The sequence below is a fragment of the Helianthus annuus genome, chromosome 3 (assembly GCF_002127325.2).
Source record: "Helianthus annuus cultivar XRQ/B chromosome 3, HanXRQr2.0-SUNRISE, whole genome shotgun sequence".
NCBI lineage: Eukaryota > Viridiplantae > Streptophyta > Magnoliopsida > Asterales > Asteraceae > Helianthus > Helianthus annuus.
This window is the reverse complement of record NC_035435.2, coordinates 148,750,680-148,822,768: the sequence shown is the minus strand read 5'-3', so window position 1 is coordinate 148,822,768 and position 72,089 is coordinate 148,750,680. Positions and strand designations below refer to the sequence as shown.

At 36.3% G+C, this 72,089-nt stretch overlaps 4 protein-coding genes and 1 non-coding gene across 6 annotated transcripts; 4 read left to right on the top strand and 1 right to left on the bottom strand.

Annotated features, from left to right (window-relative positions):
- Nucleotides 1-28,707: 28,707 nt before the first annotated feature.
- LOC110930018 (ubiquitin carboxyl-terminal hydrolase 18) lies at nt 28,708-34,556 on the top strand. Its single transcript, XM_022173227.2, has 11 exons — nt 28,708-29,278; nt 29,714-29,867; nt 29,943-30,031; nt 30,160-30,245; nt 31,226-31,388; nt 31,508-31,631; nt 31,768-31,925; nt 32,134-32,218; nt 32,366-32,578; nt 33,268-33,329; nt 33,546-34,556. Exons 1-11 carry the CDS (start codon nt 28,971-28,973, stop codon nt 34,222-34,224), a joined length of 2,121 nt encoding a protein of 706 aa, XP_022028919.1. The 5' UTR covers nt 28,708-28,970; the 3' UTR covers nt 34,225-34,556.
- Nucleotides 34,557-38,774: 4,218 nt separating this feature from the next.
- LOC110930019 (probable cyclic nucleotide-gated ion channel 14) lies at nt 38,775-44,017 on the top strand. The gene is made up of 7 exons (XM_022173228.2): nt 38,775-39,142; nt 39,233-39,782; nt 40,823-41,035; nt 41,132-41,433; nt 42,381-42,492; nt 42,610-42,846; nt 43,112-44,017. Exons 1-7 carry the CDS (start codon nt 39,114-39,116, stop codon nt 43,862-43,864), a joined length of 2,196 nt encoding a protein of 731 aa, XP_022028920.1. The 5' UTR covers nt 38,775-39,113; the 3' UTR covers nt 43,865-44,017.
- A 1,390-nt stretch (nt 44,018-45,407) lies between these two features.
- LOC110930020 (probable serine/threonine-protein phosphatase 2A regulatory subunit B'' subunit TON2) lies at nt 45,408-54,219 on the top strand. The gene is made up of 12 exons (XM_022173229.2): nt 45,408-45,693; nt 48,121-48,212; nt 48,904-48,966; nt 49,310-49,408; nt 49,564-49,722; nt 49,873-49,944; nt 50,064-50,196; nt 50,379-50,443; nt 50,551-50,626; nt 50,783-50,884; nt 51,087-51,279; nt 53,805-54,219. Exons 1-12 carry the CDS (start codon nt 45,546-45,548, stop codon nt 54,040-54,042), a joined length of 1,440 nt encoding a protein of 479 aa, XP_022028921.1. The 5' UTR covers nt 45,408-45,545; the 3' UTR covers nt 54,043-54,219.
- LOC118491047 lies at nt 51,331-51,453 on the top strand. The gene has a single exon (XR_004890272.1). It is a non-coding gene; the product is annotated as a small nucleolar RNA snoR104 (small nucleolar RNA).
- Nucleotides 54,220-56,968: 2,749 nt separating the features above from the next.
- LOC110930022 (E3 ubiquitin-protein ligase Topors) lies at nt 56,969-60,917 on the bottom strand. Of its 2 annotated transcripts, none has more exons than XM_022173230.2 (5): nt 60,450-60,917; nt 58,687-58,821; nt 58,539-58,596; nt 57,959-58,185; nt 56,969-57,433 (listed from the first exon to the last, which is right to left on the bottom strand). In XM_022173230.2, the coding sequence occupies exons 1-5, from the start codon at nt 60,830-60,832 to the stop codon at nt 57,367-57,369; spliced, it is 870 nt and encodes a 289-aa protein (XP_022028922.1). In that variant the 5' UTR covers nt 60,833-60,917; the 3' UTR covers nt 56,969-57,366. The 2 variants fall into 2 exon arrangements, with proteins under 2 accessions (XP_022028922.1, XP_022028923.1); XM_022173231.2 differs by having other exon boundaries at nt 58,687-58,834; nt 60,450-60,906.
- Between the last annotated feature and the right edge of the window lie 11,172 nt (nt 60,918-72,089).

Below are 72,089 nucleotides of genomic sequence, written 5' to 3'. Positions count from 1 at the left end.
TTTGAAATTTTGAAATTAAAATTATGCAAGATGGTAATTTAGAATTGACGTTCTCTTTTTTTTTCCTACTTTGCATATCATTACTAATATTTATTTACTTTAATAAGGAGGGATATATAAAGATATACACTACTTACCTTTCAGTTCCCAATAAACATCAGTTCCCAATAAACATCATCACAATTGCTTTCAAATCAAATCAGTAATTACTAATAATATCAGTAATTTTGAAATTCAAAATTCAAACCATATATATTTTTATCCTATAAATAAGATATAATTATCTGGTTTCATATTCAAATCTCGCTCGCTCATATATGTGAGTGTATTTTTCTCTCTCAACAGTCTTTATATGTAACACTATTTATCAAATCCCTTCATTGATTTGATCTTTAATATAAACTGAACAGTTGTTTCATTTTTATACTAATAAATAAAAATAAAGTATACTTGTATGATTATTAAGCTCCTCATTTTGATTGTTTGGGTATAGTATTCTTGAAATTGGTCTTTTTTTGCAAACAGATGTTTATGGGCAAACGTTTGTTTTAGCTCGAAGTTTTGTTTAAGGTCAAAAATCTGTTTATGGCCTAATTTCTGTTTATTGCGAATCATCTGTTTAAGTTCAAAGTTTTGTTTTGAGTCCAAACAACTGATATATAAGGCGAAACATCTGTTTAAGCAACAACATCTGTTTAAAAGCCTATTACAACCGCTGTTTTGGTTGAAACAGTTGATTGTTAAAACTTATCTACTGATGAAATATAACCTCTGTTTCTTCAATCTTCGTGTTGACCACTGACTTACCAAATCTCAGTGTTTAAAAAACTGTTCGATATCCACTGATAGGATAAAATAGCCATTGGTCACTTTTTTAGTGTTGACATCCATTGATATTGACCATCAACGGTTTTCCTAGAATTAAAATGAAATTACCATTTTACCTAATTGTTATATTGACCATCAGTGATAAGAGTTCCTCCAACATTATTTTCGTGATGAAATTTAATGTTAAATTAAAAAATAAAAAATTACTTTTTGACTATTTGTTGCAAATCTAATCAATAATTAATGGTTATTTCTTGAGCTTTGGACTTTTAAAATATGCAAAATATAAATTTCAAACTGACGGTTATTATCTCTTAGTCATCATGACAATTGCTTTCAAATCAGATCACTGATAATATCAGTAATTTTGAAATTTTGAAATAAAAAAATATGTAAGATGGTAATTTAAAATTGATGTTCTTTTTTTTTCCTACTTTGCATATCAGTTCCCAAAAAACATCATCACAATTGCTTTCAAATCAAAAAAGTAATTACTAATTAATATCTGTAATTTTGAAATTCAAATTTCAAACCATATATATTTTTATCCTATAAATAAGATACAATTATCCGATTTCACATTCAAATCTCGCTCGCTCATATATGTGAGCGTATCTTTCTCTCTCAAATGCATCTTTCTTGTAATTTATCAGCTAATTTCCCATTACATTCTTTGTTCGAATGTTTGTATATAATGTTTACATGTTATCGAACCTGTATCATTGTTCCAACATCGTTGTTTCAATGTAAATTCGCATCCCACATCAACCTTTCAATATCGATGCTGCAGTATCATTGTTGCAACATCGTGAAAAGTTGCATGTGTTACCTTTTTTGATGGCAGAGATGCAACTTTAAAGTTACATGTGCCATTTTTTTTATTTCCGTTAAATCCAAAGTCACCTTTTCTTGCGCCAGGAAGATTTTCTTCTTTTAAAGAAAGTATAGATTCATCCAATATCGTGAAAACTCAGATGTGCAATAAAAATGAAAAAGAGACGTTTGCATTTTAGGTTAGTTTCTTATTCTTATTTGTGTTCTCAGTAATATGGAGTGTGGTGATAGAGACGTGCAGTTTATGGCGATGCTGAAGGACATACATCAAGAGGTTCAGCAATCGATGTAGTGGAAACTAAAGTTTATTAATTCTTGCTGTATTCTTAGATTTGAACTTTAATATTGTTCAGTATGTCATGTAATTATTGGACTTTTAGTTTTAAGGTCCTGAATAAATTTAATTTTATGAATCTTTGTTGTGTTTTATTTTTATTTATTATTTATTGTTTCAGTAATATTTAGATTATGTTGATGTTGATTTGTGTCTGAAGATATGTTTGGTAAGTCAACAGAGGATTAATAGTGTCAAGGATTTGTTTAATGGTCAACCTCTCAAAGGGTTATGGTGTGGTTATAACAGCTGATCATGCTAAGGACTGTGATAATTAACTCCTGCTCCATATAAAGACTCATGGGCTTATTGTCTCATGAGGCCTATGCACTGTTGAAGGCAAAATCCTGTTAAAGACTAACACTTATCCTGTTAAAGACTAGCACTTAGTGTAGCAGTGGTTCTCTATACTTTATCTCTCGAGACAAACCTATACAAACTCAAAGATGAACCACTGCCCAACAACAAAAGTGGTTCATCATTAACAGTAGATATTCTATCTTTGTTTTTGTTAACAGTATTTATATGTTCAAACTGTAGATATTATATCTCTGTTTATGTTAACAGTATTTAATTTCAAACATCTGTTTATGTTCAAACAGATGTTTGAGGTCAAATATTTATTTAATTTCAAACATTTGTTTATGTCCAGATTAGATGTTTAAAAGTATTTAATTTAAAACATTGTTTTAATGATAAAATTTAAAGTTAAATTACAAAATAAAAAAAAAATCTTGATGACTATTTGTTGCAAATTAAATCAATAATTAATGCTATTAGAAAATTCATCATGACAATTGCTTTCAAATCAGATCAGCAAACTACTGCCCATAGCCAAGAAAGTATAACTTATCAGATATTTCCTTTGGCAAACATATACCATAGCAGTGGTTTTGAAATTGCCGGTAATTTCAAATTCAAAATGCCTTGGGATATATACTTTGCAATTAATGCACGTTAAGCAATCACTTCTGTCTTATGCTAAAGGCGTGTTATAGGTAAATGAATAGGTTAATTGTAACTATTATAACGTGTTTAATTTTATATTTTTCCCATGTAAATGCATTAAAAGCCTAATGAGTGTCGCATGATATTCTTTCGTCTGACGATGTATTTAGTCATAGCCTTCTTCATTGGGTATATAAAATACATTTGGCAGAGGTTTTGATCATTACCATTTTCATCTATATACTAAATCACCTTCAAAAATTTTGTTGACGAGATTTTCACAAGGCTCTCTGTAGGATGGAAAATTTTGGTTTTCAAGTGATTGTTGACGAGGTTTTCTCAAGGCTCTCTGCAGAAGATATTTGCCGTTTCAAATGTCTTTCCAAGAGTTTTTATACGGAATTATCAAGTCATGCATTTCAGATGATGCATACTCTCTGAAGTGGAGATTCAGTAGAAAAGAAACTATTATCCTTTAAAGACACGTCAATTGTCATTGACGACGTAGTTGGTGGTAAGTTGGATGTTGTTAGTAGTAAAACCTTAAGTTTTCCTAACAATGTCCACTCTAGCTTCTTACGTATTCTATCTTCATTTAATGGGTTGTTGTTAGTTTCCAATGAAGGGATTTGCTGTCAGTTGATTCTTTGGAATCTAACTATTAGGCAGTATAAGGTTTTGTGTGATGACTACTTTAATTACAATCATCATCGAAACTCTGATACCGGTGGAATTTATTTTGATCAGTTCAATGATCTGAAAGTGTTGAACATCAGATGATACCGTAATGTAACTGCTGCTCGTGTTTACTCACGACGTCGTGAGTCATGGACAACAATAAATTCCGGTATCGTAAACAATATAGTTCAAGTCGTTATTCATGGTCTACAGGAGTTTATGCTGATAAAACCATATATTTTATGGTTTCAAATTATTGGTATCCAGTAGGTGAGAGGAACATCGTTTGTTTTGATGTTGTTAGTGAGACTTTCAGAATGCTTCACTTTCCTGAGAGTATTGTAGTCAATCCTTGCCAAGGGCATTTTTTTACCATTGCAAAGAGGTTGCATTTGATTGTTATTGGAAAGTCTGCTGAGCTAACTGCTGATTTGCTCAGATATGAAGAAGAAGGCTGGAAGAAGATGTTTGTTTTCAATAATCCTCATGTAGTTGATTATGTTGATGCACGTCGAAGTACTAATATAATTGAAGACAACAAGTGGCTGATAACAAGTATCTGGGGGGATATGATTGAAGTTGATCTGACCAATGAACTTCTGAAATACGTCCAACATGTTGACAACTACAATGGTCCGAAAGGAGCTTTACTTATCGAAACTACTGTTTCACCAATAGATTAGGAATTAGGATCCTGTATTTTATTGAATGCTATTATCTATTTTGACAATTGTATTTTTTTATATAATTAGTTGTGTTAAAATTATTAATAATGTTTGTTATTAAAATTAAGTAAATGAATATTGATGTTTGAGAGTGTAAATTCTTTTAATATTGGCAAAGGTCTGTTTAAATGATCAAAGCTCTGTTATTGAGAACAGATGTTTCAAAATTAAACAGTGGTTGATACATCTGTTGAATTGGGTCAACTGATGGATGAACTTTGTATGCTGTTTAACACTTGTACTTTTTATAAATATTTAGGTTTGATATTGTAAAACCTTGTAATATTGCCAAAGGTATGTTTAAATGATCAAAGCTCTGTTATTGGGAACAGATGTTTGAAAATAAAACAGTGGTTGATAAATATGTTGACTTTGGTCAACAGATTGATGTCCATAGATGTTTGGAACTACTGTTCAGAAAACTGTGGTTGAAAGCGCTGTTTGGTTAAAATGGTGGTTTAAAACCACTGTTGGGTTAAAACTGTGGTTGAAACCGCTGTTTGGTTAAACGGTGATTTGAAGACAGTGTTTTTAAATAACTTTCCATGTTAGGTTCAACAGTGTTTTGAAGAGGAAAACTGGGTGAGAAGACAGTAGATCTTAACAAGTTAAACATCTGTTAAGGCTTAAACAGTTGTTTGGCCTTTAACAGATGTTTTGTCTTTTATATCAGATGTTTGGACTCAAACAGTTGTTTGACCTTAAACACATGTTTAACCTTAAACAGATGTTTTGCCTTAAACAGATGTTCTCCTTCTATATCAGATATTTGGACTTAAACAGATGTTTGGCCATAAACAGATGTTTGGCCTTAAACCAAACATCTGTTTAAGCTCAACATCTGTTTGACTATTTGTCAATATCTTATTGACTTATGGTCAACATCTGTTTCAAATTTGGTCAACATCTTATTTTGTAAAAGAGGCAAAAAAACAAAGATTTTTTTTCAAAATCCCAAATCACCCTATCATGTAAGTGCATCTAAGTAAAAGTGGAAATGAGATTATTCATATGGTCCTGTTGTGCTTTTGTTTGTCCTCTAATATGAGTTCATGATCTAATCCGGTGATTTGAAGACATTGTTGTTTAATCGAATTAGATGGTTGATGTAATGTGGTCGTATTACAAACAAATAGTAATTGATTAATCTAAATAACTTTCCCGAGCCCCGAAAGCAATCCCGGGTAAAAACCTAGTTGTATGTATATGTGTAGTTAATTGGTGTTTGGGCTTAATTGTTAAAAATTTGTGTGGCTAAATGGTGTTGGAGTTTAAGTGTTTAAAATGGTTATTGGGTATATGGGTATAATCTTTTGGGTTTAGGTATTTTTTGTTTCCTCATTCAATTTAACCAACTTCCTCTTTTCTGGGCCAAGCCCACTCTATTACTGCTTTTGTTTTTCTTTTTTTTCCTTTTTTGATATTTTAAATTGTATCAAGAAATATGAAATAGAGTTAACTTTTGTTTTGCTTCCTGCGGTTTTGTCATTTTAACAGTTTTGTCACAATCATTTAAAAAGTCCCATTTTCCTCCCTGATGTTTTGATTTTATCGCCAATTTGCTCCACGGTTCTAACTAAGTTAAAATTATTAGTTAAAGCAAGGTATTTAAGTAAATTTATATATAAGTATTTAATTTTTATTCTATTATCAACTCCAAAAATCCATTCTTTGATTGAAAATGAAAAAAAAACATAAGTATTTACACACATACATTAACACATCTTTCTGTCTCTTCTCTCTACCACAACCTACAGAGTGCAGACCATCACCACCACACCTCCCCTTTTCCCTGCCACCACACCCACCTCCAACAAACACCACCACAGCCACCTACTATGACCACCTTGCACCGCCCCTATCCAACCACCACCACTACCTTGCATCGCCCCCATCCGACCACCACAACCCACTTGACACACTTTGTTTCATCTCTTTCACTCACTCGTGATTGTTACCATCATTGTCCCTTAACACCCACCATCACCTCTATCACCGCACCTCAAACCCCACCATCATCTCTAGCGACCCTCACCTCACTAAACCCCTTGAATCTTCTGAAACCAGATTTGGTGGGTAGGGTTTGGTCATATGTAGTCGCTGCTATTTTTGGTTGCCTAGTTGGGGTTTCAGATCTGATGGGTTCTAGATTTGGTTGGTAAAAGAAGGAGAAAGGGTTGTGGTAGCGGTGTTCGGTATGATTGTGACCGTTGAGATGGAGCAGCGATGGGTACTGGATCTGGTTAGGTTGTGGTGACAAGTTATGAATCTGGTGTTGCGAACGGTTGTGGTAGTGGTTGGTGAGGCGGTGACAGACAGGTGGTGGTGAGGCGGTGGCTGACGGTGGTAATATTTGGTGGTGCTGGTTTGGGTGATGGTAAATAGAAAGGGAAACATGTAGAAAGAGGAGAGAGAGTGTATGTGTTATGTATCTACCTACATATATAAATACTGAAATATAAATATATTTAAATTACCAAAAATACCCTTTTTATCCTTAAAATTACAAAAATACCCTTCTAGTTAACATACAGTATAGATGGACTGAGAGCCGTGGAGCAAACTGGCGACAAAATCAAAACATCATAGAGGAAAATGGCTTTTTTTAAATGATTGGGGAAAACCATTAAAATGACCAATCCATAGGGAGTAAAACGTAAGTTAAGTTTATGAAATAGATAGTTAAATACTTATATTTTGCTCTTGACCCTTTCCTTTTTTGTTATTATAATTTATACATTTAGCTTGACACATCTCACTTTGATTTTAATATATCTTATGTAAGTGGATCATGGTTTGAAAATTGTTACTTTTGACTTAACTTTACAAACTTTACACATTCAATCCTAAGATTTTGGTAAGTGACTGTTTGATCCCTACCTTTTGTTATTTAACAACTTTTATCCCTGATTTATTTCTAGTTAATAATTTCACACCTCATCTTCTCTAACACTTCAATTCTTTTGTTTAAATTACTTTTACAACTTGACACCACAATGTGCGAGATATTATACTTTTTATTTATACTTAACCACGTTAGTGTAACTAACATAATGTGTGTAACAAAGTAAAAAACACATCACATCATGTATGGGCACCACACAATAATTTCAACATTGCATCCCATGTAACGAAGTCACAAACATGACATTGCCGCCGCAATGCATGGAACGAGAAAAAATCTAGTTGAAAAACAAAAAGAAATTTGGAGGAAGCAAGGAGAGAAGTAAAAATAATCAAATGTGTCACGAGTGAGTAAATAGGGCGTAAATAGACCAAATTAAAATCTAGGGCGTAAATAGACCAAAATGCCTCTCCACCTTAAATTTTTAAAAGGCCACATGTCAACACCGTATAGCTTATCAACCTTCTCACTAAAAACATACTTCTATTTGATCTTTGGCATACAAATACATATATTCATCAAAATATGTATATAGTTAAATGTGTTAAAAAATCGAGTAAAGTATAACTTGCGTCCCTGTGTTTTACATGAAATTGCACATTGATCCCCTAACTTTTTTTTTCAACTCATGAGTCACCATGGTTGCATTTTTTGCCATCCAAGAGTCCCTGTTAACATATTACATTTGTGCACCGTTACAAAATGGTGAAATGTCTAAAATGCCATCGAGGACTAATTATTATTATAAACAAAATGCCTTTACTCTTTGATCGTTATCATCAAAATTTGATTTCAATCTCATCTTCAATCTCCCACTCATCTTCAAGTATATTCTAATTCATTTTATATATCTTCCAAAATATTTTTTATTCAACTAAAACAAAGTCATCTTCAAACACATTTGTTTCCAACAAATTCATACACATAATTCATCTTTAAATACAAAGTAGGTGGCGGCAGATGTGGTGATTGCAGGTTGGTGGCGAGGAGGTGATGATTGCAAGTTCGAAGTAGGTGGTGGTGGCGGTGAACCACATCTTTACCAATCTTACCATTATCATCACAACTTAAAACCCTAATTTCACTAATATCACCATCTTCTTCAATCAAAAACCCTAAATTCTTCAATTGAACTCTCATAACTCGATATCCATTCTTCGAATCATCCACATTAAGCCGTCACACAATTGTCTCTTTATCTTTTCCTTTTACGTACACACGCAAACCCTAAATTTTAAACACAACAGCTGCAACCAAAACACTCTATCTACCTTATCTACTCTATTTATACATCAAAGACGACAACACAACAAAATAATCTGCTACACTTCTTGTTCTATTTCTTTGTGGTGAACGATTGTAGGTTGAGGAGATGAGGTGTTGTGGTAGTTGTAGATTGTGCGCAATGGATATGTGGTGATGCACTAGTATTGGTTGGTATGATGACTATAGGGTGGTTGGGAGGTGGGGTGGTATGTTAGGGTTGCAGGTGATGGTTGTGGTGGTTAATGCATGGTACGACTGTGGTGGTATATAACAACCCTTAACCGACACTCTCATAATACTTTCCGACACCCTAAAAATATTTAAAATATCCTAATATGTCCCAAAAAACACCCCATACGTGAAAACGGGCCCCGAATACCTTTATTATTATTAAAAATAATTAAAAAATAAATTTGGGGTTTAGGCGGGCCGCGTAAGCCACCCCTTAAGCTTACGCAGGCCGCGGCAACTTAAAGATCTGGTAAGGCCATAATTTTGGAATTAGGAGCCATAATTTTTGCCCTTAAGATTTGGAGACATTACCTTTATGGTAGTAAGTTTACCATATTCACTGATCATAAGAGTTTAAGGTATGTTTTCGGGCAAAAAGAGTTGAATATGTGTAACCCCTCGAAATTTTGTGTCCAATAATGTGTTAACACGTGTCATTAGTTTACACGTGGCATTAGATATGAAATAAAGGACTAATGTTGACAAACCTTGAAAGTATGTAAATTCGAGGGTTATAAATATCAACATAGGATAAATATACTGTATAGTAACCCTAAACGATGCTCGTACCTTCGAACGAATAAATCATGGATCGTACGGAAGCGAAACGCGGAAGAAAGTGAGAGATTACGAGCTGCAGGGGTTAACTGTGTCAACATGTTTAATTATACCTCTGAGTGACCCTTTGACGAACCCGAGGCTTTGTAACAGTAAAATACGCTCACTAGAATATACTGTATAAATTCCGCGAAGTTCCGCTTTAAAACGAGAAAGTTATGATCAAATTCATACGAGAAGGGCCAAAAACGTCAACAATGAAAGTTAAGGCTTTTCGGATAGTAATTAAACTAACCGGGGGCTTGACAGTACGGGTAAATGGCACGAGGCCCTTAATTGTAAATAACCGAGGGCCATATCGCAAAGTTACCCCTTCAAACCCGAAAGGTCAGGTTATTAATTACAAAGATTTCGTTAATGATTATAAAAGATTTAGAAATCTTGAAAAACTGACCTAATGCGGGCCGCGTTAAGGATTTGGGTAAGTTAACGCGGGCCGCGAGCCTCCTGCTTATACGCGTCTGATATAAAGATCCAGGCGGCCCGCGTACAAGGCTGCCTGATCTCCCATGCGGGCCGCGTGAACCACACAGATGCAGAAAGCATGGGCAGATTCAATGATTTGGCTTATAAACGAACTTGTGAGCAATCAATGAAGCATGGGCGCCCTCTACTTGACCCCTAGCACCTTAGGACACCTGCTGATCATCCATGAGCAATGTAGGATGTGTTGTGATGATCTTGTGCACCAAACTTTGCTATAAAAGGCCATACTTAGTTCACAATTGAAACACACCTCAAAACACATCTTCTGATCATTCCTGAAGCTCTCAAGTGTTCTTATATCATCCTAAGTCGTGCACAAGCTCCTGTAAGTTGTCTAACTCTTTTGTGGGTTAGTTTTTGCTTAGTTTTACTTAAAAGTCAATCCGTCGTAATTAACGATTGACTTTGCGATAAATCACGAATGGTCCAGTGATTTGTCGAATCAAAGATAGTTATGTGTTGGTATTTATGTGGGTAATAAACCCTTAAAAGGGTTCCCTCTGATCGCCACTCTAACTAGTTCAAATAACGAGTCAAACATGCTTAGAAAAAGTCAACAGAAAGTTATTTTGCGATTTTACATATAATCTGTAATGTAGATGGTATGCAACCTGTTTGAACACTCATAAAACATGATAATAAGTATATTAACACGTCTAAGCTTGTTGATCCGGCCATTTGCTATATTGACCCGGTCGGAGCCGAAAGTCGCAAAACTTTGACTTTTGCTTTGACTTCAGTTCTGACCCGTTTTAGTGCAATGTAGATATGCCTTAGGACTCTCTTAGGACCAGGTCACGTGATGGTACCACCCTCTGTGACCGGTTCGTTGTTTGTCCGAGTCTTTTACGCATTTCCGTTAATTGCTTAAAAGTTGACCGTAACGCCTTTATCAAAATAAAACGAGTATTTCGGACACGTGAAGGGACCATGACCTTTCTTACTAAATTCTAAGCATGTCCCTAAAATTTCGTGTCAATCCGAGGTCCAGAATAGGAGTTATGCTAAATAGCGCAAATTGCGAAACTTTAGTAATTAAATAGCGCAATTAGCATAACGCCTATCTAAACCCAGATTTCGACACCAAACCTTTTACTCACTGATGTAAAATAATATTTTGGGATTTTTAAAGATTTTTAATTATTTTTAACCTGCTCATAACCTGCGGTTATGGCAACGGTTCGGTAAATACCGAATATACCCTTTTCGGCCATAACTTGAGTTCTATAAGGTCTTTTGACCCGATTCCAGTTGCTATTGATTTTAAATAATAAATAAAGTATTTTGAACTTTATAAACTGATCGGGAAACTCATATTTCCTGTAGAACTCAGAAACCTCTTTTATAATCTTTAAAAAGACCGAAATACCCCTACGGGGCATAAAATGAACTTAAACTCGTTACGGGCATCACGGAAGGTATCCTACTGATACCACAACCTCTTTAAGGCATATTGACTTAGGAAACAAGTGTAGGACTCTTACGGTTACCCGTTGCGCCTTTTGCGCGCACGGTTCGGCTTATGTAACTAGTTTACATAAATTAGCCGATACGGGTCAAACCATATTATTTTGACCCCAAAATCCAGAGTGTGAATATTAAACCCATATAAAACAAGCCTTCAAACTTGTTGGGTCAGAATCACATTCCATTCCCGGTTTTCGCCTTTCACGCGATTAAACCGTATCTATCCTTTGAAACTGACCGGTCTAGGCTACGGCTAATATAAAGACCCGTTAGGATTCTAATAGGTTATTTTAAAACCTGCGTTCCACAATAGGAGCCCAGTAAAAGATATCTGTGATTTAATCAATTAAGGACAATACTTGCAAAGGTAAATACTTTTAACTTATTTTCCGTATTACGAGCTTGGGTTACGGTATCTAAAATACCGCTTGGTCGGGCAATTGACCCCAACTCATTTGTAGTTGGGTATTATCAATGTGACCCGTTTAAAAACTTGTTTTGTTGGCTTAACGCCTTTGGGGGCTTAATGACCATGTCCCGGATAATCTTGGCATCATTTTACGAAATGGCCACGACCTCGACATCCGGGTGTAGGCGTACACCCGACATTATGTCTATGACTATAAAAGTATAGCCGTTGGTTACCCGCCACGGTGTTATATGCTATGTGGTGTGTCTATTAAACTTTAACCCGGCACGACCCGGGCGACCGAACGCATAGCAAACATGTAATTCTTTACAAGATTTAATTATAAATTATCCCAAGTTATAAAAGAGTTTGTGCCTTGTGCATTCAAATCAATTTTAATAAACATTTTACAAAAGTGTCGGTTGAATGTATTTACCAGTGTAAACTGACGTATTTTCCCAAAAAGACTAAATGCGGGTACTAGACGAAATCGGCTGGCTATAGCTCCTTAGCATCTTTAAGAGTCTCGCAAGCTTATGATGCCTTGTCTGTTGAACAATATTTTTATTATTTTGATCCCCCTGTGGGTACCATTCAACTATTTGTGATACATTCGATATTACAATCAATGGTTGAATTATATTTATCTTTATGCTTCCGCTGTGCATTCATATATTGTGTGGTTTGACTATAATGTTGCCAACTACGTCACGATAATCCCCCACCGGGCCCACCGGTGAGACACGTGGAAATCGGGGTGTGACAGGTTGGTATCAGAGCCAACATTGAGTGAATTAAACACTATCCTAATGTGTTTAATCTCAGTGACACAACTGCACATACTTGAGTCTAGACGAGAACATAGGACAAATTCGAATTGTTATTCCAAGTTTGTCTTTTTATTGTTATTGTTATTTAAAGTTTTGAAAGCAGGAAATATGCCACCTGTAATATTCCGAGGAAGAGGAAGAGGAAGAAGAGGCAGAGGAACGGACATTACTCACAATGATCACGAAGCTGGACCTTCGAATATGCGAGCTCCTTCGACCACAAGGAGTGAAGAACCACAAAGACGGAGAAACCTTTTCGAACCTGCGAGACATTCCACCTCGCATAGCTCGACGCCATCATACCGTCACTCGTTCGGGCCAGATTCCGAAAATGATCCCAATAACCCTCAACCCTCCTACATACCTCTGCAACGTTCGGTATCGCACCGTGCTTTTGACGATCCCACTCCTTACTTCAGAAGCCAGTTTAACCCAGCAGATTACATTCAGGAACCTGCAGGCTTTGTCCCGTTAGGACCACAGGATCACTTCTCAGAAGACCATATGGACGAGGACACTGATCCGATAGAACCTGCTCGTGGTACGCCCACGCATCCTATCGAGATCTCAGATGGATCTTCTTTTCATGGGACACCTTATCAGGGCCCAGATAGCTTCCAAACGTTGTTCAACCAACATGAGTGGTACTATACACCATCTCATCAGACACCACAGCAACAACAGGATCCTTCTGAGGATTCGCGGTTTGTGGCAGTTACGCCACCACCACCGCCACAGGTTCAACCAGTAATTCTAGATCCGCCAAGGCGTAGAAGATCAGGCACACGGATGTCTACCCGAGGAGGGGAATTTCATTTTAGCACCCCTCGCCACTCGAGTGCTAGTCACTATCCGTCAGTACCTGAAGAAGGACCTTCAAGTCCAGTACAAGAGGCGAACTCCGCACCAGTTGCACCATCTTCGCCACCATTTGGGTATGACCACCCAATACCTACGTACACAGGTCCAACGGCATACAACCCGTTCGAACCGTCGTCGCACGCACATTACAATTACAACTATGATCGCGACCCATATGTGATAGCGGCTAGGTATAATGCCCGCTATCCCGACGGAGCTCTTGGAAACATGGGAATACCGGACTACTCAGCTCATGGGTATCCAGCACCTCCTAGACCTCCAGTTCCGCAAGCGGCGCCACAACCACGTTTCTCTCCTCCTGAACAAGAAGAGATCCTGCACCGTTTAAGTCGTGTGGAAAAAGATTTCGAAGAAGAACGAAAGAACAACAGGGGATTCCTTAAGGGTCTAGCAAACCTGTTGAAAGGCAAGAAGAAGAAACGTGACCATTAGTCCTTATATATGTTCTAATGTATTGTCTATTTTAAATCAAGTCCCTGCGTGGACATTTATCGCATTTCAGTCCCTACGCGGACTTATCTTTATAGTCCCTATGCGGACACCTATCTTGTATTAGTCCCTGCGCGGACTTGTCTTTTATTAACCTCTATGTAGGTATGTACTTGTTTAGAAAGTCCCGTTTAGGGCAACGTGTAATCGTGTTTGAAGTTATGGAATGTTACGTTATGAATTTCATTTTTGTTATAACTATATATGAAATAAATAAAAAATCATTCCTTTTAATTTGATCTGCCTAAATAAAGAATCTTAAGAGTGAAACCTAGCCAGGTGTCTTTTAAAATCCGGCCAAGATGGTAAGACCTAATTAAAAGATTCAGATTCCCTGTTAACCTCTGTGAACATGTTAACATTCATGGCAGATGTGATTCGTTAAAATTGCACACGCCAATCTTATACAAGAATCCTCTAAAAGATTCCAAAGCCCAAGTTAATGATTTACAAATCATGGGTTAAATCATCAATAAAGGTGATCACTTGTTAAACATCCATTAGCGATGTAGTGCCTACAGGCCAACCTTATTAAACATCCATTAGAGATGTAGTGCCTATGGGCCATAATTATTGTCATATAAGACAAAAGACAGTGGTGGTCTACGACTCCCTGTCAGAAAAGGGTAAAAGAACTACGGTTCAAACCTTCATACCTTGATTCTCTGTAATCTCGGCTAATATTATAATAACGTCCTCGTGACTAGGCTTTTATGCCACTAGCAATATTCTTTATAATTAGGATAAGTGTGTTCAAATCCTTAAACCAAAAAGTGAGTAACAAATTAACCAGATATGGTCTTTGTTACCATGGTTAATGAATTGCCATAAAGGACAATTCAATAATAAACTCCTAAATAAAATTTTCGTTATCTTCTGTAACATATTCAAGTTACCATGGCGGATCCTAATGGAGAGAATAGCCATACGAGTGGAGACGAATATGATAACGCCCAAGTACATTTAACGGGCGCTCAATTAAAAGCTCTGGTCGACAACGCTGTTCAGGCAGCTCTAGATCGACAATATACCGAATCTCGGAGCAGAACCGTATCCAAACCACTATCTAAGCCGAAAACACACTCAAAATCCCACAGCAAACCACTGTCCAAGCCCAAGAAGGACGACGATAATCACTCGTCCAATGAAAACAGTGTTCGTCGTGAAAGGGAGTATACTGATGCATCCCGTGTCAGGGGCTGCACCTACAAGTACTTTGTGTCTTGTAAACCCCGAGACTTCACGGGGGAGAAAGGTGCCGTCGATTGTATGACGTGGCTGGATGAGATGGACACCGTGGTGGACATCAGTGGCTGTGCGGAAAGGGATGTGGTAAAGTATGTGTCACAGTCATTCAAGGGCGAGGCCCTGGCTTGGTGGAGGGCGTTGGTTCAGGCCTCGGGAAAAGCTGTGCTATACAGCATGACATGGGAGGAATTCATTTCTCTCATCAAAGAAAATTACTGCCCTCAACATGAGGTGGAAAAGATAGAATCCGATTTTGTGTCATTGGTGATGACAAACCTCGACTGCCAAGCTTACCTAAAGAGCTTCAACATGATGTCTCGGTTGGTTCCATATCTGGTAACCCCAGAGCCAAGGAGAATCGCTCGTTTCATCGGTGGGTTAGCCCCCGAGATTAAGGCAAGCGTGAAGGCCTCTCGGCCAAAGACCTTCAGATCCGTGACCGACTTATCTTTGTCCCTCACACAGGATGCGGTCCGGCAACGGTCGCTGAGAAACAAAGAAGCCGAGAAGAGGAAGCGTGAGGACGATACCTCACGAAGGTCGGGCAAGAAACACCGTGGGAACAGTGATAACAAGAGAGGGTCAGAGTCGAGGAAAGATGGGCAACAATCTGGAGAGAAGCCCAAGTGCAAAAACTGCCAGAAGCATCACTTTGGTAAGTGTAGGCTTGGGTCGAACTCACAGTCTCAGTCGAGGTCGTATACTTGTGGACTGTGCAAGTCCAAGGACCACAAGACTGTGGACTGCAAGAAGATAAAAGATGCAACCTGCTATAACTGCAGTGAGAAGGGGCACATTAAAAGCAACTGCCCCAAATACGCCAAGAAGCCTGAAGAAACCAAAAAGAACAATGCTAGAGTCTTCAAGATGGATGTGAAGGAAGCTTTCCAAGATGATAACGTAATTACAGGTACTTTTCTCGTAAATAATATCTTTGCAAGAGTACTTTTCGAATTCAGGCGCTGATAAGTCCTTCGTAGACCAAAAATTTTGCAAATTGCTGAATATGCCTGTCAAAACCTTAAATGTGAATTACGAGGTAGAGCTAGCAGACGGCACAGTAGAAACCGTCTCCACTATACTAGATGGATGTGTGATATCCATTAAGAACCACTCTTTTCCACTATCTCTACTTCCCTTCAAACTGGCTGGTTTTGACATAGTTCTGGGTATGGACTGGTTATCCCACAACCAGGCCCAGATCGTCTGCAACAGAAAACATATAGTGCTAAAGACTCCGACTGGTGAATCGCTCACCATTCGAGGAGATACGCAGTATGGATTGCCGAGAACGTAACTATGCTCAAAGCTTCAAGATGTTTAAAAAGAGGCTGTGTCATCTACATGGCACAGGTGATTATTGAAGAGCCCAAACCAAAGATAGAAGACATTCCCGTCATTTCGGAGTATCCAGAAGTTTTCCCCGAAGATCTGCCTGGTTTGCCACCAGATAGGCAAGTGGAATTCAGGATCGATATCATCCCTGGAGCGGCTCCCATTGCTAGAGCACCCTACAGGCTAGCACCAACTGAAATGAAGGAATTAAGGACCCAGCTGGATGAACTGCTGGCTAAGGGTTTCATAAAACCGAGTTCATCCCCTTGGGGAGCACCTGTCCTGTTTGTTAAGAAGAAGGACGGATCGATGCGGCTGTGCATTGACTATCGTGAACTTAATAAGGTCACGATAAAGAATAGATATCCATTGCCAAGGATCGACGATTTGTTTGATCAATTACAAGGGGCTAGTTATTTCTCGAAGATCGACTTGAGGTCGGGCTACCATCAGCTGAAAGTCAGAGATGAAGATGTACATAAAACGACATTTAGGACTCGTTACGGTCACTACGAGTTCCTAGTGATGCCTTTTGGGCTCACAAATGCACCGGCTGCGTTCACGGATCTCATGAATCGCGTCTGCAAGCCGTACTTAGACAAATTCGTCATCGTGTTCATCGACGACATTCTTATCTACTCAAAGAACAAAGCTGACCATGAGAAACACCTTCGTTGTATTCTCAAACTACTGCATCGCGAGAAACTATATGCCAAATTCTCCAAATGCGAATTCTGGCTTCGAGAAGTCCAATTTCTTGGACATGTCGTAAGCGAGCGTGGTATCCAGGTGGATCCCGCTAAGGTAGAGGCGGTCATGAATTGGCAAGAGCCAAAGACGCCTACAGAGATTCGTAGTTTCCTGGGGTTAGCAGGATACTACAGGCGATTCATTGAAAATTTCTCAAGGATTGCTGCGCCCTTAACTTCTCTAACCAAGAAGAAGATAAAATTTGCTTGGGGACCTAAGCAGCAAGAGTCCTTTGATATTCTAAAGCAAAGGCTGAGCAAAGCTCCTGTGCTGACACTACCAGAAGGTACCGAGGAGTTCGTAGTTTACTGCGACGCGTCGCACACTGGCATGGGGTGTGTGCTCATGCAAAAGGGCAAGGTTATTGCCTATGCTTCGAGACAGTTAAAGGTGCACGAAAAGAATTACACCACCCATGACTTGGAGTTGGGTGTCGTTGTGTTCCCACTAAAACTGTGGAGGCATTATCTGTACGGAATCAAGTTTGTGATCTATTCAGATCACAAGAGCCTTCAACATCTGTTTAATCAGAAGGAATTAAACATGAGGCAACGCCGCTGGATGGAAACCTTAAATGATTATGATTGTGAAATCAGATATAATCCCGGCAAGGCGAATGTAGTCGCTGATGCCCTGAGCCGGAAAGAAAGGGTGAAACCCATCCGAATCAATGCTAAGAGCATTGAAGTAAAGAATAATCTGATTGAAAGGGTGTTAGCTGCACAGAGAGAAGGTGTGTTGGAAGCTAACTATCCTAAGGAGAAGCTGGGAGTGACTGAGGAGCAGTTAACTCTTAGCAAGGATGGAATTTTGCGATTAAATGGACGAATATGGGTTCCTATCTATGGAGGACTACGAGATGTTATCCTCCAGGAAGCCCATAGTTCCAAATATTCTGTCCATCCTGGAGCAGATAAAATGTATCAGGATCTAAAGGCAAATTATTGGTGGATAGGCTTGAAAAAGTCTGTAGCCGCTTATGTAGCCAAATGCTTAACTTGTGCGCAAGTCAAGGCCGAGCATCAAAAGCCGTCTGGCTTGCTACAACAGCCTGAACTTCCTGAATGGAAGTGGGAGTGTGTAACTATGGATTTTATCACCAAGTTACCCAAGACGAGCAAAGGAAATGACACAATATGGGTTATAGTCGATAGACTGACTAAGTCAGCTCATTTCTTACCCATCAAGGAGACTTATAGCTCCGACACATTAGCCCAGTTATACGTTGATAAGATTGTAGCCCTACATGGCATACCTGTGTCTATTATCTCCGATCGAGATACTAGGTACACGTCTCATTTCTGGAAAAGCTTCCAGCAATCTTTGGGCACACGCTTGAATTTTAGTACGGCTTACCATCCTCAAACAGACGGTCAGAGTGAGCGTACTATTCAAACGTTGGAAGACATGCTGCGTGCATGTGCTATCGATTTAGGTGGTAGTTGGGATAAGAACCTACCACTAATCGAATTCTCCTACAACAATAGCTACCATACCAGCATAAAGGCTGCGCCTTTCGAGGCATTATACGGTAGAAAGTGTAGATCGCCTGTTTGTTGGGCGGAAGTTGGAGAGGTCCAATTATCAGGACCAGAGATAGTCTTCGAAACAACGGACAAGATTGTCCAGATTTGAGAGCGTCTCAAAGCTGCCCGTGATAGGCAGAAAAGTTACGCTGATCCAAAACGTAAGGATTTTCATTTCGAGGTAGGCGAAAAAGTGTTACTAAAAGTATCACCCTGGAAGGGGGTGATGCGCTTCGGTAAGAAGGGCAAACTGAGCCCGAGATACATAGGACCTTTTGAGGTTATGGAACGTGTCGGGTCAGTTGCCTATAAGTTGAACTTACCAGAAGAGCTCAATGGAATTCACAATGTGTTCCACATCTGCAATCTAAAGAAGTGCTTCGCTGATGAATCATTGGTGATCCCATACACAGATGTGCATATAGATGAGAGCTTGAAGTTTGTGGAGAAGCCTTTGTCGATTGAAGACCGACAGGTGAAAAAGCTTCGAAGAAAGCATGTACCTATAGTTAAGGTTAAATGGGATGCCCGGAGAGGTCCCGAATTCACGTGGGAAGTTGAATCCACGATGAAAGAGAAATACCCTTATTTGTTTGAGTAAATCTCGGGTCGAGATTTATTTTAAGGGGGTGAGGATGTAACACCTCGAAATTTTGTGTCCAATAATGTGTTAACACGTGTCATTAGTTTACACGTGGCATTAGATATGAAATAAAGGACTAATGTAGACAAACCTTGAAAGTATGTAAATTCGAGGGTTATAAATATCAACATAGGATAAATATACTGTATAGTAACCCTAAACGATGCTCGTACCTTCGAACGAATAAATCATGGATCGTACGGAAGGGAAACGCGGAAGAAAGTGAGAGATTACGAGCTGCAGGGGTTAACTGTGTCAACATGTTTAATTATACCTCTGAGTGACCCTTTGACGAACCCGAGGCTTTGTAACAGTAAAATACGCTCACTAGAATATACTGTATAAATTCCGCGAAGTTCCGCTTTAAAACGAGAAAGTTATGATCAAATTCGTATGAGAAGGGCTAAAAGCGTCAACAATGAAAGTTAAGGCTTTTCGGATAGTAATTAAACTAACCGGGGGCTTGACAGTATGGGTAAATGGCACGAGGCCCTTAATTGTAAATAACCGAGGGCCATATCGCAAAGTTACCCCTTCAAACCCGAAAGGTCAGGTTATTAATTACAAAGATTTCGTTAAGGATTATAAAAGATTTAGAAATCTTGAAAAACTGACCTAATGCGGGCCGCGTTAAGGATTTGGGTAAGTTAACGCGGGCCGCGAGCCTCCTGCTTATACGCGTCTGATATAAAGATCCAGGCGGCCCGCGTACAAGGCTGCCTGATCTCCCATGCGGGCCGCGTGAACCACACAGATGCAGAAAGCATGGGCAGATTCAATGATTTGGCTTATAAACGAACTTGTGAGCAATCAATGAAGCATGGGCGCCCTCTACTTGACCCCTAGCACCTTAGGACACCTGCTGATCATCCATGAGCAATGTAGGATGTGTTGTGATGATCTTGTGCACCAAACTTTGCTATAAAAGGCCATACTTAGTTCACAATTGAAACACACCTCAAAACACATCTTCTGATCATTCCTGAAGCTCTCAAGTGTTCTTATATCATCCTAAGTCGTGCACAAGCTCCTGTAAGTTGTCTAACTCTTTTGTGGGTTAGTTTTTGCTTAGTTTTACTTAAAAGTCAATCCGTCGTAATTAACGATTGACTTTGCGATAAATCACGAATGGTCCAGTGATTTGTCGAATCAAAGATAGTTATGTGTTGGTATTTATGTGGGTAATAAACCCTTAAAAGGGTTCCCTCTGATCGCCACTCTAACTAGTTCAAATAACGAGTCAAACATGCTTAGAAAAAGTCAACAGAAAGCTATTTTGCGATTTTACATATAATCTGTAATCTAGATGGTATGCAACCTGTTTGAACACTCATAAAACATGATAATAAGTATATTAACACGTCTAAGCTTGTTGATCCGGCCATTTGCTATATTGACCCGGTTCGGAGCCGAAAGTCGCAAAACTTTGACTTTTGCTTTGACTTCAGTTCTGACCCGTTTTAGTGCAATGTAGATATGCCTTAGGACTCTCTTAGGAACAGGTCACGTGATGGTACCACCCTCTGTGACCGGTTCGTTGTTTGTCCGAGTCTTTTACGCATTTCCGTTAATTGCTTAAAAGTTGACCGTAATGCCCTTATCAAAATAAAACGAGTATTTCGGACACGTGAAGGGACCATGACCTTTCTTACTAAATTCTAAGCATGTCCCTAAAATTTCATGTCAATCCGAGGTCCAGAATAGGAGTTATGCTAAATAGCGCAAATTGCGAAACTTTAGTAATTAAATAGCGAAATTAGCATAACGCCTATCTAAACCCGGATTTCGACACCAAACCTTTTAATCACTGATGTAAAATAATATTTTGGGATTTTTAAAGATTTTTAATTATTTTTAACCTGCTCATAACCTGCGGTTATGGCAACGGTTCGGTAAATACCGAATATACCCTTTTCGGCCATAACTTGAGTTCTATAAGGTCTTTTGACCCGATTCCAGTTGCTATTGATTTTAAATAATAAATAAAGTATTTTGAACTTTATAAACTGATCGGGAAACTCAGATTTCCTATAGAACTCAGAAACCTCTTTTATAATCTTTAAAAAGACCGAAATACCCCTACGGGGCATAAAATGAACTTAAACTCGTTACGGGCATCACGAAAGGTATCCTACTGATACCACAACCTCTTTAAGGCATATTGACTTAGGAAACAAGTGTAGGACTCTTACGGTTACCCGTTGCGCCTTTTGCGCGCACGGTTCGGCTTATGTAACTAGTTTACATAAATTAGCCGATACGGGTCAAACCATATTATTTTGACCCCAAAATCCAGAGTGTGAATATTAAACCCATATAAAACAAGCCTTCAAACTTGTTGGGTCAGAATCACATTCCATTCCCGGTTTTCGCCTTTCACGCGATTAAACCGTATCTATCCTTTGAAACTGACCGGTCTAGGCTACGGCTAATATAAAGACCCGTTAGGATTCTAATAGGTTATTTTAAAACCTGCGTTCCACAATAGGAGCCCAGTAAAAGATATCTGTGATTTAATCAATTAAGGACAATACTTGCAAAGGTAAATACTTTTAACTTATTTTCCGTATTACGAGCTTGGGTTACGGTATCTAAAATACCGCTTGGTCGGGCAATTGACCCCAACTCATTTGTAGTTGGGTATTATCAATGTGACCCGTTTAAAAACTTGTTTTGTTGGCTTAACGCCTTTGGGGGCTTAATGACCATGTCCCGGATAATCTTGGCATCATTTTACGAAATGGCCACGACCTCGACATCCGGGTGTAGGCGTACACCCGACATTATGTCTATGACTATAAAAGTATAGCCGTTGGTTACCCGCCACGGTGTTATATGCTATGTGGTGTGTCTATTAAACTTTAACCCGGCACGACCCGGGCGACCGAACGCATAGCAAACATGTAATTCTTTACAAGATTTAATTATAAATTATCCCAAGTTATAAAAGAGTTTGTGCCTTGTGCATTCAAATCAATTTTAATAAACATTTTACAAAAGTGTCGGTTGAATGTATTTACCAGTGTAAACTGACGTATTTTCCCAAAAAGACTAAATGCGGGTACTAGACGAAATCGGCTGGCTATAGCTCCTTAGCATCTTTAAGAGTCTCGCAAGCTTATGATGCCTTGTCTGTTGAACAATATTTTTATTATTTTGATCCCCCTGTGGATACCATTCAACTATTTGTGATACATTCGATATTACAATCAATGGTTGAATTATATTTATCTTTATGCTTCCGCTGTGCATTCATATATTGTGTGGTTTGACTATAATGTTGCCAACTACGTCACGATAATCCCCCACCGGGCCCACCGGTGAGACACGTGGAAATCGGGGTGTGACAGGTTGGTATCAGAGCCAACATTGAGTGAATTAAACACTATCCTAATGTGTTTAATCTCAGTGACACAACTGCACATACTTGAGTCTAGACGAGAACATAGGACAAATTCGAATTGTTATTCCAAGTTTGTCTTTTTATTGTTATTGTTATTTAAAGTTTTGAAAGCAGGAAATATGCCACCTGTAATATTCCGAGGAAGAGGAAGAGGAAGAAGAGGCAGAGGAACGGACATTACTCACAATGATCACGAAGCTGGACCTTCGAATACGCGAGCTCCTTCGACCACAAGGAGTGAAGAACCACAAAGACGGAGAAACCTTTTCGAACCTGCGAGACATTCCACCTCGCATAGCTCGACGCCATCATACCGTCACTCGTTCGGGCCAGATTCCGAAAATGATCCCAATAACCCTCAACCCTCCTACATACCTCTACAGCGTTCGGTATCGCACCGTGCTTTTGACGATCCCACTCCTTACTTCAGAAGCCAGTTTAACCTAGCAGATTACATTCAGGAACCTGCAGGCTTTGTCCCGTTAGGACCACAGGATCACTTCTCAGAAGACCATATGGACGAGGACACTGATCCGATAGAACCTGCTCGTGGTACGCCCACGCATCCTATCGAGATCTCAGATGGATCTTCTTTTCATGGGACACCTTATCAGGGCCCAGATAGCTTCCAGGCGTTGTTCAACCAACATGAGTGGTACTATACACCATCTCATCAGACACCACAGCAACAACAGGATCCTTCTGAGGATTCGCGGTTTGTGGCAGTTACGCCACCACCACCACCACAGGTTCAACCAGTAATTCCAGATCCGCCAAGGCGTAGAAGATCAGGCGCACGGATGTCTACCCGAGGAGGGGAATTTCATTTTAGCACCCCTCGCCACTCGAGTGCTAGTCACTATCCGTCAGTACCTGAAGTAGGACCTTCAAGTCCAGTACAAGAGGCGAACTCCGCACCAGTTGCACCATCTTCGCCACCATTTGGGTATGACCACCCAATACCTGCGTACACGGGTCCAACGGCATACAACCCGTTCGAACCGTCATCGCACGCACATTACAATTACAACTATGATCGCGACCCATATGTGATAGCGGCTAGGTATAATGCCCGCTATCCCGACGGAGCTCTTGGAAACATGGGAATACCGGACTACTCAGCTCATGGGTATCCAGCACCTCCTAGACCTCCAGTTCCGCAAGCGGCGCCACAACCACGTTTCTCTCCTCCTGAACAAGAAGAGATCCTGCACCGTTTAAGTCGTGTGGAAAAAGATTTCGAAGAAGAACGAAAGAACAACAGGGGATTCCTTAAGGGTCTAGCAAACCTGTTGAAAGGCAAGAAGAAGAAATGTGACCATTAGTCCTTATATATGTTCTAATGTATTGTCTATTTTAAGGAAAAATTTCTGCTGAATAGGAATGAAAAAGGATATAGCAGCTTATGTTTCTAAATGTTTAACTTGTTCCCAAATTAAAGCTGAACACCAGAAACCCTCAGGATTGCTGAAACAATTGGAGATGCCAGTGTGGAAATGGGAATTTATAACAATGGATTTTGTTACCAAATTACCCAAAACAAGAAAAGGTAATGATACAATCTGGGTGATTGTAGATAGGGTAACCAAGTCAGCTCATTTCCTACCAATGAAGGAAACTTACAGCATGGAACAATTAGCCAAATTGTATGTAAATGAAATAGTTTCATTACATGGAATACCTTTATCAATTGTTTCTGATAGGGATAGCCATTTTACCTCTCATTTTTTGTCAAGTTTCCAAAAAGCAATGGGAACCAAGTTGAATCTAAGCACAGCTTATCATCCTCAAATGGACGGACAAATCGAAAGAACAATTCAGACAATGGAAGATATTCAGAGCTTGTGTAATTGATTTCGGAGGTAATTAGGACGATCACTTACCTTTAATAGAATTTTCTTATAATAACAGTTATCATACAAGTATCAATGTTGCACCATTCGAAGCACTTTATGGACGAAAGTGCAGAACCCCAGTCTGTTGGGCAGAAATTGGGGAAAAGCAACTATCTGGACTTGCGATAGTACAAGAAACAACCGACAAGATCATTCAAGTCAAGGAACGACTGAAAGCAGCACGTGATCGACAAAAGAGCTATGCTGATAACTGACGTAAGCCGTTAGAATTCCAGGTAGGTGACAAAGTATTGTTGAAAGTCTCTCCTTGGAAAGGAGTGGTAAGATTCATCAAACGAGGAAAGCTAAGTCCCAGGTATATTGGACCTTTTGAGATTATTAGAAAAATAGGACCTGTAGCTTATCAGCTACAACTGCCAAAGGAAATGGCAGGAATACATGATGTATTCCATGTATCTAATCTCAAGAAATGCTTAGCTGATGAATCACTCGTAGTGCCTCTTAAGGATATAGAGGTAAATGAACAACTCAAATTTATAGAAAGGCCTCTACAGATTGAAGATAGGAAAGTTAAGAATCTCAAGCATAAGAGAATAGTTCTGGTCAAAGTGAAACGGGACTCCAAAAGAGGACCTGAATATACATAGGAGCTTGAATCAGAAATGCAAAGGAAATATCCACATCTGTTTTAGTAGACCTCGAGGACGAGCTCTAAAACAAGGTGGGGAGGATATAACAACCCTTAACCGACACCCTCATAATATTTTCCGACACCCTAAAAATATTTAAAATATCCCAATATGTCCCTAAAAACACCCCATACGTGAAAACGGGCCCTGAATACCTTTATTATTATTAAAAATAATTAAAAAATAAATTTTGGGGTTTAGGCGGGCCGCGTAAGCCACCCCTTAAGCTTATGCGGGCCGCGACAACTTAAAGATCTGGCAAGGCCCTGGGCCGCCACGTGGCCCAACACCCGTCAAGCCTACACATTGACCCAGACAAGCTACACCATTGACCAGAGTTGACGTGGGCCGCGTAGGCCCTTGTCTTCTCTTACGCGGGCCGCGTAGAACTCAAACTCAGCCCCTATATAATGGGAGCTCGGCGTCCCAAACTCTTTCTTTCTCTCTCAAATTTAAAGTATAGGCATTATACACGGGTATTATACCCCTCTAAATAACGAGGTTCTGCTCTGTTGTAAGTATCATAACCCCTGGATACGTATTAGATACTCTGCCCGATTGATATAGGGTTCCGTAACGGCTGTCGTGGTTCTGCCCGACGTAGTCGTTGGAATGTCGTCTCGGGGAGGGTATTGCTAATGTTAAAATGGGTTATTATTCTAACACGCGTGCATTTGTGTAATTTATATATTATTCCCATGAAATCCTTACTGATAACATAAGACAGCAATGTGAGTAATCCTCTTTTTATGTTAACTGTTTTTACAAAACCTCACACAATTAATTATATATTAAGCAGTTATTGAGTATTTGTAATAATACAATTATCATGAGTATGTTGGGGTTTTGTATACAAAATTTGTTACCACCTGGTCAAGGAGTAACGTTTCCACAAGTTAAGTATGACAGTACCATGGATGTTAATTGTTATAACTTGGAAACAAATGTAATTGCGAGACCGCCCTCAATACTGTACAATGGTTTTTATTTAAACTTGATTAAACTGGGATTCACTCACCAGTATTTCTCACTGACAAAATGTTTTTAAAACGCGTTTCAGGTAACAAAATGTGAAAGCCAATAGAAGCCAGCTGGACAGCACTGAAGGCTTGGAAAAGTGGCAATAAAGTTACCTAAAAATAAATAGATGTTTTTATTAAATAAAATAGGATGTATCCTCATGAAGAAATGTGTACTGAAAACTTGGGTTTTACCCATGTGTTTAATGTTATGGAAATGTGGTATTTTACTCTGATAAAATATTTTCTAACTACGGTCCTGATGAAAATTCCGCTGACAAATTAGACAATAACAGGATACCACCAAAACTGGCCGCGGCCGCCCGTTTCCGGATTTGTCACAGGGGGACGGGGGTTGCGACATGGTAAGAGGTTAGGTAGGGAATGGTATAAAGTAGAGGTGGAGTAAAGGTGGGTGGTTCGACGGTGATGGGTGTGGTGTAGTGGTATTTGGCGACGGGAGGTGGTTAGAGTTACCGGCGATGGTGGTGTCGTGGTTGACGACGACAGAGGTTGGTGGTGGTTAGGTGAAGGGTGGTTGGGTGGTGGTGACGTTTCCAATTGCGACATTTGGTGGGTTCAAATACAACCATCCGGAAGAATTAGTATCTCTCTTTATATATAATAATAGTAATAATAACAGTGCAAACGATTATAACAACCCTGCCAATTAACGTAAAAAGACATCGATACCCCTGTCAATAAACTGTCAATTAACAGAATCTATTCACAGGGACCCATATGGCAAAAAAATTGCAACCACGGGGACTCAAAAGTTGAAAATAGGGGCTCAAGATAAAATTTCATGTAAAACACAAGGATACAAGTTGTACTCTACTCTCATTATCTATAATTTATGATATACTTATTACATCATTTTCCTTCTTCTACTCTAAAATCTCATATCTTAGTGAAAAAATTAGGAAAAACATATTGTGATACCCCAAAACTTATATTGATGTGTAATTAAATAATAATAATAATAATAATAATAATAATAATAATAATAATTATTATTATTATTATTATTATTATTATTATTATGAACTTGATGGTGGTAAAAGAATGATCTTGGACCAAAGGCTCAAAGAAAAAATGTCTCACAAAACGGTAAGTTTTACGTAAAAAACCACATGTTTTAGATAATTAATACTTGTTACGATGATATATGACGATTACAATGAATTCCCAACAATAAAGTTGGAATCTTGACGTGAAATTGAGCCAAAAAGATCAGACTGTAACCGCCAAGGAGAAAAACTAGGGTTATGTGCAAGGTTACGCTTAACACAAGCAACACTAATGTTTTGCTTAATTGTTTTAGCGCAACCTCACCTTTCAAGCGCAACCCTGGCATCAGCAAAACCTAACCAGGCGAGAACCCCATGTTTTGCCTAACTATACAAGCGCAACCTACACTGTTCTAGCGAAACCTATGCCCCCTCGATTCAAGCAAAAGTGTGTTGACTCGAATCTTGTTTAGATCATAGTATAGATTGGCGAGCTTAGCTGAAATTTGGTGTCATTACGTAAACAATAAAAGTAAAGCTTAGCTAAAATGTCTAGATGCTCTCTTTTTACCGTTTGGGGTTGATATGCATGTTACCTTTAATGGTTATACTTTCTATAGTACTTGCTAATTTATTTGTTGATGTTACGTGTCAATACTGATTGAATAAATTGTAATTTTAAATGATTGAAGATTAAATGACTGACAGGGGCGGATGTAGTAAGGAATAAGGGGTAGCCTCCGCTACCGCTTGATCGGAAAATTTTTGACGTTTTTAGTGTAAATTTTAGAAAAATTTGACGTTTTTTCGATTTCGTTACCGCCTATTTATAAAACGTTACCGCTTGGTCGGAATCCTAGATCCGCCACTGATGACTGATGGTTAGAAATTGTTGCTAGTATTCTTGATGATGTCTTGCGAACGCGCCGACATAGCAAGCATAAAGCTTTATACACGTGTAAGCCTATTTGCCTTAATGTCAAGACATGTGATGATGAAGCTTGGTTCTCAACTACGTGTTTAAATTGATGATTAAAGTTGACATGCATGATGATTGATAAAAATATTTTACTTTTTTTTGAACGACAAGGAACGACGTGCTAATCGTCGTGTCACCGGACGCTGTGGCGAAGGTCAACTACTCGACCGCCGCCAGCCCCTTGACTCTCTCAGGTGTGTGAAAACTCAACATCCACTCGCCCGAAAACACGACAATGGAATAATCGATAAAAATATTTTACTATGTTATAATTATTATGTTTACCCGGTTAAAAGATTTAGTTACGATCTTCTCGAACACCCAAAGATCGAGTTTCCTTAACCAGAACCCCCACACGACACCGTTTCACCAATTCACATTCCTTCATGTCTGCAAATGCACCCCTATTCCACAAAAATCGGAACAACAACAATAACAACAATAATAATCACAATCATCATTCAATAAAACCACCGATCACACCCCCAATTCCCCAATCTCACACCCACCCAATTCCCCAATCCCAATCCCATCAATGAAAAACCCTAATCTTGTCCAGTGAGACAGAGAGAGTCATTGTCGATGCACGAATATAATATTCTGGATCTCAATTGGTATCTTCGAGTCGTCATCACAGGGTTTGTGGTTGTTTGTGGGTTGATTTACTCAGTCAAGACTGCTGCAAAGTACTTTTTGGTTGACGGAGATTACGATTCCAATTCCAATTCCAATTCCAATTCCAATTCTCAATCTTTCTCAGAGTCTGACAGGGGGGTCTCTCGTTCGTTGTCGTCCATGATGCCGGGGCTTGTTGCTGTTGGGGATTCGTGTGCTGTTTGTGGGAGTTTGACCAGTAAACATTGTGCCAGATGTAAAGCGGTTCGATATTGGTACTGCCTTAATTTATCTTGATGTTTTTTTGTTTAAAGTTTTGATTTTTATGTTTATTTGAGCTTGTATCATGTGTTTTTTTAGCTGATCATATATGTGTGTTTCAAAAGTTTTCAAATTTAAAAGGTATAAACTTTTTTAATGATGACATCTTATATGTGAAAGTTATTGTTATGGATTATAGAATTTTTTTCTTTTGATTCTGCACAAAACTGATCATGGTATGCAATCTGTGTGTGGGTATGTGTGTGTGTAGGATTTGAAAAGTGGGTGGGTATATTTTTATATTTATGTGTGTGTGTAGTGAAGTAGGTTTGATGATATGATGATTGAGATAAAGATAAGTTGTCTACGTACATCTGTTGTTGAATGTTGATAATGATGTATATTCTTTTTTTTATTTAAGTTTTATTTTATTGTATTTTACCTTTCAGCTCAGAAGCGTGTCAAAGATCTCACTGGAAATCTGGGCACAAGGAAAAATGTGAAGAATTTCGGCTGTCCCGCAGCTCAAGTTTGGAAGGAAGAAGAAACTCTACTGGTGTTGCACTAGTTCCCGGGGCTAGGAATACTACACAGATAAAAAAGGTCAAAATTGTTGTCTAATTTGCTGGTTCAAAATTGATATCAGTATATGGTCCTTATAAATATTTTCTGATGCAGATCCTTTTTCCTTATGACAAATTTGTGGAGCTCTTTAACTGGAAGAATCAAAGCTATCCTCCTTGTGGGCTTCTGAATTGTGGAAACAGGTGTCTGTTTACGTCTATTCTATTTTATCTATTGTTTTTCTTATGTTCATGTTTTTGCGATTTATTTTAAGAATACGGGTATCGGGTTTTTTTTGGAGATTCTGATGATTTTATTTTTCTTTTAACAGCTGTTTTGCCAATGTAGTTTTACAATGTTTAGCATACACTCGACCACTTGCTGCATATTTGCTTGAGAAAGGCCATCGGAGGGGATGTAACTACTATTCTCTCTCTCTTCGATTACACACACACACTTATATATATATATATTGAGATATATATATATATATATATATATATATATATATATATATATATATATATATATATATATATAGGGGAAGGATAAATCGAAAACCCACTTGAGTTGAGAAAACTCAGAAAACCTTTGTAAAAAAACCATGTAAACTCAAGATACATTTCTAAAAAAAATAGGAAATGTAATATACATATATTTGAACATTTTAAAAAAAGAAACACAAAAAAACACCAAGTAGTTTTTTTTTAAAAAATGTTACAAAATTTCAGGTTACATAATATGTATGTCCAAAAAAATGTAACATATAAATTTTCAACATTTAAAAAAAAAAAAATAGTAAGCGTTTTTTTCATTTTTTTTCATAAATAGGTCCGTGTACATTTATATTACATTTCCTATTTTTTTTTAGAAAAAAATAAAAATGTTACATTTCCTATTTTTTTTTAGAAAAAAATAAAAATGTTACATTTCCTTCTTTCTTTCCCCTATATATATATTGAGATATATACATATATATATAGGGTGAGGACTGAGGATCCTAAGAGAACCGCTATCAACCAAGTAAATTTTTTTGATTTTTTTTAAACTTTTTTATTGAAAGGTTGTTATTGTAAAAATATAAAAAAACTAAAAAAGATATATGTAGATTGATGAGATACATATATTTAGCATGCGAATGTACACATATGTGTGTGTGTGTGTGTGTGTAGTTTACGATGTACATGTATGTAACCCGGTGATGTATATATATTTTTTCAAACTTTATTTTATTTAGGTAAAGATTAGTAACTAACATATAAATAAAAGTAGTAAAAAAAATAAAAAATTTGCATGGTTGATAGTGGTTCTCTCGGTTCGCAAGTATCCCTTTGGTTCTCATTTGATCCTCTATATGTGTGTGTGATTTTTATTTTTGTACGCTTTTGGTTTATTAGGCCGGCGAAACGATTGGTGCTTCTTGTGTGAACTTCAAGCTCATATGGAAAGAGCGTGCCAAAGTAATCACGCGTTCTCACCGATTAATATTTTATCACGATTGCCTAATATTGGTGGAAATCTCGGCTATGGGAAACAAGAAGATGCGCACGAATTCATGAGGTTTTCTCTACTCTATATTTGACTAGTTAGATATGCAAGTGTTGCATCTTTGAGAAATATAAATAAATCGTGTTTATGCAAATATCTTTTACTCAATGCATGACTTTTACATACAATAGGTTTGTCATTGACACTATGCAATCGGTTTGCCTTGATGAATATGGCGGCGAACGAGCTGTGCATCCTAGCGCTCAGGAGACGACTCTTATTCAACATATTTTTGGGGGTCGCCTTCAGTCTCAGGTGTCTTTATAATATTCCTTTAAGTAATTTTTTATACACATCATATAATAGGTCAACTAACTTAATGGTTTGTTTAACTAGTTTTTTTCAAAGGCGTGCATTATCTAATGGGAAGCCTGTTCGTAATGCTTTCTAGGTGATCTGTACAAAATGCAATAATGTCTCGAATCAGTTTGAAAATATGATGGATTTGACTGTTGAAATTCAAGGGGATGCTGCATCTCTTGAGGAATGCTTAGATAAATATACAGCCAAAGAATGGCTTGAAGGCGATAATAAGTACAAATGTGACGGGTAATCTTCTTTCTTTTCATTGTTTTTTTTTATTATTATTATCTACAACCTATATATGAGTTTCAGTTGCACTTTGTTCATTCTATATACTTGTAATTTTGCTTGTTGACTGTTAAATGAGCGTTTCTACATATTGAAAATTACTGTTTTTATTTATTTATTTATCTTATGATATTGTCAGCTTACTACAGTGCTGAATATTTTGCAGATGTAATGACTATGTCCTAGCATGGAAACGACTAAATATTAACATGGCTCCAAATATTCTCACCATTGCGTTAAAAAGGTTTCAGGTTCGTGAAATTAGAGTTATTCATCTGCAAATACCCCCCCACCTTTGAATATATTGTGTTGACGTATGAAGTTATTTACTGTATGGAAGTGTCGTCTTTGGTTAGATTTTAGGTGGTGATTTTTTTTTGAAATATTGTATTATGCAGAGTGGGAGGTTTGGGAAACTTAATAAGAGGGTGACATTCCCGGAAAGTTTAGATCTCAGTCCTTACATGAGTGAAGATGCTGATGGCAATGATAAATACAAGTTATATGCGGTTGTTGTCCATGTCGACATGCTGAATGCATCATATTTTGGACATTACATTTGTTATACTAAGGACTTTTCTGGCAATTGGTACAGGATTGATGACTGCAAGGTGCAATCTCTCTCTCTCTCTACACACACACACACACACACACACACACACACATGCGCACGTGTGTGTATGAGCCGGATCAAATCATCATACTCAGTAAATCCCACCAATAGCAAAGCTAAGGTAGGGTCTGAGGAGGGTAAGATGTAGACAATCTTACCTCTACCCCTTAGGGAATAGAGAGGCCGCTTCCAGTGAGACCCTCGGCTCGATAGTAGTTTTGTATCAAGCCTTGGACAAAAGGCACATAACACTAAGCAATCGGGACAAAGGCCGATTAGTGCATGTTACCCTTGTCTTTCGGCTATCAACGCCACCACATGATGCATGATTAACAGTCCGCTGCTTTTAACGTTATTTTTACGAAATTAGTAAAATAACATTAAAATTAGTGCAATTTTACTTTTGCCCCAGAGGGCCCACACATATATACCTTATATGCGCACACCGCAAACAGGGCATATGAGCCGGATCAAATAAGAATTGAAAAAGTGGTGAGAAGTGTAAGACCTAAGAAGTGAATCTGACTCTTGAATGTTGATCAAGGCAAATTAATGGCTAAGATGAGGTGGTGGCAATTTTGTAATTAATTATGCATAAAAGGGGAAAAGAGGAAAAGCCACCATTTTTGACTTTTTATCTAGTTCCACTTATATTTGTTTTTAAACTAGCCCACAATTTTTTTGCAGGTTGAATCAGTTGAGCTGGATGAAGTGCTCTCACAGGGAGCTTATATGCTTCTGTATAGCAGGTGCACATTTACATCATATACACACATATTTACAATTTACATTTGTATATATATATATATGTGTGTGTGTGTAATACTCAATCAATCCATCAGAAATTAAAAAAAAAAAACCCGAATCTACCTGTTATACTTTTCAGAGTTTCCGCCATTCAACATGAAGCTCTAATGTGGTGTTTTGTGTTTTCATCAAATTTACATTATTGTTATACTTTTCAGAGTTTCCGCCAGAGCTTCATGCTTAAATCCTATCGAAGAAGCTTCTAAAAAAGATGACCTTCAAACGCCAGACATATCCCAAGAAAAGATGCCTATTGTAACCCAATCGGTTGACTGCTCGTTGACTTCCGAATCACTTGATGCCACTGAAAAATGCAAAACTGTGATGCATGCTAACGACTCATCAGCAAACATCTCTACATCTCAAAGTTCATCATCCAATAGCGACATGGACATTGACACAGTAGATTCACAGACCGGTTTTTCCGTTTCAAGGGAAAACGGAGAGTGTAGCAATGATCGTACAGTCGCCATTGAAAACGAAACCGAAGCAACTGTCAGTGAGGATATCGAGGGTAAAATGGGAAACTTATCTTTTAGTTTGAGCAACGGTGGAGAAGCTAACGATATGGATTCTATAAATCTTGAATCTACACCCGAGAAACCACCCGTGAGGCCTGCTGTAGAAGATGAATCTGAAAAACCGTTAAAGACAAGCGTCTCTGGAGCAAAACTGAAGCCATTGATCTCGTCGGGTTTCCTCAGTAGACGACCTCGGAAGGTTATGGTTAAAAAAGACGAAAAAGCCCTCGAAAGTGAAAATGGAGGTTCGAAGAATAACAATAACGGTATCCTGGAGTCAAATACTGAATCTAGGGTGGTTGTAAATGGAGTTTAACATAATTTAAGTTCTAATGATAATATTAAGGTTCCTGTGTTTGAGAAAATTTGGGAATATAGAAGTCTCAGGGGCAGGGGATAAGTTATGCTTTGGTTAATATAGCAGCAGCAGCAGCAGCAGCAGGAGGAGGATAAAACAGTAATTTGTTAGATTTGAGGTACATTTTTTTTTTTTGTTTTTTTTTATAATGATTTGGTTTCATTCTTAAAGGGTATGTAATGTATGGTACATCTCCATTTAAACTGAATAAGAACAGACTTCCTCTGCATTTTCACTCCTTTTATTTCTACCTTTATATTATATGTATGGCCTCGATGTCGTTTTGATAATCGGTCAAGATTATTCGTTGATCGTTTCTTGTTGAACTGGAATGGTATGGTTAGTTACATATTTTGTTACATATATAACATACGCATGGATTATCGAAACCTTGATCAAGTTGATCAGGGACCTGGTCTATATTTTCCATGTGACAAAAAATTATGGACCCGTCACTGCATATCAAAATATGAAGTGAAACATTATAATTTGGAGATTGTTTGGTAAAGTGTCAAATACTTACGCGGTGTATGTTTCGTTATTAATGAGTCGAATGCGACCTTTATCTAATTCAATTAGATGTGAATGTTGTTTGTCTGAGAAAAAACCTTCCAAACGTGTTAGCAAGTCTTTGAATGGACCAACAGGACATGCAATAATGTCACTACAATTTAGCAAACTATGCAAGACATGTTATGTCCACAAATCACTTCATCTTGAAGCCAAATGATATCTAATCAATTATTATTAATATTAATAATTAAAGTTTGACAACGTTGGATTAAGGCTTTGTCTTATAAGTTATGTGAGAGTTTTTATTTAAACAGTTTATGGCATTTAAAAAAGATTAGGATTTAACTGTCAAGTTTTGAAGATTATTTAGTTATTATTATTTTTTATCCATTATCTTAATTGAAAACACTTTACACACACTATACACATTATTATTATATATATAATTTATGAACTCCTTAGTTATAGTAATTTTTGTACTTTTATAATTTTTTTAATCTTTTTTTTTGTCTAGATTTTGGTTTTTGTTTTTCTTTTTTAAGTTTCCATCGAACCTGATGTTGTACTTGTTACAAAACGAACGCTCTAATACTGACTGAACAAGGCCAGTTTGGAATTGATATTTGTTTTTGTTTTTCCGATCGATGTAAACACATCTCGGTATTTTTTGGTCGTATCATGACTTTTTTTTCGTTTCTCTTTCGATAAGTGCCAGTATCTTAATGAACCAAACCAATATCAAACGAGTTCCTGCCATTGACGTCATTTTTATTATGGCGTCTACGTTTCCATTAAAAATTGGGTCGCCCCGCTGCAGAGCACGGGTGTAACCCACTAGTTTTATGTAATTTATTGACACCGTTATCGTTACCTCTACAAGGTAAACTCACATAAAAAATATTAAATAAAAAAAGTTAAACTCACATTACAATACGGAAAACTTAAAAATAGATAGCATAATGCGAATAGCTCATAAAACTAATAGTTGAAAATGATAATAAAGGAAATGATCAGTTGTTTTAAAGTTGCAAAGAAATCAAATTTCAAGTTACTGTTACATGTTCACAACAAAACATGTCCTTCAATATGTTTCACCAACTTGACGAAAGTTAGACAATCAACATTAACAATTTAACATCATAAGAATTTTCACTAAAAATGTCACTGCTCTTAAAATATATGTAATCCAACACAAATCGTCTCTCCAATTATGTATTTGTTGTCATATATAGTTATCAAAAGCGCTCGCCCAGCCCAGATCTGTGGTTAAGGTTATGGATAGATTGCCGGAGAGCGGAAATTTGAAGAAGAAAAGAAGAAAACGATGAAAGAATGAAAGACAACATGATTTGTAGAAAGGACTCAAGGAGACTGTTTTGAAGAGGAGAGCAGAAATTTGCTTAAAAACTTACCTTAACAGTTTTTTGCAGAAAAAGTTAGGCACTTTTTTTTTTTTTTTTTTTTTGCAGAAACAAAACAGACTATGCGCAACAATGATATCAAATTGTTATAGCACGTTTTCAACCGTATATTTTAGAATTTATTTTACAAAGATTATCTTATAAGGTTTAAATATTTCTTAAACTAGTTAAATAATTTTAATATCTAGTTATATTAGTTCTATAGGTATATATAGAGAGAGTTATATTAATTTTATACACCTACAAGATATATTTATTATCCTTTTCAATACATAACACATTTTTTTTCATTTGTGTGCGCTTTTTTTCTCGGACCCTCGCTTTTTTGCGACTTGTGCCTAGGCCCTAGGCGAGGCATATGTGCCTTTCATAGTTATGTGATAACTATGTCATTGCTTGTGCATCGCGTTTTTGTTGTTGTAAAACTAGCTTTTTGCTAGTTTTGGTGAATAAATTTCTTTAGCCATTAAAAAAGGAAAAACTGTATTTCTCTAAAGGAAATCTGTTGCAAGATCAGGGACTACTTTTAAAATCAAAATTTGACATTATTAAACCAAATCATGAAAAATAAGATTTTGTTGCAAGCATTTATTTATTTAGAAAGTGTAATAAAAATAAACATTTTATTAATTAACACATAAAATATTTTGTTTGTCGTTCTCCATGAAGAGTGCCCCCCAGGTTGTGCCGTCCACGACTTCTCTCATTTTCCTTGCTTGTCAACACTCTGAGCTGTCTTCGGTTTTGTTTTATTTAGTAGCAACTTACATAATCACCCCTACACGTTTGTTATGTAGCATCTTTAGCCACTACACTTTTGAATAACAAATTTCATATATTAGTTATTCACTTGTTGTTGGAAAATGCAAACCAAATCATCCATATTCTTTTTATTGATAATACATATGTGACGTGTACTAGGGGTTGGCAAAAATACCCGACTTCAATGGGTATACCTGAAACCCAAAGCATTTGGGACGGATATCTTGATACCTGACGGGTATGGGCTGGGTATGAGTATGGAAAAAAATATTTTATGGGTATGGGATTAAATGATACCTGGCCTGATTACCCGAAATTATATACACATTTACACAAAATATATACCTGAAACTTTTAAGTTTTATATTATTTGTTTTCCTTTAACTATTGTTTAGTAGTGTTTCATTCTAGTAGCTTTATTATATGAAAAATAAACTTTTCATTTGAAATATATATTTTGATGATATTATTCATATTTATATGTTGTGAAATACAAAATTTTTTCTTGAGATTAATATTATAATATATTTGCATTTTTAAATATATCAAATATTCTTATGGTGATGATGATATATATGTTATTTACCATAATTTCATATATTATACAGATTTTTAAAACATAAAATTATAAAGGAAAGTAAAAAATATATATACATGAAAATCTTCATGGGTATGCCCGATACCTGACAGGTAAATACCTGACGGGTAATGGGCTGGGTATGGAACAAGATTTTACAGCTGGGTACGGGTATGAGATTAGCCATACCCGACCCATTCTCATTCCTAACATGTGCCATTAGGAATGAGTACTTGCACAAGTTGGAACCATGGCATTAAAAGCATATTTCATAAACAAAATAAAATAAATATATCATATTGTTTTAACATGCTTCAAATACACTGATGAGTTAAAAATTACATAGAATGATAGAAATGAAAGGTTGAACTAAATCTTCTTTAGATCACTTACATTATGTAATTTACAACATGATAACAATAGTATTATTATTAGTTAAAAAATTTTGTATTGTATGCATCTGTATTAACAAGTAGGACTGTAGGAGATTAATTTGCGAACTAAAATGCTAATTAGTGATAGTTATGGGGAATTTATGTATATTGCTGTTTCTTCTTTCTACTTGTACTACTTTAAAGTCAACCGCCAGAGAAGGTTCTTTAAAGTAATTACAAAATAGTCCCTTAATTTTATGTCATTTGGAAGTTTAGTTTAGTAATTTGGTTTTTTTTGAACGACAACAAACTATATCTTAATATAGCGCGATCCAAAGGCTGAGTTTAGTACTTTAGTGACAAGTTTTGTTGTTATTGCATGATATTAACTCGATTAATCGTGTGGATTATATGTATAGAGAATGGTCATTCTGTAAGAGATATTTTTGTTAATGTGTAATCTTTCATCTTTAACATTTTTTAAAAATCCATATTTATTCAAGATATATCATTAAACCAAATTTCACAAAACTTAAAAGAATAAACGAAACTGACATATCCGAATCAAATAGTCAACTCATCATAACGCTATCCAAAATCAAAACCTTTCACTGTAAAAAAAATCAAACCCATATTCTATCAAGATTTAAATAAATATATCAATTGGATAACATTTAGGACCTTTTTAAAAAATGATTTTGATTTATGTAAAGTTTTTATTTTCTATATTTATTTTAAACAAATAAATTATTAAATTAGGTAGAAGATATTAATGAATTCATAAATGCATAGCAACTTAGACTCAAGGACTCAAAAGGGGACACAAAAGATTATTTGAACCAAAACTATAAAAAAGATAATACACTAAAAATGTAAAATGAGCATAGTTGAAGAACTATATGTGTACTTAAACTCTTTCTTTCACAAAAAACACAGTTTCAGCTGATTCAATGTCCTCCTGCTCACACCCAATTTCAGATTCCAAAAATCTGGTGGCTTAACCTTCCTGCAATGTGATTGACCACTTCATGTACAAATGCAAATCTTTCAATAGCCCATCACAAAAAGGTTCTAACTTTCAACTCTTAACACTCATCCAACACAAGAACAACCACAAATTGTGAATAAAAATGCAAACTTTCCATCTGGGTATTGTTCTATATTCTCTCCAAGATTAAAGATTTGACCCAATTCACCATCATGGACTTCAAGCCAGAGAAGCAAGTCAGGTTAATTTTTTTTTTTTTTTTTTTCATTTTAGACATTTTTATAGCAAAAAACTGTGGAACATTTATAAACAAATGTTACAAATCCAACAGGTTTTACACTGGAGGAGAAAATGGGAAGTCAAAGTTTGACTTTGACCATTCATGGCAAATCCCAGATAAACAGTTACTACCTGAACACAAGATTTCAGCCCCATTGTTGATGAATGGTGGCAAAGGTAGAAGTATTAAACTAGGGAGATCTAGGGTTCATCCAGAAGAAACTAATGATTCAAAGGGGAAAAGGGTTTTGGATCCTGGAAGTGATGTTATTTTACAATGGAACAGGATTTTTCTTTTTTCTTGTTTAGTGGCACTTTTTGTGGATCCATTGTTCTTTTACCTTCCTTCTGTTGAAAATGAAGGAGGGTCTTCTTGTATGTTGTCTGATTTGAATTTAGGGATTGTTGTTACGTGTTTGCGAACGATGGCGGATATATTTTATATGTTGAATATAGCTATAAAGTTCAGGACTGCTTATGTTTCGCCGAGTTCTAGAGTGTTGGGTAGAGGTGAACTTGTTATGGATCAGGAGAAGATTGCGCGGAGGTACTTGAAGTCCAATTTTTTTATAGATCTTGTTGCAACATTGCCTTTACCCCAGGTTTGACTTTGATTCTTCTCTTTTAGTTTATCTTTTTAAGCTAAAATGTGCGCACCCCGTTAGCCTTGTGCATAGTTGTCAATAGCAGTCGCTATAGCGAATAGGTCGAAGGTTGCTACATGGTATGTACTATGTAGCCATAAATAGCGGGATTTCGGTTTTTTTTAAAAGATAAATAGCGATTACATATAGCTATAAAATAGCTGGATTTTAGGTTTTCGTTAAATATACATGTAAAATAGCGTATATACTAGGGTATTTTGATAATATATACATTTTAATTTTTTTTCAATTTTTTTTCTAGTGTATTGCTATTTATAAAATAGCGCCCGCTATTCACTATGTAGCATATAGGTACCTTATCGCTATTTGTCGCTATTCGCCATTAGCAACTATGGCCTAGAATGTTGATTATTTGGTAACTTTGCTTACAAAATAGCGTAATTGTTGTTAACCAAAGCTTGTAATCATGATTGCAGACAGTTAAGTAAACTTAATTTGAAAATGTGACATAATAGGGAACCTTGTGATTTCTAATACATACTAGTTCTCATTCAGTCATTTTTATGGTATAAAGTTATTGATTTTTGATATATGAACCTTAGTTTAAAAAAGCGCGCCTTAAGCGCGCTTAAGCGCAAAGCGCATCTAGGTGCAAACCCCATCGCCTTGTGTGACATAAGGCGCACGATGTGCAAGAAGCGCAGCTGAGGCGCGCTTTTTAGGGTGAAAATCGACATAAGGCGCAGCTGAGGCGTACGCTTTTTGTACATGGGGTGTTTCTATGATTCTGAGTGTTGTACAACAGGTTTTTTATGCTGTACATTTATGTTTTTTTTTCATTTTAAAACATATATAAAGCTTAATTATAGCTAAATCATAGGTATTGGATGCTAAACACTTATGATATATATATAAAATAAATTATATAATCCCTTTGCGTTTTGCGTACGAAAAGCTCACCGCTTTTGCGCTTCGCTTTTCAAAAATCGGTTTTAGACCAAGATATGAACTCGCATGATGCTCTTTCTGTTCCTCAGATTGTCATATGGTTCATTATCCCAGCAATAAGAACCCCGAGTGCCGATCACACCACCAATGCTTTAGTACTTATCGTACTCCTCCAATATATTCCAAGACTTTATCTGATTTTCCCTTTAAGCTCTCAAATCATCAAAACTACGGGAGTTGTCACCAAAACTGCTTGGGCCGGTGCAGCATATAATCTTGTATTATACATGTTAGCTAGTCATGTAAGTAATCTTTTCTTTAATATCTAATCTTTAAACCTATGAAGTTTTATTTTTCGTTTCTTTATCGGCTAAATCATGGTGTATATGTTATGGTAGGTTTTAGGGTCATCATGGTACTTGCTGTCATTTGAAAGGCATGCAACATGTTGGAAATCTACTTGCAGAAACGATAATAATCCGATGATGTGTTCACTTCGTTATTTGGATTGTGGTTCGTCAAACGACGATGAGCGGAAGAAATGGGCCAATGGGACAAATCTTTTTCAAATCTGTGATCCAAACAATGACACGGGTTTCCGATATGGGATATTCGGACCTGCTGTTGCAAAAGGTGTTGTTTCATCCAATTTCTTTGAAAAGTACTTCTATTGCTTGTGGTGGGGCTTACAAAACTTGAGGTATGGTTCTATAGATGGTTGTCTGTTCAATAATAGAATTTAGTTAGGTAAGCTCGAGTAGAGGTGGACATTTTGGCCCGTGTACTTATCAATAAGTTCGTCTGTGTTATATTTTATAACTAATCGGTTTGGCTATTTTGGCCCGTTTACTCATAAATAAGGTACTAACAATAACACATACTAAAGTATCAATTAAAGGCAAAAGATCAAATACAAATAATCTTAACATACTAAACATACAAATTGAAGGAAAACTCAAAAAGACAAGGTGGCATTTTTGTAATTACCACCAACTATCAAAGTTACTATACAAATGTGAACTCAACCAAAAATACCTAAAAAACACAAAAAAAATTTTAACATTTTTTATTAAAAAATCGCTGCATTTTGTTAGCAAATATATATATATATATATATATATATATATATATATATATATATATATATATATTTTTGCTGCTACTAAACGTAGCGATTTTTTAATAAAAAATGTTAAAAAAATAAATAAATAAATAATTTGTGTGTTTTTTTTTTATTTTTTTAGTTTTTTTAGGTTTTTTGGGGGTTTAGTTTTTAGCATTTTAGCTTGGGTGGGGGGTGGGGGGTGGGGGGGGGTTAGGTTTTTTAGGTATATTTGTAGAGTAACTTTGATAGTTATTGATAATTACAAAAATGCCACCTTGTCTTTTTGAGTTTTCCTTCAATTTGTATGTTTAGTATGTTAAGATTATTTGTACAAGAACTTTACCCATCAATTAAAAGTTAATATTTTTGGGTCAATGAAATTACATCATGTTAAATCTTTATGATGACTTGTTTAATTAAGTCCACCTCTAGCTTGCTATCCATCATAACTTGTTTAACAGTCTTTTTTTCGCTTTTTTTAACTTTTTACCCATCTGACTCGTTAGCGATATCTACTTATTATTATTTTCTACTACCTGCAGTTCATATGGACAGAATTTGGCCACAAGCACGTTTATTGGAGAAACATCGTTCGCCATACTCATCGCCATCATGGGACTTGTACTATTTGCCCATTTAATAGGAAATATGCAGGTATGTACCATGTACATATTGTTTTTATCCATTTTGGAAAGCCAATTTAATAAATTTGAATTTGATTTCTTGATTGAACTATGTACATATTTCTTATGTTATGCTCGTTTTTTGTAGACCTACCTACAGTCCATCACTGTAAGGCTCGAAGAATGGAGGCTTAGACGGAGGGACACTGAGTCATGGATGAGACATCGACAACTACCCCATGATTTGCAAGAACGTGTTCGTAAATTTGTGCAGTACAAGTGGCTTGCGACACGCGGTGTTGATGAAGAATCTATTTTGCGCAATTTGCCTTCAGATCTTCGTCGAGACATACAACGCCACTTGTGTCTCGACCTTGTTCGACGTGTAAGTTACACACACCTCTTCTTGAATTACTGAAAATATACATATAGGACTTTGACTTTCTACCGGTTCAACCATTTGGCCCGTTTCTTTTATCTTTACTTTTTCCGATTTGAGCCGTTTTCTAGATCCGTCACTGCTCCACTATGTTAAATAAAACGTTAACTTTTTTACATATAACTATTATGATGATATTTGACATGCTAGTTATTTAAAGGTATTGTTACCATTGTTATAGTGATTTAAGTTTGTAACTATTCATTCACAGGTCCCATTTTTCTCTCAAATGGACGATCAACTACTCGATGCTATATGCGAGCGGTTAGTTTCATCACTAAGTACTCAAGACACATACATAGTACGCGAAGGTGATCCCGTCTCAGAGATGCTTTTTATCATCAGAGGAAGACTCGATAGCTCCACCACTAACGGAGGCCGAACGGGTTTTTTCAACTCAATTACTTTAAGGCCAGGTGACTTTTGTGGCGAAGAATTGCTTGCGTGGGCCCTACTCCCTAAATCCACTCTAAATCTACCATCTTCCACAAGAACCGTAAGAGCATTAAGTGAAGTTGAAGCTTTTGCTTTACGCGCAGAAGATTTAAAGTTCGTTGCCAATCAGTTCAGACGGTTGCACAGTAAGAAACTTCAACACACCTTCCGGTTTTATTCGTATCATTGGAGAACGTGGGCCGCGTGTTTTATTCAGGCTGCTTGGCGCCGAATCAAAAAGAGAAGAATGCAGTGGAATTTGAGCATGAGTGAATCATCGTATCGTCCTGATGATGACGATGACGTTCATCATCATCGTCCTCATCATCGTGATCATGAGGATGGACATGAAACCGAACATCATGATGATGCGTCGTCATACAATCCGAATCCGCTCAATGTCACGATATTAGCTTCGAGATTTGCTACAAACACGAGGCGAGGAATCTTGAAAACAAAAGATGTTGACTTGATCAAGTTACAGAAACCTGAAGAACCTGATTTTTCTGCTGATCCAGAAGATGACTAGATTTAAATTATACATGATACATGGTACAACATACTTGTGTAGTTATTTAAGTTGGTACTTGTATAATTGATAGTGTGTTTATATGTACTATTAATTAAATGTTCAAACAAACATGATTCAAAGGTTAGTAAACATTAACTCTGTTGCCATTAACTGTCCTTAAAAGTATTGCTTAATAGATGGAATAAAACTAATATGTTAGACCGGTGGGTGTGGCTTAGCGCCACCTGCCACCTCAGCATCCATAGCGCCCCTGGGGCGCCATCGTCCACACCGAGCAAATGAAAGGGGGGCGCCATCCTTCTCCTCGCCATTGTGTTAACGGAAGAAAAGGGGGGTGCAGGTGGGGCCCGCCTCTTTTCAACCAATATTTTTTTTATTTTGTTTAACAGGGGGCTTTATACCACACTTTGCAAGTTAAAGGAAGGGGCTTTAAAGCCCCCTGTGTGACGTGGCGTTGACATGGCGCTAACGCGGCGTGATAAAGCCCCTAGGGGCTTTATACCATACTCTCCAGCCGTATTGATGGTGTACGCCATCGTTGGATGTCCCTACCGACCAGTCTCACGGCCAACATGAGACATTACAATATTCAATATGTTATATTATGGTAATAATATTGATTATCATGAATTATCATATAAATTCAATCAGATTTATTTAGAGAAAAGATTATAAGAAGTAGTAAAGAAATGTATAACTTATAAAATTATAAAATGATATGTTAGAGGGGTGTATTTTCTCGTTTACATTAAGGTAATGTTTATCCTAAAAATATTCACTCTTTGAGAGATAAGTAGGTTGGAGAATGGAGATTTTCTCATTGAGTTAAAAATGTGTTAATCCACTCGGATCAAATATTCATAACAGAAATATGCATTTTCATTTATAAAAGATCTAATCAAATTTTAAGTTTCAGTATTTTATACACCACTTGTTATAATATCATTTTATCCGACATAAATATGAATATAAAATAAATCAATCCATAACAACTGAAATTACATATTTATCCTCAGTGGAGAGCCCTACCTTTTCTCCGAGTCACGTCTGCAAGACTGCAACCGATATAGATGCTCTTGCTATTAAATACAAAATCATTATATAATTCTTTTCTTTTTTCTCTAACTCTTATAAACTATATCGTTAATCTATACATAACAAAGAGTAGTTATCTTATAAATATGAACAAGTCATCTATGGTCAATAAGATGTCCGTCCTTGTGGGTAGGGTAGCCTTCAATCCATACCGGCGTCAATGATACACGTCAAAATCAATTGTTAATTTAAACATCAAGGTGTGAAGCAAATTTACCATTAACTACTTGACACTAAGTCAAATAGACTTATACCGGCACAAGACTCCATCTATACCTGCTATGTGGTTACGCTCACAGGTTCCATCAATAACACCAGCAACAAATGATATCAATTACTCTCAATCCTCAATCATTAAATATTTATTTTACAAAATAAAAATAAAACGTAATATTGAGTAAATGTGAAATTATAATTTTGTTTGTATATATCTTAGGAGTCGAGTAATGTGGTCAGCACACCGTCTAATCAAATCACAAGGGGTCATTCACCCTTGGACTAGTGTCATTCTTTTTCTAGGGTTTCGTTGAATCTTCTTCTTCAACTCAACTCATATCTATCCGTAAATTCAACTTCAACTTCAATGTATAGTGGTTCAAGTGACGGTGAAGGACACGATGCATCCTCGGTGGCGTCGCGGAAGATTCCGCCGGCGTCTTCCATGCTGTGGGTCCGTAACCTCCGCCGTTACATCGGATCCGGTGCTGGTCTCGGTTCCGAAGCTCTCATGGGTACTGTTAATCGTTTTCCCCTAAATCTTCATTGCTTATTTTGAACGCCTTGTTGTGGATTCCAGATTTAGTATGTAATTTGTAATATGTGTTTGTGTTGAGTTGGTAATTGTATAAGGGTCTAGGGTTTGATTTTTAGCATATGACTATATGAGTGATAATTTTCGTATGATTAATGTGATTTGTAGTAATGTTTGGGTGTGAGATTGAAGAAGATGTTATTGTTAGTGGTGAACTTGAGAACACTGTTATTGATTGTGTGTATAATAGGGTTCCATAGGGCTTTATATGTAGAGTTGTAGTGAGTATTTGGAAGCTTGAGTCTAGGTTTTAGTACTTCTATAGGATGTGATTAAGTTGTCTGAAAGATGTTTTTGTGAATGAGGAGGAAAGCCTATTTAGATCTATGCAGTTAATATCGGTGATATATCAGTTATATCGGTCATATCGATCCCTTAGTAAAATATCGGTGTCAAATATCGGTCAAAATATCGGTACCGATATTATCGGCGATACTGACCGATATTTGACCGATATAACCGATATAACCGATATATCACCGATATTTGACCGATATAACCGATATATCAACGATATTTGACCGAGATAACCGATATATCACTGATATATCACTGAATTATTGGTGTTAAATTGGTATATATATAAATTCTGCATTATATTAAAATTACCGATATCCCACCGATATCTCACTGAGATAACCTATATTTCAAATATCAGTCCTTGACTGATATCCGATATTTTACCGCATTAACTGCATATATTTAGATTGGTAGAAGGGAAAACATAAACAGTTAGATAAAGATAAACACAAGGAAATATTAAAACAGTTGGTTTTGTAACACTCCTCAATTGGAGCGTTATACGTGTGTGAAAGTTTAACCGGCCTCTCAGGGGCGGACCTAGGGTTTGCTGTGGGGGTGTGGGCGCCCTCCTTGAAAAAAAATATTTAGTGTTATACGTGTGTGAAAATCTTGAGCGCCCCCCATAAAATTTTGTAATCGCCCCCTTGTTAATTGAGGACTCGGATAAGCAATTTGTAGTTGAAGTTAACAGAGAAAACTGGAAAATTTTGTTCATCGGAAACCTTGTTATGAGTTCCGACCGGCAGTGCCTTTTGAAGAAGATGATGTGTAGCATCTTAGTAGGGTATAAAGAATAGGAGAATAGGGGTATTTTTTGAATTTGACATTCACAATAAAAACACATGCTCCAATGCAACATGAGAAAACACATGCGTGAACAACTTTCTAAATCTTAAATTTATTTTATTTTTTAACATATACATGTGAAATAATGTGATAATAGTTATAAGAATAAGAATAATAAATCTTCCAGTTTAGTTGTGTTTTTACTTTTTAATTTATTTGTACTTTGTAACTAAAAATGTATACATATTATTTTTCATTCATTTTGTTACTTTATTTTAATAAGTACTAGTAAAAAACTTATTATTATTGTAATAACCGACATGTGTTCCTCCATTTACTTTATTGCTTTATTTTTAATAAGCAAAAAAAGTTATTCATAATACGCACATATACATACAAGTCTTTAGTGTATTGTTTATATATATCTATGTATAGGGTGGAGTTCACCTACAAAGTCAATCTTCTAAAAAGTGTACAAAGTTATAAAACACCATAATTTCAGCCCTAAGACACACCAAAAACCCACAAATAACAGAGTGAAGATTACTAAAACACATATTCAAACCCTAGCAGTGTATACAAAACTTCGAACACACCATCGTAGAACTATGAATATAAAACACAACATGATAATCAACATAAAACACACAAAGTTAGTCATAGGATGGATAATTAAAGCCTTATCATCCAAAACACAAAACAAAACCCACAGGTATGGTGTTTTGGTAATCTTTATTATGTTATTTGTGGGTTCTGGGTGTGTTTTATGGTTGGCATTGCGGTGTTTTATGACTTTTTGCACTTTTTAGGATTTTTGGACTTTGTAGGGAGAGATAGAATATAATGAGAAATTGGGTAAGTTGTGAGAACCCGTGAGAACTTCGCCAAAAAAATGCACGTAATCCATATATTTATAAGTACATACGTGTAAAACTAATTTTGCTATAGACAAATCACCCCTAACCGAACCGACCGGACAGAAAAAATATATTATATAGGCATATATCGATAGACAAATTACCCCTAAAAATTTCCGCCCCCATGAAAAAAAAATTCTGGGTCCGCCACTGCAGCCTTTTGCATTTATCTAAATGCTTTACTTCCCATTGATACGTGTGGTCGAGTATATTGCAAGCCTCTATGTCTGAAGATTTGCATTTTCGAGTTATAATTTCACCTTTCACATGCACTCAAAGTCATATATGTGGATTTTTCTTGTTTAGCTGTCTAACTGGTATGTCCGTACCTTGTTTTGCAGAGCTTGAAACAAAAAGAATTTTGCTTGATATATTTAAAGAAAAGCAACAAAAGAGTGCTGAAGCTGGCACAATCCCAAGTTTCTATAAGAAGGTTTGAATGATTATTGTTTCTGTTGTTAAATATGTAATATAATGACAATCAAATATAGAATCTATAGATGTTATTGACCTTAATCTGGCCTCACTTTATGAGTAGTCCATCCGTCCCCAAAGCTATGAAGCACGGGGATGCCAAGTATCATCGAGTACCCGTCCCGGGGACGTTTTGGGGACAGGAACGCCATGGGGACGCCATGGGGACGTTCCCTAAAAGTTTCCGGGAAAGTGGGACGACGGGATGACGTTTCGGGGACGTTTCCTATTTATCCGGCGAAAAAATCCGACTCCGGTGATGCTTTCTGCCGGAAACCGTGAAGAAGAAGATATTAAGAAGAAGATTGCGTCTGGGTTTCAATATGTTTTATTCTTTAGGGTTATATAACTTTATGTATTTTGACATTTAGCCCCTCTATCTTTCACTAGTTTTCATTTATTCCTTAAGTTTATAAATTTATACATAAAAATTATAAACTCTTTTATATTTTTTTGCCGTACCCGTATCTTGGATTTTTTAGTTTTGCCGTTCCCCGTACCCGTACCCATTTCCGTGCTACATATAACATAGCCCCAAAGTATACAAAATTTGACTTGACATAGTTTAACAAAACTATTTGAGTATTGATCAAATAGAATAACTTTTACTTATAATTTCTAACTGTCCTATGTGATTTTTGTCTTACCAGAAACCCGAAGATGGTTCCATCAGCCATAGAGTCCAAAGGTTGGCAAAATATCGTTTTCTAAAGGTACTATTTCCACTTTTCTGCAATTACTTATGTATCTTACTGTCATAGTATCGAGTCCTTGCACCATTGTAACACTTCCTGACTTGTTTTTTTTTATATCAAGTTCTGTGTTTTTTTCTCTTGTTGAGGTAGTGTGTTTGATTGTAGGGTTTTGAGGTGTGTGTTTTGTTTTATTCGTATGAAACAAAATGATTTTCAAAACAGTCATACCTTTTGTGTCTCTTCTTTCTTTCTTTAAATCTGTAGTCTATACCCATGTACAAACCAAATGCTGCGTAATTAGTTCTGCTATCGTGTTACAGTTTTGGGGTATGTACTTAAAAATTGTGGTCTGTTGATGCAGAAGCAATCCGATCAATTGCTGAATGCTGATGATCTGGATGCTATGTGGGTTTGCTTAAGAGAAAATTGTGTTATTGATGATGCCACTGGTGCAGAGAAGGTATCCATCTCATCATAATGTCACATTTATTATTCTCGTATTTTGTGTTTTTAGATCTAATACATGTTTTGTGGCACTTACTACAGCTTGAATTTATATGATTGTTTCAGTTGTATTTATAGTATCTTAGTTCTCTCTCTATTAACCTTCTATAGATGAACTATGAAGACTTCTGTCACATTGCCTCTGTTTGTACGGAACAAATAGGTCCGAAATGTCGTCGTTTTTTCAGCCCTTCAAATTTTATGAAATTTGAAAAAGATGAATCAGGAAGAATTGCCATTTTGCCCTTTTATCTCTACGTAATGCGCACGGTGAGTTTTCCTCTACATTGTCACTATCCTTTCGATTTTTTTAGCATTTTTTTACATGTGATATTTATGTAGATGTGTTATTATATGAATTTATAAAGCTAGAAGGTTTCTTTAGCTTCACAAGCCCAAATATTGTGTTTTCTTGTTCAGGTTTCACTTACTCAGGCCAGAATTGATATGAGTGAGCTTGATGAGGATTCTGATGGGTTTCTTCAACCTAATGTATGTATCTCGTCATCTTAATCTTCATTTTGTACAAAATGGTTTTTGATATTTTCAAATCAAACCTTTCATATCTATATTTAATTATATTTATAATATTATTATCATTATATTTATAGGAAATGGAAGCTTATATTCGAGGTCTTATCCCTAATTTGGCTCAACTACGTGATATGCCTGGACCTTTTGTTCATATGTATTGTAAAATAGCTGCACGCAAATTCTTTTTCTTTTGTGATCCCAATAGACGAGGTTTGTTTCAATCGTTACCTTGTTTAATTCCGTGTATTTCTTCGTTTCCTACAATCAAGCTGTTTTCAGATCTTTTATCGGCTTCCTTTGCAATTCTCATTTGGAAGTCCTATATAATCTATAAATTGAAGAATGATACATGTTATATGCCTTTCCGGTTTTCATGGTTAATTATTTTGCAGGTAAGGCATGCATAAAGAAGGTGCTGCTTAGTAACTGTCTTCAAGAACTTATGGAACTGCACCAGGTAATATGCACATTCTTTTTACATTTTGTTTAATTACTTCTCCAAGGATTTAAAGTTATCGTTTTTCTTACTGCTTGTTTTTTGCATCGTTAATTATAATATAATAGGAGAGCGAGGAAGAAGTTACTGATACTGAACAGGCTGAAAACTGGTTTTCATTGACATCTGCACAGCGTATCTGTGGTGAGCATATTTTTAATATGTAATTATTACATATGATCTCAAATTAGTGGTTACTTTTTTCTTATACAACTATTTTTTTGAACTTATGTTACATTAGTAGTAAAGGGAAAACCTAAGCTGTCGATATTGACTTCGGCTGTTCATATCTATGTACAGATATGTTTCTTGCACTCGATAAAGACTCAAACGGTACACTTAGCAAGCAGGAACTTAGAGAATACGCAGATGGTACACTCACAGATATATTTATTGAGAGGGGTAAGTAAACTGTAAACATATTTCACATATTTGCCTTTTGTGAAGTTTATATCATATCTAGTTTAATAGTTTCGACTTCAAATTATTATATATATTTAACTTTTGCATATTCTACCTTCAACAATCAACATGGTACCGTATATTTGAAATACTACTTTGACCTTTTGAGTTTAATTTATAATTTTTTTGATTTGGTTAATAGCATTTGATGAACATGTGCGACGCGGTAAAATTGGGAATGGGAATGCTCGAGAGATGGATTTCGAGAATTTTCTTGACTTTGTTCTAGCCCTAGAGAATAAAGATACTCCAGAGGGTATAACTTATCTATTCAGATGTCTAGATCTTCATGGAAGGGGATTCCTCACAACAGCTGATATTCACACGCTTTTCAGGTAAATTATTTTGCATTTTTATTTGTCTAGAATTTAATTGGAAGTAAAGAAGGGGAGCATTTAAAGTTGAAATGTTGCCTGATATACCCTTCCTATAACAAGTCAAAAGTCTCGACTTTTCCTGCTTGTTGTACACGAGTCATGTTCACAAGCCTCCGGATTATGAGATACATATGACCTGAAACACTTTATCTAGCATTGAAGTGCAACAATTTTTACCCAAGGAACACCCTATGTTTAGTGTGATGAAATATTTACCTAGCAGTAGGCATGTAAACGAGACGGGCCGAGCCCAAGCCCAACTAGGCTCGAGCTTGGCTCGGTTCGGTTCGGTTCGAGTTATTTGAGCTCGAGCTCGGCTCAGCAGTAAAACCCAAAGCTTGAGCTCGGCTCAAGTTTGCTTCAATATCGCTTAAACACGCCAATGTTATCATTAAATATATAAAAAAAACTAAAGTTTTGTTTGGGCTCGTTTAGGCTCGCTAACCTAAACGAGCTTTGTTTTTCAGGCTCAAGCGCGGGCTCGATAACTAAATGCGCTCTATTTCAGGCTCAGGCTTGGCCTCGTTAAGGCTCGGTTCATTCGAGCTTTTAACCGGGCCGATCACGAGTAGCTCTCAAGCCTCTGGGCTTGTTTACACCCTACCTAGCGAATTACACCAAATTTGCTGTAACAATGTTTAAACTCTTAACCGTTTTGAAAAAAAAAAAACTTTTTATTATACACTAATTTTATTAATTGCTACATGTTTAACATAAAGAATATTTAATGCACAATATTTTATTAAAAAGATCTCGTCAACATCTTTAAAGTGAACTCGATATTGAATTTGGGGTAAATTACACTTTTCGTCCTTTATGTTTGTATCGAATTGCAGTGGATAACCTTTAACTTCAATAATTACAGCCACAGTCCTTTATTTGAAAAACTCATTACACCTTTCGTCCTTTAACGCTAACCAGGTTAAAATTTTGTGTTAAATCTAATCAAATGAGGGCATTATGGTCATTTCATGTTTTTTAATGTTATTAATAAATAAAACTAAAAATAACATATAAACATAATACAACTTATTTAATTCCCTTTAATCATTATCTCATCCCCTGATATACAGCTCCTTATCTTGAAACTCACCATTCACATTATAACAAACAGGGTGTCCCTCTTTATCAAACCCATGATTAAACACAACTTTTTCAAGATCATCGTTGAAGTTTTCATCCACTAAATCATCAATGCTAAAGGCTTTTCTCCACAACCACAAGAATGTGTTCTTTAGCATTATGAAAGAATCTTTGACTTTTAACTCTCTAGCACACAAGAACTTAGGCAAGATCACATCAGTTCTTTCATCTTTGAACAGGGGTATCCCCCAAATTGTGATTTCTGAAGTGGGTTGTTCTGGATTAAGTGTAAAGGTTGAATCTTTATTGGTTATTGCTTCTTGAACCATGAGTTTGAGCTCATTGAGTGAGAAATTTCAGAAAATCTAGGGCTCCGATTGAGCATGTTTTAGAGAGGGGGGGGGGGGGGGTGTAGCTCCGATGATGGTGTTGGTGATGTCACAGTCGGTGCTGGTGGTGTTTGTAGATCCAGAAAATCTAGGGCTCCGATTGTGGATGAGACCATGAACTAAATGCCAACGGCGGCGCTGGTGGTGTTTGTAGATCCGGCGGTGGTGTTATGCTTTAGAGAGAGAGTGTGTGTGGTGGTCGTGTAGCTCCGATGATGGTGGTGGTGATGTTACAGACGGTGGCGGTGGCGGACTTAGACGGTGGTGGTCGTGTAGCTCCGATGATGATGGTAGTGATGTTACAGACGGTGGCGGACTTAGGCGGTGGTGGACTTAGGCTGTGGTTGTTTTATCAGAGGGAGAGAGTGTGTGAGTGACTGGAGGAGATAAAAGGGTTTTAGGGGGATGAGATGAAAATAAAGAGATTAAATAAGTTGTATTATGTATATATGTTATTTTTAGTTTTATTTATTAATAACATTAAAAAAACATGAAATGACCATAATGCCCTCATTTGATTAGATTTAACACCAAATTTTAACCTGGTTAGTGCTAAAGGACGAAAGGTGTAATGAGTTTTTCAAATAAAGGACTGTGGCTGTAATTATTGAAGTTAAAGGTTATCCACTGCAATTCGATACAAACATAAAGGACGAAAAGTGTAATTTACCCTTGAATTTGACATTCTACTAATTTTTATTGAAAGTGTTAACAATTAATTACCAAAGTAAATGTATAATAATTAATTATCTTTTTTTTTAATATTGTAAATAATCATTATGTATATTTAGTGCTAAAGGCTAGTGTGTACATTGGAATCTAAAGAGATTAATTTTTACCCAAAAAGATTCTTTCTTTTCGTAAAGCATATTCTAATTGAGGTTGTTTCTTTTCTACTGTCACCAAAGCAACATAATTTTTTTCCCGAAAAGTATGGGAAATGCACCGATGTAATGACATTTATCATTTGTAAGCTTTATAATTGTGACAATTTGCTTGCATCCAATACAGAGACGTGCACCAGAAATGGATCGAGGGTGGAAATTATGAACTGTGCATAGAGGATGTTAGGGATGAAATCTGGGATATGGTGAAGCCAGCTGATCCGTTAAGGATCACGCTTTCAGATTTGTTATCCTGCAAACAAGGTGGGACGGTTGCGAGTATGCTTATAGACGTACGCGGTTTCTGGGCCCACGACAACAGAGAAAACCTTCTTCAAGAAGAGGAAGAGCCTGAAGAAGAATAGTGGATTTGGTATGCTTAATAATGTGACAATAATAACCATATACATATTAACACCCTTTCAAGAACCATGTGTGTATCTTATGTAAAAATTGACAATTTGTAGTGCTTGCTTTACTTTACACACTAATTTGTTTCAGTGCTATTGATTGTTAAAAATGTACTATATGTTTGCGTGCAAGCTTGCATTGATGGGTTCAGACTTGGTGGGTGTTTTTTTTGGGTGAAAGGTGTGAATTATTCGCGAATGTCGGGAGGTCTAGCATGCGTTGTCGTAACAGGGTCCGCACTAGAGAGTCCCCTCGCACAATAGATCCCCAATTTAAACCCTTGATTTTAGTCTACCATCATAAATGCTTATATATTTACTAGTGTTTGTGCCTGCTTTTCATATGTTTCTTTCATCGTCCTCAAGTTCTGCACCCTTGATTGACGTACGACAATCGAATAACAAGAAATGGTTAAGCCCTTGACGTTTTGACATAAGCTTACGATTTTGACGTGTTTTATAACTTTACCGCTAAAAAATGGGAGTGTGTAATCATTAATACATCTTCCACCATCCACAAGGATCTAAACGATCCGACGAACAATAAAGATGGGCAACGTGCAGAGGACTTCTACTTTAGTGGGGATGCTAGGTTTTTTTGGCAAAATATGGGAGCTGAGAGATGCATTTTGGTTTATGGTGTAGTTTGAATTTGTTTTTGCTTAATGGGTACCCCGCTTGTACTACAAGCGGATTCTGACATTCCTTGATTAAATACGCTTGTGTGGCAAGGGAAATGGACCCAAATTGCCTGAGTTTGATCGGAGTTGTAGAGTTTGCCCAAGTTTGGTCGGAGTTGCAAAGTTTGCAGGAGAAGATGTTTCGCTAGAGTTGCAATAAGATGATTAAAAAACATTAAAATGCATAAAACATATAATTGTCATGTGCCATTCAGAAAAAGTAAATAAATATAATTGTCATGTCACACAGGCTTTCAGTGTGATACGTACTTTAATGGTCTAAAAGACTTTAAAATGCAATGTCATTTTTATCTAATTTTATCCAGTGGTTAAGCTTGACAACGAAGACGAAGGGTTGAAAACGTATATACCTAAAAATTTATATAGAACCGGGGGTTGAAAACATATATACCCAAAAAATTCTATCCGATTTTGGCCAATGTTGACCGCATTTGATTGATTCCGAGTAATTAATCGGAGTTAAAGAAAGTCGCCTCGGCAGCCTACCTTGTAGCGACTACTCGGGGATTACTCGGCCTTGAAGACCCTGTTTTACAACATGGATACTATGGAAATATCCTAATGCATTAAGAGTGTCTCCTTAACCATTAAATTTACGGCTCGTATGGCTCAGCATAAGAGGAAGTCGAGGGATCCACGTGTCTTTGTATGTTTATGCAGAAATTAGTTTTGATTAAATTTTAAATTTTGTATTGTAATTTAACCAAAAAATCTAGAAGAATCAAAACTATTGAACCGCGGTTTACTAAATCCAAGTTTGTTGTTTAATGAAATAAGAATGAAATAAGAATGGAAGTTGAAGGGCTTTTTTGACATTTGTTTAACGTGAAATTACTGCAAATTAGGGGTGTGCAATAACTGAACCGTTAACCGAAACTGAACCGAAAACCGACAAAACCGAACCGAAATTAACCGAAACCGAATTAATCGAAAGTCGGTTAACGGATATTTTTTTTACCATCGGTTAACCGAAATTAACCGAACCGAACCGAACCGTTTATTTTTTTATATATTTCTAGCTTTTATACCTCTATTTCATGTATTTCATGTTTTATACTTTCATTTCATGTAATAATACCTCTGTTTTATTTATTTATGCCTTCATTTTATTTATTTATACCTTCATTTCATTTATTTGTAACTCCATTTTATGTATTTAAACATCTTTTCATGCATTTATACTTCCATTTCATTTATTTATACATCCATTTCATGTATTTATACATCTATTTTATGTATTTATACCTCCATTACATGTATTTCTAAGCAAAAAAAAATAGCCCTTGTTTGAATTGGTTATTAACCAAAAATTAACCGAACCGAACCAAAAACCGACAAATTAACCGAATTAACCGAACCGATGACTTTGGTTACGGTTACGGATAATGCTAATAACCGAGCCGAACCGAACCGTGCACACCCCTACTGAAAATTAAAAGGGATGGGGTCGTTTCTTTGTGTTTGGTTAGCAATTTTTTTTAAGGAATTACACTGAATAATGACCGACTAATCGCTAGGCGGTCAATTGCGGTCCTATTCTAGCCAAATTTTGATCATACCTCTTATAAAATCCAGTCAATTACTTAAAAAATGGGTCAATAAGAGTTAAAACATGTCTACTTTAAAAAAAACTATATATAAAAATATGTGTATATATATAACTAAAAATTACATATCCCGATCCGACTAATTCCTAATTCCGATTAATCCCTGTTAATCCCGATTAATCGCTAGTCGGTACCCCACCGACCGACTAGCGCCTAGCGATTCTTACAACACTGACCGGAAATACCGTCATATAAGTGTCCATTTCTCATTATAAGGATTCTATTTCCCGTTCAAGAACCACCATGTGACATTCCTTGGTGTAGAAATACTACAATTGACATTTCTAACATGCCTTCAATATTTAGTCTTGATTATATTGCACCGCAGGCAGGTTAACTTTGACATATAATGGGGTTATTTTTATTAAGAGAGGTTCTCTTACAAATCATTTGAATTTGACCTATTTATGTAGGCACACAATAAAAAGCATAAACCAAAGACGACAGTTAAGAGGACTGACTTTCTAGTCCCCTGTAAAACTGATCACTGTCAATCTCAAAACTAAGATCTTTTTAGGAAATCATTTTGAAGCGAATAACGCCAACGCCCATAGTTTTTAACATCACCTAATCTGATCGACTGCGTGCAGCCTGCGGTAGCAGCCAAACCGAGGAAAGTACACATAAATGACATACAACAGAATTATGATTGATCATGTATATTAATGTTTGTATGAGTATAAACACGTCGACTTTAATTGGTTTACTTTACACGCTGCTAACTTAACCATAACAGCTTCAAATCATGATTGGCATGGTTATCTTCATCCGGATTCAGGATTGCTTTTGGTTTCATGCAGAGTATAGATACTTCCAATCACTAACCTGAAACCTCTTTTTATCAGCCTGTTACAAAAACTTGATGTACTGATGATGTTTTCACGACGAAGAGTGCCGTTAACACCAAGTACCATTTTACAGCAAACTTCCCATATGGATACAAGTACAAAATCCAACAGCGGTGCTCAGTTTCACGCTTTAGCATATTTAACTACCGTGTCATATGTTTCCATGTTCAGCGAGCTTTCTGCAAAACATCTGTAAACAAAAACATATGGACCACCTTACAATTTGGCATTATTTAATATCTAGGCTTTATTTAGAAGTTTAGAACGAAGGTCGGTCATCATATCAAGGTATTATCCAAACTGCCACTACTATTGTTACATTATTGTCGTTGACTGGTTGCTTTAATTTTGATGAGTTTAGTGAAATTTACAGAGAAATTGGTCTATGCAACTGCTTAACTGACCATATGCAGTACTTTTAGAACACCAATCCACATTTTACCAAAATTTAGATTAATGTTAAAAACGCAACTTTCAAAGAAGCCATTTAACTTACTACACCAACAAATCTAGAAAAAAAAATATACAATGATTGCTGACTGATGACATAGTATAGACATTCTTTGATTGAAACCATACGAACTCCAATATTCCTCATAACAGTAATACAAACATACATTTACACACAGAAAACTTTCTTATATTACCTATGCAAGGAGGTTTCTAACTTACATATTTGATGTAAAGTACTAGCTAGAGACAACATATTACATACCTGAGTTCATGCCAGAATGCACTAGTCCGCTCAAGCAGAAAAGGCTGCAAACGTTCAAGATGGTTGTTATCTCGAGTTTCTTCAAGGCTTGAGATAAAAAGCGATGTCACCAAATGGACAAGTATGGCCGGATTTGGATCCCCAAGAACAGCATGGAGTTCCCTGTGTATCCATGGTTCTATTCTCTTTAGTAACATTTCCTTGTTACAGTTTCTTCCCATAAATCCCTAAAAGTATACATATGTAAACATAAATTAACATTCTTGATGAAACTGCAAGCCGTTAACTTCACACTCGTAGCAGCGTCAAAAGAATCATACATATAACTATAAGTATTTTTTTAATCCTAATCCACTATCTCTAAAATAATTTTCAATCAGGGAGGGTGACACTAATTTTGTTCATTCATTTCAACTTGTACATACACAGCAACACGAGTACAATAGAACATGACCATTTTACCATCTTATTGTCCGAGTGTGACCATAATACTAGAATCCAACAAAAAGACAAGTAAAAAGGTAATGAATATGATAATAACATGATAACAATAAAAGTTAATTTTTTGTAAGTTGCATACCTGCTCAAGAGACTTTCTGGTAGGGCAAGGTACAGCAAGCATGTTCTGCTTATATATGCTGCAAATACACATTCACATAAACATGTCATCATACAAATGCCGAATCAACTTAACCACTTCTGTTTCTGTACGCACCAATGCACCATACCTTGCGCGCCACTGCAGAATTCTCTCTTTGCTAACACCAGGAGGCAGCATATTCGACTGCCCAAATGACCTCTGCTTCGGTAACGGCCTTGTTCTTCTGCTAACAGCATTTAGCTCTCTTGATATTCCAGTAGCCCTGAGACTCAAAACTTAAAGATAAAAAGGAATCCCTAGGGTAATCAGTAATCTGTTAATAGCATCTAGTTCTTCATAAATATCTATACCTAATAAATAAGTAACTAGTTGCACCACGTGTCACAATTTTGTAAGCCCAACGTTACCTTTCCCTTCATATTTAATTTCTTAATTTAAAAAAAGCTAATCAAAACAAGCTATCGTAATCAGGGGTGGGATCCTGTACAAATGAAATTACTCTACCAAACATACAAATAACTAGAGTAGTTATCATAGTTGTCAATAGCAAATGTAGCGATCGCTATAGCGCGCTCTGTAGCGTATAGGTAGAGTGTCGCTATTAGGGTTATAGCGATGGATAGCGAGAATAGTTTCCCTAAGCAAAAAAATACAAAAAAAGGTGAAATAAAATGCAAAATGAATTTTTTTTTTTTTTTTTTTTGGGGGGGGGGGGGGGGGGGGGGGGAAATCACAGCTTTTTCTTTAAGGATTTAATTTTTATTTAAAAAAAAACTGGGATTTATACACATGTCTATATTGTTAATCTTTTAACTATACATATATGTATATTGTCAATTATACATATATGTATATACATGTTTAAAATTGAAAAATAAGTGTTATTTAGGGTTTAGCATTAGTATTTAGGGTTTAGCATTAGGGTTTAGGGTTTAGCTTTATGGTTTAGGGTTTAGCTTTAGGGTTTAGCATTAGGGTTTAGCTTTAACTTTTAGGTTTAGCTTTAGCTTTAGGGTTTGCATTAGGGTTTAGCATTAAGGGTTTAGCTATAGGGTTTAGCTTTAGCTTTAGGGTTTGCATTAGGGTTTAGTATTAGGGTTTAGCTTTAACTTTTGGGTTTAGCTTTAGCTTTAGGGTTTGCATTAGGGTTTAGCATTAAGGGTTTAGCTTTAGCTTTAGGGTTTAGCATTAGGGTTTAGCTTTAGGGTTTAGAATTATGCTTTAGCTTTAGCTTTAGTGTTTAGGGTTTAGCATTAGGGTTTAGCTTTAGTGTTTAGGTTTAAGGTTTAGGGTTTATAACACATATTTTTTCAATTTTAAACATGTATATACATATATGTATAATTGACAATATACATATATGTATAATTAAAAGATTAACAATATACACATGTGTATAAATCCCAAAATAAAAAAATTAAATCCTTAAAGAAAAAAATGCGATTTTTCCAAAAAAGAAAAAAAAATGCATTTTTTTCATCTTTTTTTGCATTTTTTGTTTAGGGAAAATGTGCGGTCCAGATTGCTTCTCAAGTTTCTCAAATAGGGTAGACTTGATCCCTACCCTATAACATACATATAAAAAAATTTATTTTTTTTTCTAGTGTATCGCTATTTATAAAATAGCCACCTGCTAGTTATCACTTATCACTATTTGTCGCTATTCGCCGTTAACAAACGGTCTCGAAGTAGAGTAATAATAATTAATCCAGCAGAAAAGCTGTAAAGTAACAAAAATTCCTCGGGTGTATTAATAATTACTCTAGTTATTTGTATGTTTAGCTTGTTAAATCTAATTGTACTTGATCCGAACACATAGTAATAAAACATAACTAAGTAACTAACTATTTTTTATTTAACCCGAATAATAAACCGGTTTCGAAAAATCACCTTCGTGGAGCCAAGAATTCTCTTCTTCTGCTATAAACATCTCTAACATCGTCGTTGACCTTTGTAACTGACTCCTTGACAGGCGGCAATAAACGTTGTGTACGGAAACTCAAACAACTGCGATCGATATCAACGAACAGCGAAGCGAATTGAGCATTACAAAGCGGACACTTCCTCTTCTGATTACTCCATTTTCGAATGCAATCGGTGCAGTAGGCGTGCAAACACACCGTAATTACAGCTGCTTCTTCAATTTTGCTCAAACAAATTGAGCATGATTGGTTCTCGATTGCTGGAAGTAAGTGGTTAAGTAGAAAGCGTTTGTGGTTGGAATAAGAGTGAGTTAATTGCCTGTATCGGCTAGATGAAGATGATGACTCCATTTTCGCCTGTTGTTGTAGATCGAATTGATTGATGAGATACCCAATTTTGAGATTCAAACCCTAACCCCCCTCGTTGGCACAAAATCCATAACTATAATAAATATTTTTTGTAAATACAAAAACTAAAGAGGGAGACATTTATATTCCAATTGACATAAATAAGTTAATATAAAATTTATATGCATGTTAGTATTATAAAATTTATCAGAGAAGAATGTAATCATACTGTCGTTAAAAATAATACAAAAATAAATATATTATATAATACGTATTATTGTATTTACGCATTACATTACACTTAAATTTAATGATAAATAAAAAGATAGAATGGATGTAACTTACAAAGACACTCAATGTTTAAAAAAAAATGTAACATGAATAATGATAATTTACGAATATTTTCATTAAATGTATTATTTGAAGATTTGGAAAGTTGTTACTAAGATTTCAGGATTTTTTTTTTTTTTTTTTTTTTTGAAATTAGGATCAACTATTACCAAGATTTTAGGGTTATTTTTTTTAATTTAGGATTATCTATGAAACTAAAGAGATAAGGAAACCAATGTGTGACACATGTCATTTATTGGAACCATCTAATTTTCTGTTTTCCCGCCTCTTTTGTATAGTTATCTTATATTAATTAAATACTAAATTAATATTAAATCGTATCCTACTTTGAATTTGAAATAGAATCCTTCTATTTTTCTAACAAAATATTATCTTCGAATTTAAAATTGTTAATTTAAGATAAGATGTTTTTAATTTTTCTTTAGGAAAATAAAAAATAGATGACTCCAATGAATGATACGTGTCACATATTAGTTTATTTATAGTATGAATTTGGTATATAAAATTACATTTATTCAACCCGTCCAATACACGGGGTTCCTTAAAGTTTTCTTTTATTTAATATGTCAAATTATATAATAAAATACAATAAAGAATTTCAAATAATGTCACGTGACACCCTCTCCTTTCATCTTACAATATTAATTTATATAGTATTTTATTTTAATATAATTTTTAATTACTAATACGTGTTTTATATTCATAAATCTATTGTTTTTCATCAATTGGTTGTTCGATAAATAAATATGTTTTTTTTTGTTCTGGTGCTAATATTTTTGTTATAATAATCTAAATATATTAGTAGTTGATTACGTTTGAAGTTGATAAGGTATTAACTATTTGAAGTTGATTATGTTTTTAAAGTGACTTTTCTACTTTGAAATTATAAACTTATCTTTACTATAAAATATATAATTTATAAACATTTGCTTTTATATGTTTTTTAAACGGATAAATAATAATAAAATTAAATTGATATCTGAAGGGAGATCAGATTTCAGGATTATTATTATTATTATTATTATTATTATTATTATTATTATTATTTGAATTTAGGGTTAACTTATGAAATTAAAAGGATTATATTTTAGGAGGGAAAATAGATTTTTAGATAGTCTCATTGATTGCCATGTGTCTCAAATTGGTTTAATTTATTATATGTATAGATTTACCATCATTTAAAAATTCAAACAACTAATTTAAATTTATCACAAAAATTATTCTATGATAATTAGTAAAACTGAAATACCATAATAGTTTGTCGTATCCTGTTGTGTATTACACAAATTGAATATGAAAAATATATAAATTCTTCGTATGACTGAAATTATGTATTACATCACATATAGTTGTGTATATAAATAATATTATTTTAATTGTTGTGTATCTTTTAAATATAAACTTTATTTAAAAGTAAATGAAATTAATTTTATTAGTATGTATAAATTAGATTAGAAGTTGACTACAAAGTCCAAATTTCCTAAAAAAATGTAAATAGTCATTAAACATCAAAATGTCAACCATAAAAAATACCCAAAACCAACAAATAACAAAATGAAGATTACTAAAACATTATATATGTGTGTTGTATTTTAGATGATAAGACTCTCGAATAGCAAACATTATTGTGTTTTATGCTGGTTAGCATGTTGCGTTTTATATTCATAGTTCTACGATTGTATGTTTGAAGTTTTTATGGACTATTTTGGTTTGAATATGGTGTTTTAGACTTTTAGTAGTATTCACTATGTTATTTATGGGTTTTAGGTGCGTTTTATGGTTAAAAATATAGGGATTTATGACTTTTTACACTTTACCTCACTCTTATAAGCCTGTTATTCTTATTGATAAAGGTTATGACTTATGATGATTTAATTAATAATTAATTATTGAAAAATAAGATCCAAGTTAACGTTTTATATTTGCCAAATAATATATTTTTATAAGTAATGGTTAATTTTTATGTTACTAATGGGTAAAAAAAAGAAATTAGCAATATTAAAATAAGATAAAAGATTAAGATTAAGATACTATTTCCTACTTTATAGCACATTTCTTTATTAGTATGGTATTGCGCCCCCATGAAACCCCTCATCACGGGTGTGATGAATGTGAAACACCACCGTAAGTGAGTGTTTCATGACGGTGGATAGCACATTTCTTTATTAGTATGGTCTTGCGCCCCCACTAAAACACATCATATAAATGAAACACGTAAATAGGGAACTTTTACAACCAATAAAAAAAGTTCGGCTCTTTTAGTATCAACTTTTATTTAACTCATGCTGGAATATATTTTTTGGGTGTGTTACTAAAACATAGACGAATAAAAAATTGCCTTTACAATTCAATATTTTTTCACTCTAGGACTAAGGGTGTGTTTGTTTAACATGTTGGTTGGTTGACAAAGGTTCAAATTAAAATTTAGATTTCCATACTTTATTCGTTTGTTAGAAAATGAGTTAGAATTAAAATTGTCTTAAACTATCATTTTCATTAGTTTAGCGATTTTTTCACCATTTTCGAAATAGAGGGATGAGGGGTTTCTTGGTAGTTTTCGTGTTCCCCATAGCAGTTAAACCAGCCAACCAGGTGATTTGTGTCAACTTCTAAGATTTAAAACTTTAAGAAGATAAAAACAAGATTGGGAACTAATTATTTTTTAAAGAGAAAAGTGCCTGGATAGTCCCTGTGGTTTGCTTCGATTTCACCTTTAGTCCCTATATTTTTAAAATTATAGCTATAGTCCCCAACTTTGACAAATTCGTTCTCGGATGGTCCCTAACGTAGATGGGATTAATTTCCCAGTTAAGTGGATGTGAAATGACCAAAATGTCCTTACTAATAAATAATTAATAAAAGTATTATTAAATATTTATTTTATCATCTAATATTAAAATAAAATGGGTCCCACCTTTCACCCACATACCCACCCCCACCTCTTGCCGTGTTATGCTTCTTGGGTGCACCACCACCACCTCCAAATACCAACCACCACTACCCAAATATCAACTCATCACCTATTAATTCAAATCTTACTGCTTATGAATCGGCTGATGTACGATTGGAGCATGTTTGTGTGTCGTCTAAGGGTTCAAGTCTTCAGCCGCCCCCACAAAACACGTACATTCCGGCCCAAAATCCTTCCTCCTACCCAGATGCGAATATTTCGTCTGACTTTAAGCCTGGAAGTGATGGGGGAACCCATTATGATGTGTCTTCTGTGAGATTAAATATATAAATATTATAATATTTAATCTTGTAGCCATTATAATCATTTATATTATATAGATCAAAATATATTAATAACCTATTAATAATTAGTTGGAAATTGTTGATGGACCATATTACCCTTATTAACTAATTGGGTTTCCTCTTGGGTGTATATATAAGGAGATTATTAGAGAGTTTAAGGGTTAGACAATTACACAATACACACAACCCTCATAACATCACAATCGGCTCTCTCTCCTTAACCGATTCTCTCCCTAGTCTCGGTTCATCACCATCATAACTTTACACCCTAAGGAGGAACCAGATCATCCTGACAAGTATGTCGAACTCAATGGCTGCATCTCTGACTGGATTCTCTGCTGGCCTGTCTGCTCTAACAGGTATGTTATTCATGTTTTCCATAATGTTTAAACAGAACTGATCAACATGTAGTATCAGAGCATATGTTGATAAATCAGTTATGTTTTCGTATCCATCATTCTGGGATCATAATCTGGAAAACAAAAAATTTTAAAGCCTTAAAAATCTCGGCTGTTTTCGTTTTTTATTTAAGCTGAAATCATTGTTTGAGTAAAGGGTGGTTTATTATGTCACTCGAAATCATTATGGGTAAATTGATATCCGAAATCTGTTATTAAAAAATCTTAAAATTCAGGTTTCGGATCCCAGAATTATGTTTTAAATTTTTAGGGTTCATCATATTGTTCTAAAAAACTCGAAAATTCATTAAGTTTTGGAATATAATCCGGATTAGTGGGTGTTTTACTGTTTTTTATCTAAATTTTATCTATTAAAAATTTCGGAAACTGTTAAAAGATAATCAGTTATAATTTTCGAAATCTTTGATAAGTTTAGATCAGCAACAAAATAGGAAACATTATCCCACAATCCCTAAAAGTTCGAGTTTTCAGTTATTATCACAATGACAGCTATTAACAGTGGGCTCGAGACCATCAGTCTCGACTCGAGACCATAAGGTCTCGACTCGAGACCATAAGGTCTCGACTCGAGACCATAAGGTCTCGACTCGAAATCATCAGCTTCTCAAAACTTTATAACTCGAGACAACAGTCTCGACTCGAGACCACTGCGATCTCGACAAAGGGCCTAAAATCTTTACAACTCGAGACCATCAGATCTCGACTCGAGACAAAGGTCTCGACTCGAGACCATAAGGTCACAACTCGAGACCAAGGTTGCGACTCGAGACCTCATAACTGACTCGAGATCTCATAACGCAGTCGAGACCTAACTCGAGACCTAACTCGAGACCTGACTCGAGACCTTACTCGAGACCCCATTACCTTAGGCTGTTTCATGTGAACTAAATTTCAGCTCTGGGCTCCGCCCCGAACCCCGTGCGGAGGCACGCTGTCCCCCCGCACCCCCCAGCGAACTCACCGTGGAGTTCGATCCACGCTAACAGAGGGTTTGCTATTAAATACTTGGTTTTGTTAACACTTAATTAACTAAATCAGAATCAGATAATTTTTACAAAACCAAAAATAGCTTAGCTTGAATGAGCTTCTGATGTATTAATTCTGGCCAAAGCTGATTTAATACATCTATTTATTGTTCAAGTATTATAAAAGTTATGTTGAGTATGCATTACAAACGTGAAATGTCTTAATTTTGGCCAAAGCTGATTTAATTCATTTATGTTTAGCATGCTTGACAAGTGCATAACTAAAGTGATTGTCTCATTTCTGGCCAAAGCTGATTTGTCACAATTACTTTGCACACATACTTAAATGATTACACTTCTGGCCAAAGCTGATTTGTCTTCGTTTAAGTATAATTTTTTAACTAAGTCTATTATTTTGATGTTAGTAATAGACAATATCACAGCTTCATAATTAAAATGGTCATTATTTATGCCTGCCTTAGTATAAGATGCCCTTAGATCACATTAGGACTTCTTTCTTAGTATCATAACTTGCTCATCTTATTTCCACTATCAGCACCCAATTGCGGGATTCCACCTTTGACTGGTGATAACTTTACTGAATGGAAGGATGCCCTCATGCTTACACTAGGATTGCTAGACTTCGATTATGCTCTTAGAGAGAATAAGCCAGCGGACCTTACCACTCAAAGTACTGCTGCTGAGCAGATAGTTCATGAAAAATGGACTAGGTGCAACCGCATGTCTCTCATGTTCATGAAGCAATCCATTCACAATGCAATTAGAGGCGCTATTCCTGATTCTGAAGATGCTAAAACCTACCTGGCTTCTGTGGAGGCTCAATTCAAAGGGACATCAAAAGCACACGCTAGCACTCTTATCCTCAAGCTGGTGACGACTAAGTATGATGGGAGGAGCGGCATTCGCGAGCACATCATGATGATGCATGACATGGCCAATAAGCTGAAAGGGCTAGATATGGAAATCAGTGATGGTTTTCTTGTTCACTTCATCATCACTTCGCTTCCTTCGTCCTATGAAGCATTCAAGATCAATTACAACACTCAGAAGGACAACTGGACGATGAGTGAGCTGGTCGCTATGTGCGTACAGGAGGAAGAGCGTATGAAGATGGATCGCACTACTGATGTTGCTAACTTCACCACCTCCAACTCTAAAAAGAGGAAGCACAATCATCAAAGGAAGGATGCTTCTAAAGTTCAAAAGCCAAATCCTAATACAAGTGCACCTTCCAGCTCTAAGAACTCCTTAGGCAAACCCTATTGCAAGTTCTGTAAGAAAACAGGACATAAGCAAAAGGAATGCCCTGACTTCAAGGAGTGGCTGGCTAAGAAAGGTAACGATTTTTTCATGATACTTGAGTCCTTTAATTTAAATGTTCCTGCTAATTCTTGGTGGTTTGATTCTGGTTCTATGGTTCATGTAACTAACTCTACTCAGGGATTCCTTTCAATCCGGAAGCTGGGAAGAAACCAAAGAACACTTAAAGTTGGGGATGGTCGGGAATTAGAAGTGAAGGCCATAGGAACATTACAATTATTTTTGAAAACTGGTTTATGTATTAAAATTTATGATACCTTATATGTTCCTGAGGTAACTCAGAACCTTGTATCAGGACCAAAGTTAGACATGGACGGTTTTGTCGTTTCTCATGGTCATCGCAAACTCTCTATTCTCTATGATTCCGTTGTTTATGGTACTGGCATTCTGGATGGTGGTCTCTATAGATTAGAACTAGATGATAATTTTTCCAAATCTTTGTTGTCATATAATATTAATGAATCACTCACAAAGATAGAAAAGAAACGAGACTTAGAGACTTCATCCATGTTGTGGCATCAACGTTTAGGCCACATCTCAAGAGAACGATTAAGTCGTCTCGTAAAGGATGAAGTATTACCTCCTCTCGATTTCACTGATTTTGGAACATGTGTCAAATGTCTTAAAGGCAAAATGACATCAGCAAATAAGAAAGGTGCCACTATGTAACACCTAGAAATTTTGTGTCCAATAATGTGTTAACACGTGTCATGAGTTTACACGTGGCATTAAATATTAAATAAAGGACTAAAGTTGACAAACCTTGAAAGTATGTAAATTCGAGGGTTATAAATGTCAACGAAGGGTAAATATACTGTATAGTAACCCTAAATGATGCTCGTACCTTCAAACGAATAAATCATGGATCGTACGGAGCGAAACGCGGGAGAAAGTGAGAGATTACAAGCTACAGGGGTTAATTGTGCCAACATGTTTAATTTATACCTCTGAGTGACCCTTTGACGAACCCAAGGCTTTGTAACAGTAAAATACACTCACTAGAATATACTATATAAATTTCGCGAAGTTCCGTTTTAAAACGAGAAAGTTATGATCAAATTCGTACGAGAGGGGTTAAAAGCGTCAACAATAAAGTTAAGGCTTTTCGGATAGTAATTAAACTAACCGGGGACTTAACAGTGGGTAAAAGGCACGAGGCCCTTAACGGTAAATAATAGAGGGCCAAATCGCAAAGTTACCCCTTCGAAACCGAAAGGTCAGGTTAATTATTACAAAAGATTTGAAAATCTTTGAATTCAGGCCTCAGGCGGCCCGCCTGAGTGAAACAAGCAAGTTGAAGCGGGCCGCGAGCCACCTGTGGATACGTTTCCTGACATGAAGATTCAGGCGGCCCGCGTGCATGTAGCCTGAATCTAATGCGGGCCGCGTACGAGTCCCAGATGCAGAATTCTTGGACAGACTTGCTGTTTGAGGTTGTGAACGATCATTTGAGCAATTAATGAAGCATGGGCGCCCTCTACATGACCCCTAGCACCCAGGGCCACCTGCTGAACATCCATGATCCCTTGTAGGTTGATGTGTAATGATCTTAAGTCCAAATTTTCACTATAAAAGGCACTACATTGCATCAAAGTGAAACACACCTCAAATCTGCTCTCTTGACCATCTCTGGAGCTCTCAAGCACTTTTCTAACATCCTTAGTCGTGCACCAAGCTTCTGTAAGTTGCCTAACCCTTTTGTGGCTTAGTTTTTGCTTAGTTTAGCTTAAAAGTCAATCCGTCGTAATTAACGATTGACTTTGTGATAAATCACGAATGGTCCAGTGGTTTGTCGAATACAAAGATAGTTATATAATGGTAATCATGTGGGCTTTAAACCCCTAAAAGGGCACCCTCTGATTCCCACTCTAACTAGTCTGAATGTCGAGTCAAACGTGCTTAGAAAAAGTCAACAGAAATGCTATTTTGCGATTTCTTGCATAATCAGTAATGTAGATGATATGTAACCTGTTTGAACACTCATAAAACATGTTAATAAGTATATTAACTAGTCTAAGCTTGTTTGATCCGACCATTTACTGTTTTGACCCTGTTCGAAGCCGAAAGTCGCAAAAGCTTTGACTTTTGCTTTGACTTCAGTTCTGACCCGTTAAAGTACGATATAGATATGCCTTAGGACTCTCTTAGGACCAGGTTATATGATGGTATAAACCTCTGTGACCGGTTCGTTGTTTGTCCGAGTCTTTTACACATTTCCGTTAAATGCTTAAAAGTTGACCGTAACGCCCTTTTTGATTTAAAACGAGAATTTTGGACATGTGAAAGAACCATAACCTTAGTTACTGATTTCTAAGCATGTCCCTAAAAATTCATGTCAATCCGAGGTCCAGAATAGGAGTTATGCTAAATAACGCAAATTACGGAAACCTTAGTAATTTAGTAGCGCAATTAGCATAACGCCTATCTAAACCCAGATTTCGACACCAAACCTTTTACTCACTGATGTAAAATAATATTTTGGGATTTTAAAAGATTTTTAATTATTTTTAACCTGCTCATAACCTGCGGTTATGGCAACGGTTCGGTAAATACCGAATATACCCTTTTCGGCCATAACTTGAGTTCTACAAGGTCTTTTGACCCGATTCCATTTGCTACTGATTTTAAATAGTAAATAAAGTATTTTAGACTTTATAAACTGTTCGGGAAACTCAGATTTCCTGTAGAACTCAGAAACCTCTTTTATAATCTTTAAAAAGACCGAAATACCCCTACGGGGCATAATATTAACTTAAACTCGTAACGGGCATTATGGAAGGTATCCTACTGATACCACAACCTCTTTAATGCATATTGACTTAGGAAAACAGTGTAGGACTCTTACGGTTACCCGTTGCGCCTTTTGCGCGCACGGTTCAGCTTATGTAACTAGTTTACATAAATTAGCCGAAATGGGTCAAACCATATTGTTTTGACCCCAAAATACAGAGTGTGATTATTATACCCCTATAAAACAAGTCTTCAAACTTTTTGGGTCAAAATCACATTCCATTTCCGGTTTTCGCCTTTCACGCGATTAAACCGTATCTATCCTTTGAAACTGACCGGTCTAAGCTACGGCTAGATTAAAGACCCGTTAGGATTCTAATAGGTTAAATTAAACCTTCGTTCCAGATTAGGGGACCAGTAAAAGCTATCTGCAATTTATTTCAATTAAGGAATTATACTTGCAAAGGTAAATACTTTTAACTTATTTTCCGTTATACGGGCTTGGGTTACGGTATTTAAAATACCGCTTGGTCGGGCAATTGACCCCAACTCATTAGTAGTTGGGTATTATCAATGTGACCCGTTTAAAAACTTGTTTTGTTGGCTTTATGCCTTTGGGAGCTTAATGACCATGTCCCGGATATCCTTGGCATCATTTTACGAAATGGCCACTACCTCGACATCCGGGTGTAAGCGTACACCCGGCATTGTGTCTATTTATATTAGAGGTATAACCGTTGGTTTTCTCGCCACGGCTTTATGCTTTGTGGCGTGTCTATTAACCTTTAACCCGGCACGACCCGGGCGACCGAACGCATATCAAACATGTAATTCTTTACAAGATTTAATTATAAATTATCCCAAGTTATAAAGAGTTTGTGCCTTGTGCATTTAAACCAATTTTATTAAACATTTTACAAAAGTGTCAGTTGAATGTATTTACCAGTGTAAACTGGCGTATTTTTCCAAAAAGACTAAATGCAGGTACTATGTGTAATTGGCTGGATTTCTCCTTAGCATCTTTAGAAGTCTCGCAAGCTTAAGATGCCTGAAGTCTGTTGAACAATACTTTATTATTATTATTGATCCCCTGTGGATTTTATTTCAACAATGGTGATACTTTGATATTACAGTCAATGTTGAAATATATTTATCTTTATGCTTCCGTTGTGCATTCATATAATTGTGTGGTTTGACTATGTTGTTGCCAACTACGTCACGGTAATCCCCCACCGGGCCCACCGGTGAGACACGTGGAAATCGGGGTGTGACACACTAGGAGCTCTAATTTATTAGAACTCATTCACACTGACATTAGTGGTCCCTATCAAATCGCTGGCATCACAGGACATACTTCATTTATCACTTTCATTGATGATTATTTCGTTACATGTACTTGTATCTTATTAAGGAAAAGTCTAAATCTCTTACAACTTTTAAAGATTATAAAGCTGAAGTTGAAAAGCAATTAGATCGTCAAATTAAAGTTGTGAGATCAGATAGAGGCGGTGAATATTATGGAAGACATACTGATGTGGGTCAAGCTCCTGGTCCATTTTATGAGTTTCGTAAGGGCCAGGGGATTGTGAACCAATACACCATGCCTGGTACACCTCAGCAGAACGGTGTCGCTGAACGAAGAAATCGTACCCTTACGAACATGGTGCGCAGCATGTTAGCCAACACTAATTTACCATTATTCCTCTGGACTGAAGCGTTAAAAGCAGCTTTTCATATACTCAATAGAGTTCCTTCTAAGTCTATCCCTAAAACTCCTTATGAACTTTGGACAGGAAGGAAACCGAGTCTTAAATATATGAAAGTATGGGGCTGCATTGCTGAAGCAAAACTCTATAATCCTTTCCTAAGGAAACTTGACCCTAAAACAGTTACCTGCTTCTTTATCGGGTATCCTGATCATTCAAAGGGTTATCATTTCTATTATCCTTCCCATGTCACCCGTATTGTTGAAGCCAAGCGTGCTGCGTTCCTGGAGGATTTCAAGGTCAGTGGGAGCAGTACCAACCCTTACGAAGAATTGCTAGAAGTACAAGACGCGGGGGGGGGGGGGGGGGGAGACTCGTCGCTTACCATTACTCCGTTTACTCCTCTTGTACCCCATGCAACTGCACCTGAAGCCACTGCACAAATTCCATCTCCACAACCAGAACCCATTATACCTCATAACGAAGGCACATC

Bases quoted from the DNA above. Each gene is read 5' to 3' on its own strand.
- LOC110930018 (XM_022173227.2), top strand. From the start codon at position 28,971: ATGCACGAATATAATATTCTGGATCTCAATTGGTATCTTCGAGTCGTC. The intron at 31,632-31,767 runs GTGTCTTTATAA...AATGCTTTCTAG, and splicing joins GGGGTCGCCTTCAGTCTCAG to GTGATCTGTACAAAATGCAA. The intron at 31,926-32,133 runs GTAATCTTCTTT...AATATTTTGCAG, and splicing joins AATAAGTACAAATGTGACGG to ATGTAATGACTATGTCCTAG.
- LOC110930019 (XM_022173228.2), top strand. From the start codon at position 39,114: ATGGACTTCAAGCCAGAGAAGCAAGTCAG. The intron at 41,036-41,131 runs GTAAGTAATCTT...ATGTTATGGTAG, and splicing joins TATACATGTTAGCTAGTCAT to GTTTTAGGGTCATCATGGTA. The intron at 41,434-42,380 runs GTATGGTTCTAT...TACTACCTGCAG, and splicing joins TGGGGCTTACAAAACTTGAG to TTCATATGGACAGAATTTGG.
- LOC110930020 (XM_022173229.2), top strand. From the start codon at position 45,546: ATGTATAGTGGTTCAAGTGACGGTGAAGGACACGATGCATCCTCGGTG. The intron at 50,197-50,378 runs GTTTGTTTCAAT...ATTATTTTGCAG, and splicing joins TTGTGATCCCAATAGACGAG to GTAAGGCATGCATAAAGAAG. The intron at 51,280-53,804 runs GTAAATTATTTT...CATCCAATACAG, and splicing joins GATATTCACACGCTTTTCAG to AGACGTGCACCAGAAATGGA.
- LOC110930022 (XM_022173230.2), bottom strand. From the start codon at position 60,832: ATGGAGTCATCATCTTCATCTAGCCGATACAGGCAATTAACTCACTCT. The intron at 58,597-58,686 runs GTATGGTGCATT...GTGTATTTGCAG, and splicing joins ATTCTGCAGTGGCGCGCAAG to CATATATAAGCAGAACATGC. The intron at 57,434-57,958 runs GTATGTAATATG...TTTTGTTTACAG, and splicing joins GCATTCTGGCATGAACTCAG to ATGTTTTGCAGAAAGCTCGC.